Here is a 72089-nt window from a genome sequence, read left to right as displayed (position 1 = left end):
GGAACACCCATTTTAGGGATTGTGAAGGCAGTTACTAATGAGTCTGTCCTCCCTCTTGTTTGTCTGTGAATAAAGTAGAGTTGGACTTCTCAACCTTGGCACTATTTGCATTTGGGACCAGACCATTCTTGGCTGTGGAGGGCTGTCCTGTGCATTAGACAATTTTCAGCAGCATCCCTGGCCTCTATGTAGTAGATGTCAGTAATCCCCTCTGGTTGTGACAATAAAAAATGTCTCCAGACATTGCCAAAAGGCCACTTAGGTGAGAGTGTGGAGCAAAATTGCTCCTAGAAGAGAAGCACTGAAATAAATGTTCGATGCATTTATTCATTAAGATACAATTTTTTAAATTATTGGCTTCCAAACATTTCTTTCCCTCTTGCCTTAGAAAGGGAAGTGATAAAGCTTTACACTTATATGCCCTCTAATACATATTACGTTTTTCTAATGCTGATTTTTTTTTTTTTTTTTTAGAACAGTAGTGACTGCCTTAGAAAGACAACTCATTTTTTTAAGGATCTGTTCACAGAGTATCACAGGATACTTGCTCCCATTATTTTTCCCTTGCCTTTCTTCTCCTTACCCCAATTCTTCTAGAACCTCTAGAGAAAGTAAAAGAAATGAAGGTGGTTCTTGCTGCTGTAAGGTTGAAGGTGTGATGTTGCATTTTGGGGATATTGCTAGATTATAAGAGAAAAGAGAGAAAGTAATATGAGGGGTTATTAAGCCAGAGTGAATTCTAACTCAAAGAGGCGGGGGGCAGGGAGTTGGTGATATGTACTATTAAACATTTTGGAAAAAGGTGACTATGTCCTCTTTATATATATATCTGTCCTGGTGAAGAATGCACTAAGAACTTAGGTACTCACCCTAGACTTTGTAAAACAGATCTCTACAATTTTAGAGATAGTTATAGAGAGGGGCCCATAAGAAATGTGGCTTTGGTGGGAAAGAATGGTCTCGAGTATCATGAGATAAATTTCAGCGAGGAAACAAGAGGTACCATCCAAAGAACCAGCACAACAGAGCTAAGGAACCAGAACCCAGGAACCTTGATTTTAAATTCCTTTTCATCCTGCACCATACCCCTTACCTTTTTTTGTGTTGTTTATACATTTTTTTTGAAAACACTACACTTATGCTGTTAATATCACACAGATTGTGCCTCGATCTTTGAGATAAGATAGACGTTACTGAATCAGTTTTGGGAAATCTTCAAAAGGAGTAATTCAGTCTAATTCATTTCAGTTTACATTGTGGTTTGGGCCCAGAGGTTAACAGTCATGAGAGTATCCCTTGGCATTGTCTTCCATGGATATATTTCCCTTGAAATAAAGAGAAAAAGAAGTAACTGGATTTGGGTATTGTTAGTATCGTCTGCATTGATATCTTTTTAATTTCACTGATTATTTTCCTTTTTAACATGGTTACCTTTGTCTTATTCATTAGTTGAATCTTTGTTGCTCCCAAAGCAACAGAGACTTTTATGGGAAGTCTTTATGTATCTTCTTGCTTCCTCAAGCTTTTAGACAAGCCAATCACACCTCTGAAACCTTTGGAAATATTCAATTTTGAAACAAGCTCGAAAGCGACAATACTTAATCTTTGACTTTGGCAAGATCTTTATATATTTGAGTAGATTTTACAAACTCCACATGTTGTGAGCCTATTCATTTCATCCCATCAACATTCTCTCCCAGATCAGCCAGAAACTCTGAATTTAGGTGTGTATTTTATAGAATCATGTTCACAATTTATTGCTGAATCAAATTTGGCTCTAGATGACAAATTTCAAAGGAGGAGCTTTAATTCCCTTGGTTTTAGCAAAGAAAATTGTCCAAGTGCTTAGACCATATTGGTCTCAAATAAAACAAAAGATGTAGATATTGGCTGAAGATAAAAAATATAACCAGAATAGATTCTGACAGTAACTCCATTTTTAATCATATTCTTTAGGAAAAAACTTCATGATATGCCATATATAACATGGATATATGAAAAGCTGTCTTGGAGTTTCAGGGAGATTTCTCCCTCAAATTGAACAAAGTACGGTACTTTTCCCTAAGGCTCTTTATTTTAAAAGATAGAGATTTTGAAATATTTCATCACTTTCTAAACTTCAAAATCCAGAATGTAAGTGCTCTCCAGTGTGAACTTGAGCCACTACGGACTCTGAAAACAGAACACTGTGTGACTGAAATGCTCGGATTCAAGTCCTCACAGAGTTCATAACCCTTTTTGAGAAACTGAATGTCTCCCATACCAGGGGCCAGAAGGCGAAATGTAAGAAGAATCAAATAGTCTTTAATTCTTTTTAACCAAATAAATTTCCCATCAGAATGGGCTACAGCATTTTTCTAGGCCAGCATAAAATGAACACACAGGAGACCCTTGTTCAAAACTTATGAAAAATTTCAGGATGGTGATAATTAAAACAAGTGAGAAGCTCTTCTAAGCATGACATTGAAAAAAAAAATAAACATGACATTGTTTTTAAAGATTTTTTTCATTTGAGAGAAAGAGAGAGAGAGCCAGCGAGAGCACGAGTGGAGGGGGTGAGGGAGGCGAGGGTGAGAGGGAGAGGGTGAAGCAGACTCTCAGGACCCTGGGATCATGACCTGAGCTGAAGGCAGACACTTAACCGACTGAGCCACCCAGCTGCCCTTAAGCATGACTTTTTTTTTTTTTTTAAGATTTTATTTATTTATTTGACAGAGAGAGACACAGCGAGAGAGGGAACTCAAGCAGGGAGAGTGGGAGAGGGAGAAGCAGGCCTCCCGCTGAGCAGGGAGCCTGATGAGGGGCTCGATCCCAGGACCCTGGGATCATGACCTGAGCCGAAGGCAGACGCTTAATGACTGAGCCACTCAGGCACCCCTAAGCATGACATTTTTTAAGAGAGACATATTTTCCTTCTACTTACGGAGTCCTTCCTTTTGGTTCAGCTGGGTACTTTGTAACTCGGTGCATGTCTTTAATTGTTCAGAACAGGTCAGGGAGATACTTCCATGATCCATCTTGTTTGAACAAGAAAATGTGATTTTTGAATAATATTGTAAACCTTTTAACCCAAAACACTTTTAAACCAAACTGTATTTTATTAAATGTAGACATCTTCAATTGTAAGAAACACCGTTGTTTTATGTACCGTTAGGGGGGAAAAAGAGATGCTACTATTAAGTATGATGCATCATCCATTGTAAAATGAACTGTACGTTCTGAGACATTGCAATGGTATAGATCTTAGCATTGATGAAATTGTGGATCTCCGTGGAGAGGTTTGCAACGCTGTGAGCTACCTATCATCATCTCCTTACCATGTAATGTGAAAAGGCTCTCTTGTTGATAAGAATGAGGCATAGAATTCTTAATCTCAGGAAACAAACTCAGGGTTGCTGGAGTGGGGGGTGGGGTGGGAGGGATGGGGTGACTGGGTGATGGACACTGGGGAGGGTATGTGCTCTGGTAAGCGCTGTGAATTGTGCAAGACTGTTGAATCTCAGATCTGTACCTCTGAAACAAATAATGCAATATATGTTAAGAAAGAAAAAAAGAAGAAGAAGAATGTAGCAGGAGGGGAAGAATGAAGGGGGGGAAATCGGAGGGGGAGAAGAACCATGAGAGACGATGGACTCTGAAAAACAAACTGAGGGTTCTAGAGGGGAGGGGGTTGGGAGGATGGGTTAGCCTGGTGATGGGTATTGAGGAGGGCACGTTCTGCATGGAGCACTGGGTGTTATGCACAGACAATGAATCATGGAACACTATATCTAAAACTAATGATGTAATGTATGGGGATTAACATAACAATAAAAAATTTAAAAAAAAGAATGAGGCATAGAAGGTTAAAGAGATGTGCTAAGGTCACATGCCTCATCAGGGGTAGGGTGGTGGCGCAGCCCACAGGGCTGAATCGAATGCTTTCTCCCCTTAGCTTAGCTGCCTTGTCTCTTTGGCAGCATCTTTCTCTGGATAAGAGAAGGTCAGTTATAAAAAGAAAGAAGAAAATGACAGAGAACTGGAGAGAAAAGGAGAAATGTGCACACAAACGTTAACGTTTTCTTTTACTACATATATATGTATGAATTTACTACATATGTGTATATACTATATATGTATGTATGTATTTTAATGTAAGCTCTACACCCAACGTGGGCCTTGAACTCACAACACGGAGATCCTGAGTCGCATGCTCTGCGGACTGAGCCAGCCCGGTGCCCTTCTATATGTATTTTAAACGACTCTTGGGAAGCATTACTTTTTGTGTGAAGTTTAATCAATTTATACTTCATTTTTAATTAGTTTCAAGATGTTGATGATTTTATATCTATGTCTCATTTCAAGCTGTTGATATGTATGCACATACACATGCATTTTCTATTTTGAGGGGTGAGTGGTAGAGTTATTTGTGCAACAAACACCATGAAAGTTTAATGCAGACCTCTACATAAACTTACCCATTAAGATGAAAGACAATTCAGTAAATACGCCACAGGGTCGATTAAGATTATGTAAGGGCTGTCATCTCTGTGTTTAAAGTGTCTTGAATGTGAGTGACCAGGAATTGCCAAAGAACTTTTTTTTGAGATGTTTAGCAGAAACTATTTCTTCCTTATCCGCATCGACCTTCCCGATACACACGCACACGATGTGCCCATGTGCCTTCTCCCGAAGCCTCTCCTGCAATCTTACAATCTCATAACTGAAGTTCATTGCTCAATGGTTGCCACTTCCGTTGCTCTCCCTGAGAGACAGGCTGGGACTTCAGAGAGCGCAATCTTCCTGGCAGCCTTGGTGCCTCACCCCCACTCCATCCTGCTTTGGGAGAAAGGGGCCTGGGCTGGGATGTGGAGCCGTGGGAACCTGGCTGCCACACACCGGATCCCCTGGATGGAGGTCGCGCTCCCCCTGAGAGGGCAGCAGCACCAGGTGGCCCAGACGCCTCTGGAATTCCAGCGGGGCAATGGCAAATGGGCACCGTGGGCCGTGTCTGCTGTGGACGACTAAAGCTCAGACATCCAATACAAAGTACCGGTGCCAAACAAAAGCTAATTATTAAAGTCGATCCTTGGGATAGAGGAGGGGTAAAAGGAAAAGGGATTTGGAGAAAAGCTGTTGGCACTGTGGCTCTTATGACTCACATGGCCTAAGACAAATTCAAGTTACATTCTTCCAAAGACATTCTTCAGCTGGAAAGCCACAACTGGTGGAAATCTGCGAATGCCTTGGATAGCAGTGGACTTAGTCAGATTTAGGTGGGAAAAATTAAACAGGGAATGTTTTAGAAAATCGACTTTAGTTCCTAGCTGCCTCTCCCTTCTCTTTTTTCATTTTGCTTTTCTCTTGCATCTTAGTGGGAGGGGGGAAAGAAAAGATATCCATTCTATTTTTCCTTAATTTTCATCTTGCAGCTCATTATCTCAATCAGAATGTCACAGTTGAGTGCGTTGATTTCTGAGGAAAATTCCAGCAGGTTCTTGCAGCTCTTGATGAGCTGTGGCTAATCGCTGCAGTTAAATTTTCTGTCATGACCCGAAACGGATTCTAAGTGTGTGATTGGCAGGAAGGTTAAATAAAGAAATGGCATGCAGAAGGGATCGTATGCTTTCTTGGCTCTCGGGGATCTGGAAGGGGAGGAAGGAGGTCAGGGATCGTGAAACAGTAACCATCTAAGACCAATTAAAGAACGGTTTTATCTGAACCCAAAGGGGGTCCCAGCATAATTGTGTACATTGACGGAGAGGCTGCAGGTACCCGTAGAAGACAACATCTGCCACTACAGAAGGTGGAAGAACCTGGTCTACACAGGGAAGCTTCCTGTCAAGCATACAATGAGACCTTGTGAGCAGTGCATTGTATCGTTAGTCACTGGAGCTCCAAAGAGGACTTGGCAATGAATGAAGAGAGCTACCTCCCAGTGAGAGCTGCTAGAAGCAAGGACTGGGCGTTTGAATCACTGCTTACCTCTAGCTCAGTGCTCCACACTCAGTCTGTCTCTGCTTTCAGTCTCCACATTTGTGAAATGAAAGCAATAGAAACTAATTTACCTCCCAGGGTGTCTTCCTAGCATAATGTACGGAAGAGGCTTGGAAGAGTGGAGCAATCTGAAGACATTCCGGGCCAGAGTTAAGATCAGTTAGCTGGAGAATTAAAGTACATGAGGCTTGAAATGAAAGAATGCAAGACCCAAACCTGTAGTGTCCCACCCTTCAAAAAAGGAAGCAATATATAAAACAAGAAAACAGAATTGTGTGGAAGAGGAGCCCCGGGTGGGGGACGCCTCGGGGTGTGGCTGGTCAGACTGGGCGTCTGGGAATCTCTGTAGATCTACCTTACGTATGCACTGAAAACCTCGAGGGATGGCCATAGGTTACAAACTACAGAATTTACAAGATCAGGGAAAAGCTATGATTGTGGGTGGCAGTGGAAATGGATGAGAGGAGCAAAAGAGAAACGTATGTCTGTCTGCAAACAAAAGGCGAAGTAGTCAGAAAGGGTGAGGAGAAGCAAAAGGTCTAAGGGAAGCGGGAATATATGGGATGCAAATTCAGTCGCAGAAAACAAACCTCATTAGAGTAAAAAACCGAAACCTAAAACTAAAACAAGCAAAAAAGCCTCCTGTCTCCCCTCCCCAGCCAAATAGATTGTTTGAATTACACAGACAGTTAAGCCCGAATGGTTATCTGGTTGCTTCTCACAGACGCAGTCTTAATTAGCAGTTCTTTTTTTTTTTTAAAGATTTTATTTATTTATTTGACAGAGAGAGAGAGAGAGAGAGAGCACAACTAGGCAGAGCAGCAGGCAGAGGGAGAGGGAGAAACAGGCTTCCCGCTGAGCAGGGAGCCGGATGCGGGGCTCGATCCCAAGACCCCAGGATCATGACCTGAGCCAAAGGCAGCCGCTTAACGGACTGAGCCACCCAAGTGCCCCAATCTTTTTTTTTTTTTTTTTTAAATTTATTTATTTATTTGACAGAGAGATAGCACAAGCAGGGGGAGCGGGAGAGAGAGAAGCAGGCTTCCCTCGGAGCAGGGAGCCCAATGTGGGGCTCGATCCCAGGACCCTGGGATCATGACCTGAGCGGAAGGCAGACGCTTAAGCAACTGAGCCACCCAGGCGCCCCCTTAATTAGCAATTCTTAACGTGGTCTCAGAATATACAGAATGAGATCCTGGCGGGGTTGGGGAGGGCGCAGGAAGTGAGTCGTGAGTCGTGGCTCAGAACCGTCCAGTGTGTCTGCAGTGGATCTCAGAACAAAGCAGATCTTTCCTTGCTGCTGCTGGAGCCATGGGCAGAGGCATGATGGATGCATTTGGGGAAAGTAGGCAGGGTGGGTGAGGGACGCATGTCTCCCTTGTTCTTGTCCTGTCTCTGGTGGTGTCAGCAGCGGACCAGGCAGAAGATAGGGTCAGGAGAGTGTTCTTTGTACTCTAAAGCAAAGGATCCCATGCTGCCTTCCTCTGCCTATGACAGTACCTGCATTTCCAATGATGGAGGTGGGACACCAGGGAGCAAGACGTAATAAATCACTGGTTTGGGAACCAACCCAGATCAAACCTTATTTTCAAGGCAATGTGAATGGAAACTAAGCATTCAGAATTGAGGCTGTCTTATTCCTTCTTTCCATTTCAGCAGCTGTTCAGCCCCCGTAAAGTCACCGGCGTCCTGGTCACATATCCGGAAGCGCCTTCCCTAGCACGATCACCTTCCATGGAATCTCAAAAAGGTTGTTTTCTCAATTGCACTTGGATAATTTGTGGCCTCCGGGAAGGCATCGGGCTTGTTCGAAGTATGCATGTATTGGATATTGAATATTTTTCTTTGAAACTCAAGAGGAGACATAGAGCAGAGAACAAAACAGATTTCCCCTCCCCTTCCTGCCTCTGTGCCTTTCTGGCACCGAAAACTCAGTAGGCACAGCAGGTAGACCCAACCCGGGAAGATGGGCACATTCTCCCACAGCTTTTGTCCTCAACACCTTTTCCTTCTTTGAGTCCCTTTCCGAAAAGAAGAGCTTTCCTAGCAATAGGTTTGGATGGGAAGAATTAAAAATAGAGAATGTCCTGGCTCCATTGCAATCTTATCTCAGACGAAACTGAAGAGCGGTGCGGAGGGGTCCTGTCTAAACACCTGGTGGTGCTCATGGCTTCACTGCGCCCCGGGGGTGCATCACCCTTAAATCAAGACTGCAGGCTCTGGGCCCTGGAAAAGTAGTTCTTGGACACATCTCGGGACCTTTCACCAAAGGCTCATACCTTCCATGACATATGGACATTTTAAGATCTGCAAATAAATTATACTAGGTAATAAAAGGGCTGTCTGTAAGCTCAGAGTTGCACATGGAAAATTCTGGGGGACTTTCAAAGTTCTCACAATAAAGGAGACCGGGACACACATCATTTCTGTGCGTTTATGTGTTTAGTTTGAGAAAGAAAACACCGATCCCGTTTCCTAGGAAAATGGCACTACCTCCTAGTTGGCTGCCCCCCTTTATCCCCTAACCACCCCCACCCACCGTTCTCTTTTTCTATGAAATATAAATGAAGACAGCTTTCCCTGGAAGTGAGCCCTAACCCTGATTTTATGCCGCTTATTTGAAATGATTTAAAACAAATATTTTTGTGAACTTTGGATCTTCAAATTGGGAAAAACTTTATAAACAGATACTGACATGGTTGATGACATACTTGGCTCAAAAAAATGTAAGCCTTCCTTCAAGCTGGCTCCCTGAAATAGTATTTGTAAATGATGAATTTGTGTGTAAAGGGACAATTTCCTGTAAATCAATGTACCTTACTTTAGATTTCAGTTTAATACCAAAAAACCCCTGTCCTTGGAAAACAAATGGCATACAAATTGCCTATGATCTTCATAGGAAAAAGCCATATGCTATTTGGGGTGATTTATCTAGACTTTCAATCCCTTCTCATCGGACACCTGCATTTCTCAATAATGTTCCAATTAAACTAACACAGCAGAATCAATCTGGGATACCTGTGTTGATAATAAATGGACACAGGCTGATTCTTTGGGTATTTTCATTGTAGGATGCACCCTAATAAAGAAATAACAAGAGATGCTTTTAATAATGCCATTACCATGAAATGGCTTTTGGTTTTTCCAGTTTCAGACCTTCTCAGAGCTATTTCAGTTATTAAAGAGAAGAGCAATAAACAAGGGCCACTCACCATGACTGAGGACAAACATGATGGAGTAAATCTACAGGAAAATCCGCTTTTGGTTTCAGCCATACTATCCGAGACAGGGAGTTGAAGCTAGTCTCACTTTTAAAGTGTGTTAGAATAGCAGATTTTTGGTCTCTGGGGGGGTATTTGTAAAAGTTTTGTGTGATTCTGCTCGTCTTTTAAGAGAATATAGGCAAAAACATTCTTATCTAATGGGTTCTTCTCTCTCAGAAATCAAATTCCTCACTCCATAAAATTTAGGCGATAGGGAGGTACATTGTTGTTTCCTGCCTCTCGGGAATCTTGGCGCCAATTGAGAGGAGCGTGAAAGCGCCCATGGGAGCATTTTTGACTCAGAGCTTGCAATTAAATCCTAGGAGCTAGAGTCTTTTGCACGGTCTCCGGAGGGCTGGAGAGCTGTAGGGATCCTGCAGTCTAGAGAGGGCCCAAACTACTACATCTAACAGTGCTTTGCATTTGTTAGGCGAAAACAGGACGAGGGCAGCAATGAAATTCGGGAAGCTACTGTCCAACTCAGCGCTTCCAGCTTCCAGAAGAAAGGGCTCAAAGGTCATTATCCAGGAATGTTTGATGCTAACAAACACCTTTCCTCTGTAATGTAAATAGGATGGCAACCTGGACTAGGATTTTGACACTGGTTTCTTTAACATCATATCCTAGCCCAACGGTCTTGTTCCATGACTTTTTATGTGACATTTGGCAAGTAGTTTTATTTGGTCCTCATTTTTGCCTCCAACAAAGTGAGGACAATATTTTCAGTCCCAAATAACCTGAAAGGGGTCTTGTAAAAATCAGTATGGGCATATACATAAATTATTTTTTCTCCTTATATTAAAATAAATAAACACAAGTTACTTTATAGGATTGTTATGTTTATTTTCAGAAACATGAATCTCAAGACAAGCATGATTTGCAGTATCTCATATTTCTAGAGCACTGTATGGCTTACAAAACATTTTTTTTACATACAATAACTCATTTGATATATACAAAAATACTAGAAGACAATTCAGGGAACCAGATAGATGCCATTTTTTCATTTCATAAGTAAAGAAATGAAGAACCAGTAAGGTTAAATGATTTATTTTAGGTCACAGAGTCTTGAAAGGAGTACTGAAAGCCCCTGATTTGTGATAATTGCCAATTAGTCTTTCACTTTTCTTAGGTGCCAGAGTTTTATCAGATCACTAAATTTGTCTGTACTTCCTGAGCCAAGTTGCTTAAAAATCCTAATATTCTGATTTTTCAAGTATTGTGATTCTAGGGCAGAAACGAAACTGTGACCAGTCTGTTGGGTTGTGAGTCAAGATGTGAAAGATTTGACAGCATGCTAAAACCCAGCCTTGATGCCTCCTAAACAAACTGACTTAATCGATAGGGGATTTCTATTTCCAGTTCTTTTTTTCAAATGGAAAAAAGTATTAGTATCCAACTATTTATTTTGTGCAGTACTTTTTGAATTTCTTCCCACCTTACCCTTTAATAGTTCCTCAGAGTCTTCTTGTACACTAAGTTCCTACTCCCCTGGCCCCAGTGTGTGGTCTCAGGGTGGGCCCCCTAAGAGAGGAGTGTGGTCATAATCCTTTCCCTGAGAGTCATGGGCAGAAGGAAATTCAGTCTTTTCCAGTGGGTAGGCCTGTGGTGGATACATTTCTGGGGCCATGGTTATCATCACATAAATTCCAGAGCAGGAGAAGCACACACACACACACACACACACACACACACACAGATGGGGTGGGGTGGGAATCTGAAATAAAGCCTTAAGGGAAGAGGCGAGAATTAAAGGCAGTCCTGACAGATTTCCAAATCCTTGTCGGGTTCTTGTGGTCTCCTGGCCCTTGAGTTCTGGACTACAGCCCTGGAGCCTTACTCAGAGATGAACCTGAATTGAGGGTGTTTAAGATCACCTTTCAATCCAAATGAAACAATTGTTCAAAGTAATTTGCCTTCTCAGGCGGAGCATTTCACATTCAGCTCTCTAATCTGTGCCATGTGTCATAAACACAGTGAAGCATTGATGTAATTATGTGAAGGACAGAGTGGAAATTAAAAGGAGGAAATGCGGTCCGGTGGTTAGATTGGCAGACTAAATGTCAGCAGTTCTGTTTCTGTTTTTGACATGACTCTGAGGACTCAGCCCTGGGCTCCCTGGTATCACCTTGAGAGCCCCAGAGCTTAGGTCTGTCTTCTACTTAAATGAACATAGTTTTTGATACACTGGGACCCCTTTGATGGCAGAAGATGCCCTTAAAAATGGAGCCCATGCAGAATGAAAATCTAATTCCATAGCTGGCCCATACTTCCTTGTCTACAAAACAAGGACAGCATAAATCATGCCTGATGGGGCTGGTTTCAATTATGGGAATCAAAGCCAACCTACTTTTTATCTTGTGACATAGTTACCAGCTCAACACAGAGGAAATTCGGTGCTATGGGACTGACAGTTTTTTCCATATATTTGAATAGAGACAAGTGCTCTTCTTTTTAAATTCTGCCCTTTTGCTTCTATAGTCAAATCACTTCTCTTTCAAAACCATGATGTGGTAGCACCTTTTAGTCCAAAATGCTGTATGTTTGCTTTAGAATTTTCTCATTGACTAAAAAAATCATGGCATGTTCCTACTTACACATAACATGATTGTTTATGTAAAAAGTGCCCCCTGAAAAAAGTACTTATGTATAAATTAAACAAAACATGTACAGGATCTGTATAGTGAAAGTTATATAATGCTGATAAAAGACAAAGAATACCTAAATAAATGGAGAAATATCCTGTACTCATTGATGGGAAAATCTAATATAGTAAAGATACCAACTCTCCCTAAATTGATCTAGAGGTTTAATGTCATTCTTATTAAAATACCAGCCAAAGGTTTTTGCAGACATGGACAACCTTATCCTAAAATTTATTATAGAGATGAAAACCCTACAATAGCTAAAATCATCTTGACAAGGAAGACTAAAGAGAGAGGAATCACTCTACCCTCTCTAAAGGCTGACTATAGAGCTATAGAAATGAAGACAGTGGTCTTGGCAGAGGGACAGACATAAACATCAATGAAACAGAATAGAAGACCTACGTATAGAACCACACAAATGTGCTCCTTTGATTTTTTTCAAGAAAAGTGCAAAATCTTTTCAGTGGAGGAGGATAGCTTTTTCAGAAAATGTTGCTAGAGCAATTGGACATCTATAGGTTAACAAAAACAAAAAACTTCAACCCTGCACCTCACACCTTATACAAACTTAATTCAAAACAGATCACTGACGTAAAAATAAAGTGTAACATTATAAAACTTTCAGAAAAACACTTTGGAGAAAATCTTCAGGATCTGAAACTAGGCAAAAAGTTTTTAGATCTGATGCCAAAAGCATGATCCATAAAAGGAAAAGCTGATAAGATGGACTTCATCAAAATGTAGACATTTTACTCTGCAAAAGACCCTCTTAACAAGATGAAAAACAAGCCACAGATTAAGAGTATTTGCAAACCACATATCAACAAAGGACTAGTATGAACACTATATAAAGTACTCTTAAGACTCAAAGAGCACTAGGTGTTATATGCAACTAATGAATTGTTGAACATTACATTAAAAACTAATGATGTACTATATGTTGGCTAGTTGAATGTAATAAAAATTTAAAAAAAAAGAAATCACAAAAAAGACTCAATGGTAAAAAGACATGAGCAGACATTCCATCAAAGAGGATTTACAGCAAATACACATATGAAAAGGTCCTCAGCATCAATAGCTATTAAGGAAATGAAAATTAAAAGTCTAATAAGGTTATCACTATACACCTATCAGAATGGCTACAATTAAAAACAAATAAATAAAAACATCAAATGAGGAAGATGGACTTGGATCACTCATACATTACTGGTGGGAATTTAAAATGAGAGAGTCAGTCTGAAAATAGTTCAGCCATTTCTTAGAAAATGAACTATTCAGTTACCATATGACTCAGCAATTGCAGTCTTTGGCATTTATCCCAGAGAAACGTACATTTACATTCATACCAAAATCCATATATGAATGGTTATAGCAGCTTTATTGTAAGCCTCAAAGTGGAAACAACCCAAATAGTCTTCAGCAGGTGAATGGTCAAACATCCGGTCGTTCATCCACACCATGGAATACTATTCAGCAACACAACGAAGCAGACAGCTGACTCACACAACAACTTGGGTAAATCTCAAGGGAATTATGCCGAGGGGGGAAAAAGGTCAATATCCTAACAGGTCAATTACTGCATTAGTTTTCTGTTGCTGCTGCAACAAATGACCATAATCTTAGCAGCTTAAACAACACAATTTTGTTATCTTACACGGAAACTAGGAATCCAAAATCAGTCTCTAAAGCCTTGAAAAGTCAAGGTGTTGACAGGGCTGGTTCTTTCTGGCGACTCTATGGGAAGATTAATTTCCTTGACATTTTCAGCTCCTAGAGGACGCCTACATCACTTGGCTTATGGCCCCTCCCTGGTATCCCTCCAACCTCCATCGCCACATCTCCTACTACTATGTCTCTGATCTTATGCCTCCTTTTATCAGGACTTTTGTGATTATATTAGACCCATCAAGACAATCCAGGATAATCTCTCTTTCTTTTTTTAAAATTCTTTTTATTTTTTTTAATTAATTTATTTATTTGAGAGAGTGAGAAAGAGAGCACGAGAAGGAGGAGGGGCAGAAGGAGAGGAAGAAGCAGACTCCCCACTGAGCAGGGAGCCCAATGTGGGGCTCAATCTCAGGACCCCGGGACCAGGACCTGAGCTGAAGGCAGATGCTTAAGCGACTGAGCCACCCAGATACCGCCATCTCCCTCTCATAAGATCCTGAACATAATCATATCTGCAAAGTATCTTTTACCATGTAGGGTAATGTATTCATAGGTTCGAGGAATTAGGATGTAGACATCTTTGCAAAACCATTATTCAGCCTATCACATATACTTCTTGATTTGACTTATAAAATATTGTTTGAATGAAAAAATTATACAGCTGCAAAACAGATCGATGGTTGCCAGGGAGAGGGTAGCTAAGAAGGGCAACACTGGTCATGTTAGAACTGCTCTGTATCTTGATTATGGTGGTGCATACACAAACCTACACATAGGGAAAGTAGACCTAAATACACACACACACACACATACACATACACATGAGTATAAATAAAACTGGGCAAATTTGAATACGATAGGTGGGTTGTATCAATGTTAATATCCTGGTTGTGATATTGTTCTATGATTTGCAAGACATTATTGTTGAGGGAAGCTAGATGAAGGATACATGTAATCTCTTTGTATTTCCCACAACTGCAAGTCAATCTATAATTATCTCAAAATAGAACGTTTTAAAAAATGAAACAAAACCCCCAGAAAGTCAGTTTTTATTGTAGAAATTGTAGTAATACCTTAGGTTGGATCCCAAACCCAGCTAATAGTAAGAATTATTGGGGGGGGATTGTTGTAAGAATACAGACTCTTTGACCATATCTCAGACCTACTTGATCAGAATTTTGTGGGATAAAAGCCAGGAATCTCCATCTTTACAAACTTCCCAAGTGATATCGACTAGGTTTAGAAACCACTGTATAATATTATGCACTGCTTTTCTTCAGTTTTACATGTAGTACTTTTTGTTTACATAAAATTTCAAGAAGCACATAGGTCCCTCTTACCAAGATGATAGCAGAAGAATAGACAATCCTCTACATATACTCTTCAGGGAGAGTTCTGAATAAGATTAGGGAAAAATTGAATAAGAATGAGAGGAACTTGGGATACTGAATTTAAAAAAAAATTAAAAAAAATTATCAGGCTGACAAGTTATGCCTGAATTAACCTACTAGAAAGATGGTTGTTTTGAGGTTCTCCCTAACAAGGGAAGAGGCTGTTGTATGGAGGAGAACTCTAGAAGGAGAATGGGGACAGGTATGAGCATAAAAAGGGGACACGCTAATTAGAGATACTTGGGTGCTGTTTTGGATGTGCGATTTACTTTAAAAATGGAAGATCTTCTGTTACTATGCATAGTTGTTTGAAGGCCTTAAATGTAGCACTGAGAGTTGGGGCATGATGAGAACCTTCATTTTAAGTTGCCAAAGTGGTGGAAAAACCAAAATGGCCAGATACAGAGATTGGAGAGGAGAATAGATAAAATGACATTTCAAAAAGCAGAAGTAACTTAAAGGTTTATGGGAGGATTTTTTTTTTTTGAGGGTGCTTGGGTGGAGACCAATAGAAATGTCTCTTAAAAGACAATGTATGGGGCGCCTGGGTAGCTCAGTCGTTAAGCGCCTGCCTTCAGCTCAGGTCATGATCCCAGGGTCCTGGGATCGAGCCCCGCATCGGGCTCCCTGCTCTGCGGGAAGCCTGCTTCTCCCTCTCCCACTCCCCCTGCTTGTGTTTCCTCTCTCGCTGTGTCTCTCTCTGTCAAATAAATAAAATCTTTAAAAAAAAAAAAAGACAATGTATATCTCTTGTGCCTCTCTGACATAAATAGGTATTGCACGAATAAAGGCAGGAATCCTACAGTCTATGAGCTGACACTAGCACAACTGAATTAATGGAGATATTGTTAATTTGGAAACTTTACCTAAAAAGCAGAGCCTGTGTCCCACACACAAAGTAATTTAAAAACCTGACTGGGGTAAATGAATACATATAGGCAATTAAAAATAGGTGTCGTGGAAAGAAACAGTGTGCCAGGTTCTACACAAGCTTGAGTATTGACTGATGATCAGTCAGTCACATGCCAATTGTTACTGTCTTGGTTGTTGCCCTTTCCCCCATTTCTCTTAGCACTGGAGAGGACAAAAGTCTGAGATCAAGGCAGCCTGTATTTGGAACTTCACTAGAAAAACCTATGTGGTGGGATTATCTATCCTATTATGCACATTGGACAGCATTTGCCCCATGCTTTCAAGGGTGGAGGAAACAGATGTTAGTATAATGACCCCCTGCTGCCTAAGTCCCTCCATGTGAGGAGGCAGCCAGCTGTATGCAGAGGGCATACTCCCCTCTGCCCATCAGATGCTCACCATGTAGGGAAGGGACTCCCTGCTCTTGCAGCATTTCTCTAGAGCTGTGGACTCTCCAAGTAGAGCTGTAATCACTGGCCTTCTATGGAGAGAAACTGAGACTTCTGCCACCAATATTTGCTAAGAGATTAAGTGACATTAGACAGTGTTCATTGTGAGAACTTAATGAGTTCTGGGACCTTAATCTACTGTGATGCATCAGCCTCAGGGTATGTCATATTTGTTAATGTTCTTTTTATCCATAAATTTTTGTAATATGTTGTAGCCAGAGTTCTTGAGAAGGGAACTGTTGCTAATTTATTGGGCTATGGAAGAAAATTGTGAAGGTGCCTGGTGGGAAGTGCAGAAGTGCATGCCTCTTGTAAGGTCATCTAAGTCTTTTGTGCATGTCCAGTGGAATGAGAGTTGCATGGGTGGAGGTAAGCTACTTACAGCCCATGGGAAGACCCTATCCCAGTTAGTGGTTTATACACGATGAGGGATACCTTTATCTCAGTTCTGCTTCCTGGCCCTCAGAGGTTGAGGAAGAATCAGTCTTCTGCCTTGTGGATACTGGGCTTGGAAACTGGGCATTTTAGAGGGTAATTACCTCTGAGGTCAAGTGTGGTGCTCCTATTTCCAATTTGTGATACTGAATCTGAACTTTGGGAACAGAGATGTGGCTTACTTGGCCAGAATCATCTCTCTAGAGAACGCATCTCCCATGCTATTCCAAGCCCTTCCCTATACCTTCTTAGCACTCGTATTTAAACCAAATCACTGGTCTGGCTCTAAAAGACTACAAGAATGCATCATCGTAAACTTTAAAGCCTAATCCTTAATTACTGACAGTCTTTTTAGTATTTCTTCACAGGACTCTCTAGATCAGACCCTTCAGATCTTTGGGGCGTGTACTTTATTGTGCTGTACATTGGCACACCCCTATCCTAACATACTAGAGTAGAATGGTAAACCATTAGTCAGCTGGCTCAAGGGGGTAAAGAATGTAGGCATTGCTGGATAGGTCTACAATTTCCTACAGGTGAACAATTCACACAATACTGTCCTTAAAATTCCAATACCATTCTACTTGGGAGCTTAATAAACATTTTGGGAACTAAGCCAACATTACTCTCCCATACCTGCCCTTTCTTATCAAAGGAATAAAGACCAAGATTGCTCCTCTGCAATTTTATTGTTAGCTTTTCTTTTCCTGGGTTAAGGACTTTCCCTTAGCCTAAGAAGCTCAACCCAACACCAGCACCCCAGTCTCATTTTCCTAACCAACATCCGCACCAAGTCTCTTGGGTGTGAGATAACATTTAATCAAATCAGTAAACACTGGGCCGTGATCTGAAACACTTGTGAATACAAGGATTGTGTCCCATCCACCTGGCTTTCTTACTATAGGATTAATGTGTTGAAATAGGGCTGGAGATCCTGTGACAAAGATCAGGTTTACCATAAACACTGTGATTTATTCCTCCCTGGAGACTTTTAATAGACAGGCTGTCCTGTTGCCCTGGTGTTGTAATTCCAGGTCAGTAACAGAAGTAGAGAATTAAATGGGAGCTCAGTGACAGCTCGAGTTCCTAGTTGGTTCCCACCTCCAGCTCCACACTTCTAGTAAGTGGCTGAGTTATATATCACCACCACTGCCAGGAGCTACTCTTCTCATGTCACTTTCTGATTGTAGGTCCTTGCATTCTGAAGAGCTTTCCAAATGTTCTTTTCAGCTCTTCTTTATAAAGCCCCATGAGGGGTGTAAGGAACACCTCTTTTGAATGTATAGGATATCCTGCAGGTGTGAAATGTCTCAAAATATGTAACAGCATGCACTCGGGGGCACATGCTTCTGAAAATTGGCCACGGCATTCTCTCTGGGACTTGTCCCTCGAGCTTCTATGAGGTCCAAGTTGATGTCCCCTGTGTAAGAAATACCGTGCCAGTCCAGAGGGTGGACGGTGAGGCGACGGCAGTGCCCCCCACACCTGGCCTACTTTCTTCAAACCACCTCATGCTGCTCCTTGCCCAAGTCAGCTGTGTATTGGTCTGCTCACAGTGCCCTCACACACTTTCCCACTTCTCTTTTTCTTATATTATTTCATCTTTACCTTTGCCTGTTTACCAACATAAATTACGATGCCTTAACCTCTGAATGCCAGCTCCTTTCTACCATCAACATCCAGTTCAGGTTCCTCTTTATCATTCATCCAACACACATTCACTGAGTACCTGGTACATACCGACTGGCATGCTAGGTTTGGGGTACCCACTGGTGAGTAAACAAGCATGCTCTCTGCCCTGTGAAGCTTACAGCCTAGAGGGAGGCAGACAATTCACTGGAAAGCAAACAAATAAGTAATAAGGAATGAGCAATGAGACAGAATCATAAGGCGAACCTATTCAGAGAGGGTGGTGACATTTAAGCTAAGACCTGAAGAATGAGGAGAAACCAGGTGTCCTTTGAGAGTGAGTAGGGACAGAGCACCTGGCAGAATGAGCAGCATGTCAGGTGCTGATGTATGTTTTAGAAAGCTAGGTGCGGACAACAGATGGGAGGAGGACAGGAATGGAAGTGGGGGAGACCAGCGGGTGGCTGTGGAAGGAATCCAGAGGAAAATGATGGAGGAGAATGGTGGCAGTGACAGTGGAGAGAAGTGATAACGGAGAGAATTGGTGTAAGAGATTAAGAGGAGCCAAGAGTGGATCATTCCAAGCAATTTAAGCCCCTACTGACTCTTTCAGCCTAGTGCCAGGTACCCAAAAAAGATCAAAACATGTTTGTTCCTTTTCTTTTTCTTTTCTTTTCTTTCTTTCTTTCTTTTTTTTTAAGATTTAGCAATTCTATACACCATTTGGTTGACAGTAACTCAGATAATATCCTGTGACATCTCTTCCACTTTTTTAAATCAAACATACTGGAACATATCATCAGATAAACACTAAAAAGTACACCATTTGCCATCCTAGGAAAAAGTCAACTTAGCTCTTTGAGGAGATAATTTTTTTCTCTGATAGCAAAGCCATAGTAACAAAAAGGAAGCATCAACTGTAGTTTCTCTTTAAAATTTTAACTTTATCTGATATTATATTCTTGATTACTCAGATACTGATGTTCTGGGGTAATATTAATTTTAGGCGATTTTCCAAAAGTTCCAAGTCTATTTCTGGCATGACCCTTACTCATGATTGGAGATCAGAGGGTGAACGGCAGAATTGCACTGGATGGGGCATGCCAAGGTTAAGCCAGAGCTGTGTGGCTGTATTGCAAGGAGCCAATCAAATATGGTCACAGTCAAGCTTGTTTGCACAGCAGAAGCAGAGGACTCTGCTTGATTGTTGGAGGTAAGGAGACAGGGGGAAGGAGAAAAAAGTTGCTGGAGGAGAAAGCTGAGTGAAGATTGTTCTCCATCATTTGTGGATCAGTTTGTCCAACTGGAGATTTCAGGTCAGACTCTACCCGAGTTTCCTGTACAACCAATGGAGGTCTGAGAGCTGGAAGATGCCAGGTGGACTTGTAGGTGGCTCACCTAAAGAGTGTTCTGGGTGAGATCCCCCAGGGACAAGTCTTGGGCCTGAATGGAGACTTTTGAGCAGGAAGGTTTGGAAGAACCATGCATAACATGCTGGTGGGTTTGGGATGAGATAGCTCAAGAAATGTGGGAAAGTCCCAGCAATCAGTTATCAATACTGGGGGGGGGGGAGGGGGAATCTTTCATTTAAAAAAATAGTCTTCATATAAATGCTTCTATTCTATCAACATGTGCAAAAAGTTGTGAAATCAACTGAGTATTAAATATTCCGCTGTACCGAAAATAGCAAAACAACAAACACAGGTTATTCAGTCTTTCCACTTTGGAAAAAGAAACACTGCCTCAATTCAACCCATAATTTAAGCCTGCGATGTGATCACGGGCTCTTGCTAGACTAGGGGCGTGGTCTGAATGAGCGGCTTTGCTACTGGTCATTCCATGCCCGTAGAAAGAGCTCCAGTATGGCCCCCGCTGTGGGGGAAAGACCGTGTCTAAACAGCTGCAGCTGAATCAACTGACTGAAGGTTCGGGTGAACCTAATTAGCTGTGGTATGGCTGCTTGAGGAGGCCCCACGGTTGGGCCATGAGCCTTGGCTCTGCCCCTTGCCTGGCCCTCGCAAGTCCTTCAGCCGTTCTAATGACTGTATTCTGCGGCCCTTATTCCGTTCACCCGCAGGACAGACATGCTCCTTTATTTTTCAAGTCCTAAAGTGAACATAAATACTGCCAGTCAAAAAGTACCAACTGAGAAAGTGGAAGAGAGAATGAGCGAAGAATCGCTCCCCAGTGACGTCAGCGTGGGAACGCAAAATTTCTAGAACTAGGTACTTTCATTTTTCAGTGTTACGGGTTTATTGTGCTTCCCCTTTCATACAAATATGCTGCTTTTTTCGGTTCTGGGCTTAGCCTGTGGGTCCCACCCTAGTCCCCAGAGAACGCATGATGGCTATCATTTTCCTCCACGTACTGGAAAGAAAACAAATTAGCAGGAGACCTTCCTGACTTAGGAGTTTTATAATGATAATACTCAGTTACAATAGTAAAATGATTTTTTTTTACCAATTTATTTCTATGATTCATTTTCTTACTATGTTGATGCATTAAAAAAAAAAAAGACTGCCGAGCAAATTCACTACTATAATTTAGTAATCTATCCTAACGCATTATTTAAAGGCTTTTTACAATTTATATGTTTTTCCTGGCAAACTAACCAGATGTTGATTACCAAGATACTTTAAGTTTCAAAAGGAAATACTTTTGCTTCTCTCATGGCCTCTGGAAAAGTGATAAAAGGATGGTTACTCAAACTGGATTTCTGTTGAGTAACTGTTGCTTTTCTGTCCAGATGAGTTTGCTGAATTGGCATTCCTTTTAAGTTTCTTACAGGAGCCATATAGTCAAGGTATTCTTTGGGCTGAAGTTGTACAAAACTTAAACATAGAGCAGACCATTAACCCGGGCAGGTGTGGCTGCTTTGGGAATTGCGTGCTATTGTAAACAAAAAAAACAGTGCTTCAGATCCCTGTGTTAGGGGTCTCCCACATTTGACTCCTCACCAGGGCCAGGTGAGGGTCAGAAGCTTCTGGTCAGAATGTTACTCTCCACCATGTGTTCTCAGCATCGTGTGCACACCTCATGATGGCATTAATCCCTTCGAAGGTAAACATATTCTTATATGTTGGTTTCTTCACTCAATCGTGAGGGTTGAGGCAATATAGGGGAAGGACGGGGTTGGGTTCAAATCCATTTAGGCCACATTTTAGTTGTGAGACACAGGTTGAACTAGATAACCTCCCTAAGTCTCCTTTTTAAATCATTTGGTTAAAAGAGAGAGAGAGGATAATAATGCCTTTATCTCAGGCTTGAATAAGGAACAGATATGTACTTACCTACATATGGTACTCAAGAAGGTACATACATATGGTGCTCAAGAAGTGTCTACCCCTCATTTTCACTGTTCTTTATCTTTTAGTAAATCAGTGCTTAGCCCTTAGTAGGGGATGCAATAGATTCACGTGCGATACGTAAATTAATGAAGACGAGGAGAAGAAGGAGTCCTCAAGAGTTTTGAGAAGGAAGTTTGTCTGGAATACACTTCACTGTCTTTAACCCAGTCAGCTTCTTCACCCAAATTCCTGACACTGTACGCACGTCCAAGGTTTACATAGTGTTAGCCTGAGAAGAGCAGTGGAAGGGGAAGGTAGTGGCTCTGGCCTTTCCCTCTTATTTTTGAGTTAGTTAGTAGGTTGAGTTAGTTAGGGACCACTGTTCTATATGTAAGTCTAAATTCATCAGAATGGGAAAAAAATAGATATTTCTCAAAATTATTGGTGGCAAGTAAGAAGGAAAGTTCACAGTGTTACAAAATGTGTCCCCAGACAGCTGAGGATGAGCCCTTGATTATACTGGGGCAAGCTTCAAGGGGACTGGATCTCAACTCCCCACCCGCCATTTTGTAGTACCAAGTACTTTCCATAAGCTTTCTTTTTTTTTTAAGCTAAAAAATAGACTTACACATCCATCACTATTATTTAATTTGTTCAAAATAGTCTATTTCTTTCTCTGTGTCTTCGCCTGTTGCTCTGAGAGCAGAAGGTGATGAAAGGAAAGCCTCTTCAAAGAAGATGAAAAGCCCCCTTGTTATGAAACATCTCATTTTCCATGGTTAAATACTATTCAGAATACAGGTAAAGCCCTGAGTAGTTTCCCTGGTGTTTGCCAAGCCCAAAGCCGCAGACGGTCGAGAGGGGCAGAACATGAGCAATGAGGGAATGTGGGCTCAGGGATTCCATGTTTGGACAGATGGCTTCAGGCAGTGCTGCTAGCCAGAGAAAGCAAAAGTCCACGCCTGGAGCACCAGGCCCCAGGAGACCAAGTGCAGACGTTTGCGCCAACTGCGTGAGGTCATGGGGAGAGCCAAGTATGAAGACAGGATTCTCAGTCATCATCACCCGCAAAGTGTCAAGAGGAAAGGAGAGTGGTTTTAGTCATAAACTGGATAAATGGATTATTTTTCTTGAAGAAGAGTATTTATGAGAATGAAGTCATATGAAAAGGGTTATCAAAATAAGAAGCAGTAGTGACAAATTTGGGTGGGTGGGAGTGGTAAGGGGTATTAATCTTGCTTCCTTGGTATCCCCTGGCCGTTATGTGTTCTGGGTGTAGACCTGGTTTATTAAATAGGTTTTATTTGATGTGTCCACCTGGATCACAGTGGGTAATGGCTGCCTGGGGTGCAGGGAAAGAATCTGGTGATTGATTACTGATGTCTGCCACAGGACAGGAAATAGGGATAGTTACATTAATGCCCTTTACTGGCCATCCCTGGTCTAGAACTCAGCTTCCTCATCTTGAAAACAATGCCCACCAAAGTTATGTGAATTATTCTAAGCCTAGGGTGTAACCAATGAGTGTATTGTTTGAGGGTTATTGTAGGGATATTAAATTCACTTGCTTATTACGCTGTATTTAGCATTCAAGTAAATGGAAGTATTCAACCTTCTGCATTATTCATCATAACCCACTCATTGTGCATAGATATCTTGGGATTATAGTAGTCCTGGCATTAAGTCATCAGTCACATAATGCAGTGGTACCTGATACGGCCTTACAGGATTATACGCTTTCATTGGTTGGGGTTTTACAATGTGATGTCAAACTGAAACACTGCATAGTTAATTATATATATAAAAAAATGGGACACTTGCAATTGTCTTGGAGATCTGTATTTGTCTATTTATCTATTTTCAAAATGTGCAAGATGAAGCATTAGCTACAAGTGAGATAAGCCTGTTTTAAACAACTGCTTCATAACAAATAAGCTTTTTGATTAGAAGACCTTCAAAAAATAGTCCTAGTCTCAAGGATCTGGAAGAGTCCTTGAGAAGCTGACTAATTTTCTAACCACCCTTCATATTCAGGCAGGACTTCACATGAAGGGCTTCTGGAATTATTTTGCACAATTTTCATCTTTAAACTTCCTAAAGCAGATTTGACAGTCTCCTTGAATAACCTATTACACAACAGATCCAAGTTTTGTGGGGCCTGGAGCTCATACAAGTTTGGGGGTTCCTTTTAAAGAAAAATGGATACAAAAATCCATTTTACAAATTGTACATAAACGTAAGACATATAAACACATCACCAAGTCCCCTACCAGGGCTTTGGAAGGGGCTTGTAGCCCTGAAGCATTAACTTTATCAGCTTTGTATTCTTTTTTTTTCTTCAAGTTTTTTTAAATTAAAAGATTTTTTTTTTTTAATTTTAAGTAGGCTCCGTGCCCAACATGGGGCTTTGAACTCATGACCCTGCAATCAAGAGTCACATGCTCAATGGACTGAGCCAGCCAGGCACCCCTAACTTTTTAAATTCCAGTTAGTTAACATGCAGTGTGATATTAGTTTCAGGTGTACAATATAGTGATTCAACACTTCCATACCCGCTGCTCATCACAAGTGCCCTCCTTAATCCCCATCACCTAGTTCCCCCACCCCTGCCACCTCCCCTCTGGTAACCAGTAGTTTGTTCTCTATGGTTAAGAGTCGGCTTCTTGGTTTGTCTCTCTCTCTCTTTTTTTTCCCCTTTGTGTGTTTGTTTGTTTCCTAAATTCCACATACAGGTGAAATCATATGATATTTGTCTTTCTCTGACTTATTTCACTTAGCATAATACTCTCTAGCTCCAACCATGTCATTGCAAATGGTAAGATTTCATTCTTTTTATAGCTAATATTCCATTGTATGATATACCACATCTTCTTTATCCATTCATCAGTCGATGGACACTTGGGCTGTTTTCATAATTTGGTTATTGTTGATAATGCTGTTACGGAACCTGGACTGGATTGCCTGACAGAAGAACCAAGTGGCACCCGGAGATCTTGGGGACTGGAAGTTTATTTAACGCCGGCAGGCTCAGAGGAGAGCGATCTCCAAAAGCACAAACAAAGGGGGCAATTATACACTTCTACTTCCGCATACTTGGCACTTATGGCACGTGCGAGGAGTGGGGCAGGGAGAAGAACCCGGAAGAGCCCTGGGGCAAGGACTGGGACTCTCTCATTGGCTCGGTTGGCCATCTTAGGACACAGATTTTCCTTATCATTCCCCCTTTTGATGCCCCTTTAAACACCTAGTTTAGAGGGCATCATCTTCATCTTCTAAGGGGCGATATAGTGAGTAAGGAGTAACTGGAGTCTGATTTTAGCAATTTGAGCAGTGATAAACCTAGTAAGGGCATTAAGAATATAAGGACCAAATGCCACTATGAGGAGAAGTGATAGGAGGGGGCTGACGAGGGAGGCGAACCAAGGGAACCACTGTGAGAGGGTATCCCACCAAGTTGTCTGCTGGAGTGTTTCCCACCGGCGATGTACCTGTTCCTGTAATTGGGTCGGAGTTTCTTGGACCACCTCCGACTCATTAGCATAGAAACAATATTTCTCCTGTAAGAAGAGGCAGAGGCCCCCCTTGCACGGCCATGAACAAGTCGAGCCCACGCCTGTTTTGGAGGACCACTGAGGCCAGTGAATTGAGTTGGTGCTGCAGGACCAGGGCTGACTGAGTGAGGGCCAAAAAATCTGCTGTGAGTTGTTGAGTTAACCCCTGGTACTGAGCCTGAGACATCTGACACCAGTGGTCCTGAGGGCAACACCTGACGTGGCCAGCAGCCTCACGATAGGAGGGATGGCCGCGGGGGAGTGCCGAGGGTGGCTAGGAGGTCTCCATATGAGTGGGGCATCGCTCCCAGAGGACTGAAAGATCAGGTAAGAGACTGACAAGTGTGCATGATTGATCGCACGGGGTGATGGAGATGTATACACCTTGATCACAAGCCAGAAAAGTGTTGTTCGGCGCACAGACCTGACTATGGCCCATGATGGGAGAGGAAGAGTTGCCATACAGTGGTACCGGAGCCAGAAAGGGATAATCTGAGGTCCCTGGTGCCGAGGTGGGAGGTGACATGGTAGATTGGTTGAGGATGACACCTAGGTATTGGACGGGACTGGGCTTTATGCAGATCCAGCAGTCAGATGCTAAGGGTGGATTCGAGGGGTTAAGCACTTGGTAGGAGGCATTAATCATACCTAACAGTTGTGCTATAGATGCTTGCTGCATGTGGATGGGGGACCCAGGGATGCGCCAGGGTGAGTTATTTCCTGTCTGACTCTGGGGGTTGACTGTAAGGCTTGGAGTGGACATGGACTTAATCATAAATTTGGCCATGGGGTCGGTTCCCATAGGGTGATATTGGCCCAACAGGAGAATGATTCCTGTAGCCCATGATGTGGCACTGGGTTCTAAGATTGAGAGGGTGAGTGGTATATAGTGATTGTTAGGGCAAGAGGTGGCATTGCATGACAAGGAAATCCAGATGTCACTGCGCTGTTTGAGGTGCCACCACCTGGTGGACCATCGTTCCATTCCCGTCCAAGTCGCCACCCATGACTCGCATCCCCCAGCTTGTGAGCAGAACTGAGGGCAGGTGTTTGGCTGTTGAGGCGTAGGGCCCCCACAGATGTAGATATCTACCAGCTGGTAACCTGAATGAGGGCCATGGTAGGAACACCATCTATGAGGTTCCCAGGAGGTATTAAGAAGCTGGCATCCATAAAAATGGAGGTTAACCTTTGGTGTGTGCCCATCCCAGGTGGAAGAAGTCAGTGGGGGAACTGGTGCAGGATTGGGGGGTTAAGTTGGAAAGTCCATTTGCCAATAACAGTGATACGAGAGTTTGCCCCCCTTGCCTGGTTGGGCAAGCTAGAGGCAGTGAGGAGGAACAGCACACCAGGTAGCAGAAGACCGGGACTGACTAGGGCCAGGAAAACCATGATGAAATGTGCTCAGGAGTAGACAGCAGAGGGTCAATAAAAGTGGGATCTACGACCTTAGGTAGAGGGAGCCATCGTGGCTAACCCGTCAGCAGATGAAACCCGTGGACAAGTGAGTGCAGTAATACACCCTAGGGACACCCAGTAAGCAATGACAATAGTAAGTCTCTGAAGGAAAGTCCAGTCAGGAGGGGCAACAGTGTGGAGTCCAACTCCCAAGATGAGCGAAATCACGCTGATGAGAGCCAGGGACCGCGGTGAGCAGGTGTCCATCAGTTGGTGGGGTCTCGTCGAATGTGAAGCTGGAGAGGGTTTGTGAAGCCTGGCTGGATTCTCCACTGGCACCATTCCTCGTCCGAATGATGAGCTTTGTTCACTCTCTAGTGGTGGACCCTGAGACCTTGAGGGCAGTAGGGGCGGTTAGAACAACAGTGTGGGGCCCTGTCCACTGTGGTTTGAGGGGGTATTTCTTTCAATCTTTGACCCAAATGGAATCCCCTGTCTGGAAGGAGTGTACCTGAGACCCTAAGGAGACTGGGGCCCTCTCAATGGTGTACTTTTGTAATTTATTTAGGGTGGCCCCCAGGGCCTGAAGCTGCTCCTTTATCCCTTTATCTCCAACCTGATGCAAATTTCCTGGAAGGCTTCCCAAGCACAGGGGAGGCCATCCACATATTAATTTGAATGGGGGGAAACCTGATGTCCTGGGCGTGCAGTGAGCACGCAGGAGAGCTAGGGGTAGCAGATCCGGCCATGGGAGGTTAGTCTCCTGACAAAACTTTGCTAAAGTTCCCTTGAGAGTGCGATTCATTCGCTCTACTTTCCCTGAACTTTGGGGCTGGTAAGAGGTATAGAGCCTCCAGGTGATGTTGAGAGATTTGGTCAAGACCTGTACAATGTCTGCCACAAATGCGGGTCCATTGTCACTATGGATTGTTAATGGCAGGCCGAACCGGGGCACGATCTCCTGAAAGAGGACTTTAGCTACTTCCCGGCTTTGCTCTGTCCTGGTCAGGAAGGCTTCGACCCACCCAGAGTATGTGCATACTATTACTAGGAAACATCTGAACCCCCTGCTCGGTTGCACATCTGTGAAGTCTACCTCTAGATCTTTGAAGAGGGTTGCTCCCATCCTCTGGACACCTGGCGGGGGCCGTGGTGCAGACCGAGCATTATTTGTAGCACATGTTATGCATCGTTCACTCGTTGCTCGGCACAGTGCTGGCAGCTGACTGATGTAGTAGTGCTTCTTGAGAAGGGCCTCTAATGCAGTTTGTCCCAGATGAGTGAGTTGGTGGTATTCCTTGACTAGAGGCCCTCCAGTTGCTGTTGGAACAAAGATGCGCCCATCTGGCGTCATCTACCATCCCTTTTCAGTCAGGGTGGCTCCCTCGGCCATAGCCCATTCCTTTTCCTTTTTAGTGTAGCTGGGTGGAGGGACTTCTTCCGGGGGTGTTAGGGCCATGGTGAGGGAACGGGCTCTGTCCATGTCCTGACTGGCTGCAGTCTTGGCTGCCTCATCTGCCAGATGATTTCCCCACACTATGGGGTCGGCTCCTTTCTGGTGTCCCTTACAGTGCAGGATTGCTACTTCCTTTGGAAGCCAGACGGCTTTGAGGAGTCTCAGCATCTCCTCTTTGTTCTTGATAGCTTTTCCTGCTGCTGTTAGGAGGCCCCTTTCCTTGTGGATATCTCCATGTATATGTACAGTAGCAAAGGTGTACTGAGAGTCAGTATAGATGTTGACTCACTTGCCTTCACCGAGGGTGAGGGCTCGGACTAAGGCATATAATTCAGCCCATTGAGCTGACCATCCAGCTGGTAATGCCTTAGCTTCTAGCACTTCAGTGGTTGTGGTTACTGCATAACCCACTTTCTGGGCACCCTCTTGTAGGTAACTGCTGCCATCGCTGAACAGTGTGAGCTCTGGATTCTTTATGGCTTGATCCTGCAGATCTGGACGGTTCACATAGACTTCATCAGTCACCTCAGAGCAGTCATGGGCTGGTTCCCCCTCTTCCGTGGGGAGAAATGTTGCTGGATTTAATGTCCTTACTGTTTCCAGGGTGACCCATGGGTTTTTGCAGAGGAGCCCTTGGTATTGTGCTAGCCAAGAGTTGGAAAGGAAGCGGTGTCCCTGTGCGTTCATGAGGGACACAACTGCATGAGGGACCTTGACGTTAAGTTGTTGCCCCAGGGTAAGTTTGTCCACCTCCTTGATGAGTAGGACTGTGGCTGCCAGCACCCTGAGGCATGGTGGCCATCCTGCTGCCACGGGATCCAGCTTCTTTGACAGGTAAGCGACTGGCCATTGCCAGGGTCCAACAGTCTGGGTGAGTACCCCAAGTGCTACTTTTTCCTTTTCATGCACAAAAAGATTGCAGGGTTTTTCTACATCTGGTAGTCCCAGGGCTGGAGCCCGCCCCAGAGCAGTCTTTATCTCTGTGAAAGCAGCTTCTGCTTCCTCAGTCCAGGTAGGGGGTTCTCGGTCTGGTCCCCCTAAGAGATCATAAAGGGGTCTTGCTATTGCCGAGAATCCAGGGATCCAGATGCGGCAGAATCCTGCAGTCCCCAGGAATTCTCGTAGGCCCCTTTTTGTCTGGGGCTGTGGCAGGGAGATGATGACCCTTTTCCTCTCTGCCCCTATTTCTCTTTTCCCTTGGGTGAGGAGGAACCCAGGATATCGGACCTGTTGTTGGCAGATTTGTGCCTTCTTCTATGAGGCTGGGTATCCCGAGTCTGACAGGAGCTGTAGGAGGTTCTTTGTGCCTTTTGTGCAGTCTTCTTGTGTGTCAGTGGTGAGGAGGAGGTCATCCACATACCGGAGGAGGGCACATCGTGTGGCCTCTCTTGGGAAGCTGGCGAGGTCTGTGGCCAGCACTTCCCCAAAGAGAGTTGGTGAGTTTTTAAACCCCTGCAGGAGGTGCGTCCAAGTCAGTTGCATCTGGTGCCCTGTATCAGGTTCAGACCATTCAAAGGCAAATAGTGGCTCACTCTGGGGAGCTAAGTGGAGGCAGAAGAAGGCATCCTTCAAATCTAGGCAAGTGAACCATCTGGCCGACCCTGGGATTTGGCCAAGGAGGGTGTATGGATTCGGGACCACTGGGTGCAGAGAGATGGTCACCTTGTTGATGGCCTGCAGGTCTTGAACTGGTTGGTATCCCCCTCCTGGCTTCTTCACTGGCATGAGTGGAGTATTCCAGGCCAACTGGCACTCAACTAGAATACCTGCTTCTTTGAGTTTGGTCAGATGTCCTTGGATGCCGATCTTAGCTTCTTGTGGAAGGGGGTATTGCCTTTGCCTCTGAGGTTGGTCTCCTGGGATCAGTTCAACAATGATAGGGGCCCGATTCTGGGCTAGTCTAGGTGGGTTGTTTTCAGCCCATACTGAAGGGAAGGCAAGTCTGAACTCCGGCAGGCTGCTCGGTTGGGCCCGGGCACAGAATAGCCTCCATTCTTCTTCCCTTGGCATGGTAATTGCTAGTATTAGAGACCCCATCTCCTCTTGCCTTGGGTTCAATCGGAGGCTAGTGTGTCCAGTGGGCTCAAAGGTTATCTGAGCCCTAAGCTTGGAGAGTATGTCTCGGCCCAGAAGAGGGATGGGGCAATCTGGCAGATAAAGGAATTCATGTCAGACCTGGTGGTCCCGAGTTCACACTGGCGAGCCTTGCAAAAGGGCTGCTGTATCCGCCCGCGTCCCAGTGGCCCCGAAGACGGTCGCAGTCCTTTTGCTGAAAGGTGCCACTGAGGAGGTAACAACAGAGTGCTTGGCGTCAGTATCAACCATAAAAGTCACTTGTTGGCCCCCCACCTTCATTTTGACTGTGGGCTCATGGGGGCCAAGGAGGAAAGAGCCCGGTCCCCCTCAGTCTCAGTCCATTCCCGCAAGGCCTATGAGGTCCTCCTCTTGGGATTCTTCCTTGTAGCAGCTGGGCTTTTGAGCCTTTCCCCAGTGGGGACATTCGTTTTTCCAATGCCCTTTCTCTTTACAGTAGGCATATTGATCCCTTGCCAAGGGGGTTCTAGGCTTCTCCCCTTTTGGTGGTTGGGGTCTCCCATCTTTGTGTTGTCCTTTTCTCTCAGGGCAGTGGCAAGGAGGCTGACTTTCTTTTTCATCTTTTTGTTGGCTTCCCGTTCGGCTGCGACCTCCCTGTTCATGTAGACCTTATTGGCAATCTCTACTAGTTGGGTGATGTTCATCCCGGCAAAACCCTCTAGTTTCTGAAGTTTTTTTCTGATGTCTGGGGCAGCCTGAGCCACAAAGGAGGTATTTACCATCTGTTGGCTTTCCTTTGCCTCGGGGTCAAATGGAGTGTATATCCTGTAGGCTTCACATAGTCTTTCGTAGTAGTCCCGGGGGACTCCCCTGGTTATTGAGTGACTGAGGATACCTTAGTCATGTGTATGGGTTTCTTAGCTCCTGCCCGGATTCCCCAGAGGAGGGCTTCCTGGTACCAGCGGATGTGGGCCTGTCCCTCAGTTGTGGTGAAGTCCCATGCTGGGCGCTCTTTGGGTGTGGCTGTATTAGCCCAGGCAGCAGGGTTGATGACTCCCGCTGGTGCGTGCTCTTCCAGGTACTGCCATGCACCTTTCATTATTCTCCTCCTTTCCTCTGTGTTAAACAGGGTGCGGAGTAACTGTTGGCAGTCTTCCCATGTTGGCCGATGAGTCTGGAAGAGGGATTCTATGAGGTCTACCATAGCCTGTGGTTTCTCAGAGTAGGATGGGGTGTTATGTTTCCAGTTGAGGAGGTTGGTGGTGGAGAAGGGCTGATAATACATCATGGAATGGCCACATTGGACCGTCCTGTCTTCATTGTGCCTCTCGGGTTCCCGCGTCTCTCGTACCGGCATTTGGAGGGTGCTTGCGCCCAGCCTGGGGCTCAGCCTGGCTGCTGGTACTGGAGAAAGTGGATCTTTTGGGCCTGGGGGTGCTGGTGGATCCTCTGGGCCTGGGGGCGCCAGTGAAACCGATGGCGGCAGAGTGTCTGGAGCTGAAGGGCCAGGTGTAGGCAGTCTTGGGGGTATGTACGGTGGGGGCAGAGTCAGTTCATCCTCAGGATCTCCAGCTAGGATTTGTGGAGACTGGGGCTTTTGCTGATTTTCTTTGGGTCGCTTGGATGAAGCTTGATTAAGACCCTGGCCTGTCCCTGCCTATTGCAAGCAAATCGCACCCAGGGGGGAAGGGTCTGAACAATTCCTAACCAGGAGTCAGTGTACGGAAACTGGTCAGGGTGTCCTGGTTCTCCCATTATGACTTGCCATACTCGATGACGATGAATCATTGGGACATCCAGTGTCCCTTCTGAAGACCACCCGACATCAAAGGTGGGCCATTCCAATTCACATAGGGTTCTCAACTTGCCGGGGTTCATCCTGACTCCATAGTCTCCTGAAAACCCCTTCTTGAAACTTTTGATCATGGTCTCTAGAACCATAGGTTTACTCTGCCCTGACCCCATGGTGATGTCCCTGTGTGCTGTGGTGCAGAGACAGACAAAGCGGGGAGGGGTGCCTCCTGAGATGAGGAGACCAATCAGATGCCCATTTGGCTGTGTCCCAAAGGAGCTTAGGTGAGGCTTAGCCGTAGGGGTCTCAGTGTTGTGACTTACGATTGGAAACTATTCCGATGCCTCCATAGACCGTATGCCGTTCACCACGGAATCACAGACGGGCCCACTCAGACTCCGTGGGCTTCTGGGGACCTTAAGGGTGCCGGCCCGTGGAGTCACAGAATCAGTCCGCTTGAGCAAGCCAGGTCGAACTGCACATTCACGCACACATTCACAGTCCAGAAGTTATTACATTCCCTCCCTGGGAATCCCTACCTGTGAGATCTCTAAGATGTCTCTGGGAGGTGATCAGGCTTCCCTTCCACCCCAGTGTGGGTGGGCCTGTCTAGGTCCTGGGGCCCCAGGCGTTACCAGAATCCAACGTCGGGACCAGGTCCTCACCTGCCAAGTCTCCTCGAGTCCAGCGGGAACAGTGGAGCAGGGCCAGCCCGAGGTAACCGGAGTGGGAGATTGCCGAAAATTAGGCAGGGCACACCTTCTCCATTAGGATCCCTCATTCTGTCACTGCTCCAAACCAGTGGCAACAATGGGCCAGCAGGAAACCAAATGTTAACGGAACCTGGACTGGATCACCCGACGGAAGAACCAAGCAGCACCAGGAGATCTTGGAGGATAAGAGGTTTATTTAACGCCAGTGGGCTCAGAGGAGAGCGGTCTCCAAAGGTCTGAGCCCCGAGCACAAACAAAGAGGTCAATTTATACACTTCTACTTCCGCACACTTGGCACTCTTGGCACGTGCGCAAAGTGGGGCAGGGAGAAGAACCCGGATGGTGCACACGGGAAGCAGAGCAGGGAGAAGGACCCGGAAGAACCCAGAGGCAAGGACTGGGACTCTCTCCCTGGCTCAGTCGGCCGTCTTAGGACACAGATTTTCCTTATCAATGCTGCTATAAACATCTGGGTGTGTGTATCCCTTTGAATTAGTATTTTTGTATTCTTTGGGTAAATACCTAGTAGTGCAATTGCTGGATAGTGGGGTGGCTCTATTTTTACTTTTTTGAGGAACCTCCATGCTGTTTTCCACAGTGACTGCACCAGTGTGCATTCCCACCAACAGTGTAAGAAGGTTCCCCTTTGTCCACATCCTCGCCAACATTTGTTTCTTGTGATGTTGATTTTAGCCATTCTGACAGGTGTGAGGTGATATCTCCTTGTAGTTTTGACTGCATTTCCCTGATGTTCAGCGATGTTGAGCATCTTTTCATGTGTCTGTTGGTCATCTGGATGTCTTCTTTGGAAAAATGTCTATTCATGTCTTCTGCCCATTTTTTAATTGGATTATTCATTTTTTGAGTGTTGAGTTTTATAAGTTCTTTATATATTTTGGATATTAACTCTTTATCAGATATGTCATTTGCAAACATCTTCTCCCATTCCATACGTTGCCTTTTAGTTTTGTTGACTGTTTTCTTTGCTGAGACCTGAAATCATCAAAATCCTAGAGGCGAACACAGGCAGTAACGTCTTTGACCTCAGCCGTAGCAACTTGTTTCTAGATATGTCTCCTGAGGCAAAGAAAGCAAAAGCAAATATAAACTATTGGGACTTTGCTTTGTATTCTTTTTTTAAAAGATTTTGTTTATTTATTTGAGAGAAAGAGACAGAGATAGCAAGAGAGAGCATGAGCCGGAGGAAAGAGGGAAGCAGGCTCTTCACTGGGCAGGGAGCCTGAGCAGGACTTGATCCCAGGACCCTGGGATCATGACCTGAGGCCAAGGCAGACACTTAACCGACTGAGCCACCCAGGTGTACCCAGGTTTGTGTTCTTAATAGTCAGTAATGTGGACTAACTTCTTAATCCTGCTGGAATTGAGGAAATAGCTACCTATACACTTATCTAAGGTAAGAAAGAATATAGCAAATTCTGATTTCATCTCACACATTCTTCTAGGAATGGGAGTCCAAGTAGTAAAATGTGTGAGTGGGTAAATTTTTTAATTTGTTTTCAAGACTATATGCGATTCCTGATAGAATATTCTTTGACACACGTGAGCATATACAAAGAGCAGTAGAAAGTTTATCTATGATAAAAAATTCGGGCTTCTGAAAATAATGAAATTTTTAATTTTCCTTTCCTCTTCCCCTTCCACTCCTTTCCACTATGATTTCTTTTCTTTCATTTTCTTTTTTATTCCTCTCCTCCTCCAGCTCTTTATGCTTCTATCCTTGTTTCTCTTTTTTTTTTACCCTTTTCTCTCTCTTCTCCTTAAAACTACATATTGAAAATTCTAAAATATCACAACTAAAATGTCAACTATAAGAAGAAGTTAGGTTCATTGTTCCCACATACCCTTTTCTTATTTTTACTTATAATTTTTTTTTGAGAGAGAGGAAGGGGTGCAGAGGGAGAGAGAGAGGGGGAGAATCTCAAGCAGACTCCGTGCTGAGCATGGAGCCCGACTTGGGGCTCGATCCCACATCCCCAAGATCATGACCTCAGCCGAAACCAAGAGTTGGATGCTTAACCAACTGAGCCGCACAGGTGCCCCCTATACTTATAATTTTTTTAGGGTTATTAAGGAAACTCACATTAATTGTACACCCACGATAAGACCTGAAAGCCTAACACTCAGCAAGACAAGAGTAGGTGAAAATAAGGTAGCAGCCAAGCCCCGAAAGTACAGGTATTAGATGTAGATACATTTCTTGTATCTGCAACTCCAAATCCGGGGATGAATCACCAAAACATACAGAAGAAAAACAAATGCTGTTTTTAATTTTTTTTTTCCAGAAAGCATTCTATTTTGGTTTCTTTCAAACTAGGTCTGCAGACATTTTTTGGAGCTTTGCGATTTTTTTTTCCCTTAACAGGTATCTTTATTACTGAAATTTAGAAACATTGTTTTACTAAAAATTTAAAACATGAAATATTTCAAATCTCAGAAAGTAATATGACACCAAAAGAGCCCATCGATCAAATCTGGCAGATTTGTTATATGGTTTCTGATCTCTAGTTTTTTTTTTTAAAGGTATCAAACATTTCACATATATAGTTAAAGTCCCTCTTCTAGGCTCCCTTTCTCTTTCCGCTCACCTTAGAGTTAACCACCAATTAGATGGTGGTGGAAACACTTTGTGACTTCACGGATGTTTTCTACAGTTGCATTTTATCAAGTTGTACGAAGAATTCATTTTTTTTTTTTTGCTCCAAAAATAGATTAAACATCTATTGTTCATCCATCTATTTTAGATACAAAGGTGAAAGTGCAGAACAAAAAGTACTGAAAAGAGATTAGGATTACTTAATTAAATTAATTAATTAGTTAGAAATTAATTAAATCACACACTCAACAAAACCAAGTACACACAAAGTTTTGGTTCACATTCTTTCAATGATAAATGTCAAAGGACATGTGATGGGTTAAAGAGGGGCAATTCTGATTCACCTAATCCTGACACATTCTTGGTATTACTGTCAAAATCATAGATAAATTGGGACCTGGGACCACAAGTTCTGACTGCCTAGACTTGTCCAGGGAACCTTGGCATGACCTTGGGGATGTCAACAGCCCTGGCTCTTACACTATCATTGGTGACATATTGATGAAAGGAAACATTTTCTTCTCACAGAGGCATTATTAGTATGGGACCTTTGAATAAAAGCTAACTCTATTCCAGGCTAAAGATGAGACTAATGTTAAATGGAGAAGAACAATGAACATATTCTTAATTGGGGATCTTGCTTGTTGAAAATTAGGAAGAACAATCACTTATTAGTTAAAATGATGCTTTGCATCTTAATTGCGGCCAAGATATATTATGTAAAATATTGAGAGAGAGTGATGAGGCCACAAATATAACAATATTGATGTAGGTTGGGATTTCCAAGCACTAGTCATTTCTCAGTTTAGTGAAACTAAAAACCAGAAGATTTAGAAGATGGAATAAAAACAAGAAATAATTGCAGTTATCAATATGAGAGTAACAGTATTCCATGAATACATTTGCTAATTATTTTATCTTCACTGACCTCACCTTCTAAAGTAGATCATCTTTAAGATCTTCATTAATACCTGGACTTTCTTCTCTTTAGGCACACGGTCCTTTGGATGTATAGTCATAATGGATGCATTTGTATAAGAAGTGTCTTGAGGGGCGCCTGGGTGGCTCAGTTGGTTAAGCGACTGCCTTCGGCTCAGGTCATGATCCTGGAGTCCCTGGATCGAGTCCCGCATCGGGCTCCCTGCTCGGCAGGGAGTCTGCTTCTCCCTCTGACCCTCCCCCCTCTCATGTGCTCTCTCTCATTCTCTCTCTCTCAAATAAATAAATAAAATCTTAAAAAAAAAAAAAAGAAGTGTCTTGAAAGTTACACTGTGACCAAAATTTTGAGATGAAAGCAAAATACATTGTTATTATTTAATACTTAGATGACATAGCAAAGATTTAGGAACTAATATGTTTACTAGTTGAGACTTAACTAGTAACTGAGAACACAGAGTTAATTCCTTTTACTTTTTTGTACTAGCGAGGACTCTTTTGGTAGGAAGATTTGTTTCAGTGACAATCACTACTGGAAATCGAGGATCTGATTGTGTGGTTTTAATCTCAGCACCGGGCAGCTGAACTACCTGTAATGCTCTAGCTTTCAAGTTACAATCGCTGGCTCACAGTTTGCCTGAAACAGATAGAAAAGGCAGGTTAATTATGTTTCCAGTTACAGAGAAGTATCAGTGCTCCTCAGACCACTGACTGCAACTTCACAAACTAGGTTAAAATACAAAAGTATATTAAAGGGATATGTATTTACAGTTTTACTTTTTAAAGATTCATAGCCTCAATATATTCTTTTTTAGTACTTTTATAAAATAACATCCTGGATGATAAAAAGATTTACAAACTGCCACTGTAAAACAAATCTATACGCTGCCCAAGTTAGTTTTAGGCAAGATGATTTTTTTCACATCAGCTAAGATAAAATTAGTTTAACTTTGAAATGATGTCTAAGAGTATGTTTTACTTTTCACCCTGTGCCGGCCACAGATCCAACATGAATACATGTGGCACATGGATAGAAATGCTCACAGATGTAAGCATCTTTTGCTGAAGTTTTCAAAGTAACAAACTTCCAAATTAAGAAAGTTGCATAACTCAATGATTATTTCAGCCAGGTCTATGGACATTTGGAATTCGGTTAGCACTATGGAAGTGGGAATTAAAATGGTTTTTAATTTCCAAAAAAGTACTAGTACATGTGATTTTTCTGGACAGGAATCATTGTTCAGTATATTCTTAAGTCCACTGAAGGCAACAACATACAGCACTATGTTGAGCAAGCTATTTAATCCTGCACATTTTATTTCTTCATTTGTAGAGTAAGAATAAGAGCAGTCCTGGGGCGCCTGGGTGGCTCAGTTTGTTAAGTGTCTGACTTCGGCTCAGGTCATGATCTCAGGGTCCTGGGATCGAGCCCTGCGTTGGGCTCTTTCCTAAGCGAAGAGTCTGCTTCCCCCTCTCCCTCTGCCCCTCCCCCCCCCCCGCTCATGCCTGCTTTCTTTCTCTCTCTTTCAAATAAATAAATAAAATCATAAAAAAAGAATAATAGCAGTCCTTACTTCACAGATTTGTTAGGGTGTTTAATGACCTAAGACACCTGAAACAGTCCCTGGCATGTACTAAACATTCAACGACTATTATCTATTATTATTACCATTGTTAATATTGTTAATATTGTTATTAGAAATAATAATGCAAAAAATTACTAAAAGAAAGACAATCCAGGCTCTTTCCCCCATCTGTTTTAAAGGTTTCAAGTCTTAATTTGGAGTGCTTCCATACCTCTCTACTCAGGTCTAAAACGCTCAATCTAAGACTTTTTTTCTGTTAAGAAGATATGATTTCATACGTCAAAGAAGAGGATTATTCAAAGCTTAATTACACTTTGGACAAAGAAGGTAATTGCACGTCTTTAGGCAGTTGGCATTTCTCTCTAAATTCCTACACTTTAAAAAACGAGGCATTAACTCTTCATTAGAGGACTCCATGCCAAGATATTGTCAGGTTGTGGTAAATCCAGTGTACAAGACTAGCAATGTCCTGAGCTGTCCAGGGAAGGCGGCCTGCAGGTGGTCACCCCACAGGCAAGGAGCTGGGGGAATAGCAAGAACCCCATGCTTCCCCCTTCTGATCTCTCTAGTGCGGGGAGTGTGGGGCCTGTTGAAGTTGTTCATTGCATTCAATGTCCTGACTCAGAGAGCAGATGCAAAGGGGTGGAGAGTGGATCTGTTGGGCAAATGGGGAAAATCCAGTACAGATGAATGGGCAATAAACATGAGACCAAGAATGAAGTTGTTCTCTTCTCTCCCTTTCCTCCATCCCATAAAGATGGACACAGAGAAATAAGATTGCTCTTCTAAAATTTAAATTACATATGCAACAGGCCCACTTCATATGTCACCTTCACACATATATACCTCTGAGGTTAAAATCTGAAGCTAACTTTAAGATATTCACATATCCAAAGAAAGAATATGTGCATCAGAAAGAGGCTGATCAAAGCTGCTGCATTCTAATTAGACAGTGATTTTCTTTCCAAAATTCCCCCTGAATTTCAAAGTTTACTTTACTTTGAAACACACACACGAATACCAGACAAATGCTTTACTCTAGATATCGACAGACATTGCTTACTTTCACTTCAGAATTTCAAGAGACTGAGTCATTTTATGATAAAATACTTATGGCTCACATACTTTTAAAAAATATAGTTTATTCAAGCATATAAACCAGTAATGGATATATTTAGTTATTTGATAGCAGTTATTTTAAGTATGTCATATAGATGAAGAGGGGCATCATTCAGTATTTTTCAGATGGGATGGTATAGATTTTACTTTTATTTTTGTCTCTACGGTGGAATTATTGACAAAGTAATGAAACGAAAATCTACTGTTCTACAGTTGTATGTCCTTGTACAGTAATTCTCAGCCTCTTTTATCTTATGTTCCACCAGCAATTCTATCTAGTAGGCTCAACATGAACTTATTAGATGTATCTGATTAATTAATTAAGTGGAAATTTAAAAGCCCTTACTTCCAGGAAAGGTCATATTTCATTAATATTCTGCTATTATTTTATCATTATAAGGATTAAGCCTGTGAAAAATTATAGTAGAAATTGTTAAGGCTTTAAACCAAGCAAAAGCTATTCATTTAGTTGCTGAAAATTGTTATTATATGATTGAGTGAAATTTTACTACTTTAATAACTGTAAAAAACAAAGATGTTCAATTAAAAATATTGCCATCAATAGGATTATGTAAAATTCTGCAATAGCAAAGCAGAGCAGAGGTGTGGGCATACAGAGGGCCAATGACACAGGAATGAAGCTCGGGAGGTGTATAAGGTGTATCAAGGACATGATTGGTCAAAAGAAACGGAAACGGACAGAAGTCAAGTGAATATTCCACAGTAAGCGTCTCACTGGGAAGCTGGACAACAAAAAGACTTTCTGGTCACATGGGAAGTAAGGATTAGAAGAAATATTGCCCAAGGTGACAATGAGTATATCGAAAATCATAGATGTCTAGAAGTCAGGGGACCTGGTGTGGCACAGACATGAGGGAGAGCCAGTCATTAAACTGTAATGTTACTTCTGTGTCTCATCTAGATTCCCATGGTACTTGGACCCAATGGTACTTGGACCCCATGGTACTTGGATCCCATGGTACTTGGACCCCATGGTACTTGGATTCCATGGTACTTGGACCCCATGGTACTTGGATGCCATGGTACTTGGACCCCATGGTACTTGGATCCCATGGTACTTGGACCCCATGGTACTTGGATCCCATGGAACTTGGACCCCATGGCACTTGGATGCCCTAACATATGTTCAGGCTCAGTGCTTTTTAGAAAAATGTTTTAGTTTGTTAGATATTCCCAATGATTTTAATTATATGTCTGAACTAAAATGTATTTCCCTTCTTAATGTAAGAATTTCTTACTTAAACGGTATATAAAAATCAAAAATTTTTAAATGAAAAAAGAAGAAGAGGCTAGTCAGCTATGAGCTCAGAGAAAAGAATGTCACTTGAACACCGGCTAATGTGTCCTGTACAGACTTGGGGACCCACTGGAGGGAAGGCTGGATGCACCAGGAAGGCAGGAACTGAATCTGAGAATGGCCAGAGCAATAACCACAGTCTAGAGAAGAGCCAACTTTGCATCAGGGATGAAGGAAGATGAGGAACCCAAGGACCCAGAGGAATGCCAAACCGGGAATGGGAAAGCCAAATACAACACCTGAACAGGGTCAGGAACTGGGAAGAGAATGAGCAGAGACACATGGGGAAGAGACAGCTCAGTAGTCTAGAGCGGAGCAGAATCCAAAGAAGGCGATGGGAAGCTTGCACGGGCACCCACTGTGTAACACGCACCGCCAGGAGCTCTGCATGTCCATCTTCCGCAATCCTCACGGCCTTCTGGAACGTAGGGACTAATCAGCCCCACCCCGCACTTCATTACAGAAGCCAGCAACACTGTCCCATGCACAGCACTAGCTTAAAAGACAGGGGGAAGGAATTCAGTTGCATTGAAAATCCACTTACTGATAAAATTCTAAACACCTATTAATAAAAAAAAAAATGTATTTGTGGACACAGTGAAGTAGACAGTACTGTATCCTTAACCCGAGAGTTACCATTGTATTTCGTAGAAGAGTTGAAAGCAGCAAGACCAAGGGGCCCAGGCCACCCCACTGCTTAGCTTGGTGTGACCTGTGCTGTTACTAACTACTAGTGTAGGAAAGAAACATAAATAAGCCAATAGAGAAATGCAAGAATTCTTTCTACAAAAGATGTAACTATATACTTAGACAATTGAGGGATGGTTGGGGAGCCTGGGTGGCTCAGTCGGTTGAGCGTCTGCCTTCGGCTCAGGTCATGATCCCGGGGTCCCAGGATCAAGTCCCACATCGGGCTCCTTGCTCAGCGGGGAGCCTGCTTCTCCCTCTCCCTCTGCCTGACATTCTGCCTACTTGTGCACACTCGAGCACGTGCTCAGTGTCAAATAAATAAATAAAATCTAAAAAAAAAAAAAAAAGAAAATTGAGGGATGGTAACCAAAAATGATTCATGGTAATTAAAAGACGGAAAAAGAAATTTGTAGGAAACCTGTCAGCTTTTCAATTCGTGCAGAGCATAACCTGTCCGGGCTGTGATGTAACAGAAACAAAATTACAGTAGAAATGTTGGGCCAGACACCATCCAAGGGCTCATAGTTTTTCAAATTAGTTAACATAAACAGTCCATTGATTTACTTATTCATCTATTAACTAACTAATTCTTTTATTAGTTATTTTTGTCAATAAAGCCACAGGCCCCATATCAGGGGAATGAGACAGTTTCCAGGGGCCCACCCTTGTGAAGTTTCCAGTCTGTCGGAGGGACCTGAGTGTTAGACAAGCGGTTGTGACAAGGACTGGTGGCTTCTCTCATGGATGAGACGCTGCCATCCCCCGAACATTGGCACAGAGTAGTCCCAGAGAGAATGTTTGTGTCCTACAAGGAAACCAGTTTTGTTAGTGTAGAGGTCTAGCTCATTTTATCAAAGAAAAACAAGGCACGGACAAGACAAATGCAAACCCTCCTTTGACGCTCTGTAATTACTGCGTAGCTTTACAAAGAGACCATATTGTAAACCTTGAGTTTTTTTCACCTGACTGGGTTTCAGGTGACATTTGGATCTTTTAAGAGGACAAAGGTGTGTCGTGGAGAACACGTGAAGTGCTTCAATTTCGGGAAAGTACTCCCTGAAGAGGGGCAACAGGGCTCTGAGCATCATTACAATAAATGTCAAATGCCCCAGAGGGACTGCTACGAAGGGACAATGCTCCCTGAGCTGAATCAGTGAGGGATTGAAGCGCGCAGACGCCCTATTTGAATAGCATCCCTTTTATGGTAGAGTCTGCCCTGGTTTTCATAGCTCTTAGTGAACCAGAGCTGAGTCCTTGCCTGCCCTGCTGCCCACCTTTAAATGCTGAGCAGGGGTGATCTGCTCAAACATCCCTGTCAGGCCTGGGAACCGGGACCGGATGAGCTGGATTCGGGCCTCAGTCCAGCCGCAGACTAACCTGCAGGCAGATTTCATCTTTGTAAGCCTGTTTCCCCACCCTACCCCCAAAACACTTTATTAGGAAAAATTTCCAGCAAAAGGCAAAACTAAATGACTTTTACAGGGAACATGCATAATCCCATCACCTGGATTTTACCATTAACGTTTTACTTCCTCCGTCACATATCTACTCATCTATTCATCCCTCCATCCACCCATTAATCTCTTATTTTTTTGATGGATTTCCAAGTAATTTTGAAGAAATTGGTATACTTCCCCTTACATACCTAAGCATGTATATAATGAATTAGAGTTGAAGATTTGCTGATGATTTCTTCTTTTGATGTGAAAAAATGCAGATACATGAAAATACATACATTTTAAGTGTCCTTTGCGGAGTTGTGAAAAATGCATGCACCTCTGTAATCCCAGCTCCTGTCAAGAGAGTTCTCTGGTGGAACTCCCCCTCCCCCACTTTTTTTTTTTTAGCTATAAAATGGAGGCGAGAGTACTTGTCTGAGAGCTGTTGTGAGGATAATGTGAGCTAATGTGAAAAGAAGCTGTGTAGCTTGTAAAGTGGGGCACGAGAGTGAGGCACTATTTTTATAATTGTAATTAATATCATCATTGTCTCTTTGATGAGTCTTGCAATCAGATGTGAGGCCAACTCTGAGAGGGTGACAATTTCAGGGAGACGTGTAACCTTAATGACTGTAAAAGCCGTCGCGGTCCCAGTGTTAATCACCGGGCACTTTGCACACAAGTAACGCTAACAACACGGCTGCATGCGCAGCATCCCTCCCAGTGGTCCGGGAAACTGTCCTCGGGCAGTGCCTGGCATACGTCTGGCAAAATGGGGATGGCAGCATTCCCTCCTCTTGATTTCATGACCATCCCTGTACCACGTGATCTGGGTGGCCCCAGAGGTCAGCCCTGGCTGCTCATTCCCCTCCCTACGCCTGGTGGCAGAAACTAGGGAACTAAGAGGGGCGCTATCATTTGAGGTGCCTGACTTCATGAAGTGGAGTTTTATGGTGTTGTGTGTTTCTTCCTAAATAATTAAGAACATTGAGCACAACACATCTGTGTTTCTTTTATGCTAAGGTGGTTTTGATGATGCACCTTTGGTAAGGTTGGTGCACCTGCACACATAACAAGCTCCTAATCTGCATTGCCGTTTACCCTTGGACATGAACATACTTCAGTTGGTGGAATTTAGGGGTAACAGATTAAGTGGGAATTGTTGGGTTCTCCTGCCTGGACCTGGAAAGAGAGGAGAGGGGTCTTTCACTCAGAAGAAGCAAAATGCACTACAAAATGAAGGAAATACAAGAGAGAGGAAAGGCAATTAGTGGCAGACTAGAACAATAAGTCTTGCAAAAAGCCTTGAAGGTGAGAATTTCATCTGAAGTGGAAAGGAAGTCAGGTGCCCCTACTGCCGGAGACAGTGCCGTAAGAAGCCAACCAACTCAGCCAGCAACTCGGGGAAATCAAAGGCTCGAAAAGCCAACCCAGGCTGAGACTTTGCCTCTGGTCCAGCATGGCTAGAAGATTATGTGAATTCCTACCCAGTGCGATGCTCTCACATGGAGGTAAAAGAATACCAACATTTATAATATGGCTATCTAAAGCCATTATGTATATTCATGTATGATTAACTCAGTGTCAATATCATTGCTGTCGTTGGGCACCTGGGTGGCTCAGATGGTTAAGCGTCTGCCTTCAGCTCAGGTCATGGTCCCAGGGTCCTGTGATCGAGCCCCGCATCGGGCTCCCTGCTCAGCGGGAAGCCTGCTTCTCCCTCTCCTTCTACTGCTCCCCCTGCTTGTGTTCTCTTGCTCTCTCTCTTAAATAAATAAATAAAATCTTTAAAAAAAATATATCATTGCTGTCGTTAAATTAATAGCTCTGTGTGGAAAGCCCCAAGCAAAATAGTTTCCTCTAGACTTCAGGGAGAAGCACCAGAACCTACGTGACTCCTACTGAGTCACGATCTTCATATTTAGGCAGGGCCAGTCCTTGACCTATTCTTCCAAGTTACCAGTTTCAGGAACCCCTCAGTTCTTGAACAATGACCAACAGTCATAAAAATAGTTTATGTTTATGAGTACTTACTCTGTGCTGGCACTGTTCTGCATGTTTTAATTCATTATTTTATTCAACAATACTCAGAGCAACTCTATTTGGATACTTATTTACATTGAGGGAAACAAGCACAGTGAAGTTCAGCAACTGGCTCAACTACCAACCCAGTTGAAAGAAGTGGAGTCATGGGATGCTTGGGTGGCTCAGTCGGTTAAGCGTCTGCCTTCAGCTCAGGTCATGATCCCAGGGTCCTGGGATCGAGTCCCACATCGGGCTCCTTGTTCAGTGGGGAGCCTGCTTCTCCCTCTCCCACTGTCTGCCACTCCCCCTGCTGGTACTCACTTGCTCTCTCGCTCTCTCTCTCTCTCTGACAAATAAATAAACAAAATCTTTAAAAAAAAAAAGAAAAAGAAAAGAAAGAAAGAAGTGGAGTCAGGATTCCACCTGAGCCCATAGTTTTAGGTACTTTGATGTGTATTTCTGGGTAACCAATCCCTACAGAGTTGTGGTTGGAACTGCCTACTCTATCAAGGAGATGTGACAGGTGCCTGATGAAATTAAAGGCCAGAACACCCCGGGAAGTGAGTTTGAAATATATCATGCTAACATGACCTATCTTGTTAGCATAAATACCATCAATTGTCTAGGACTAAAACAAATGTCTTTGGGAAGCTACTTTGGATCAAGGTGGCAGTAGTTTCTCTCTCTCGTAGAGAGGGTTTCCCAACTACTGAGATACTATGGAAATATGTTTTTCTGGAAACTTATAATTCAATTGAATTATGGCTGCAAGTACGAGCCCAGGTGACCTCGTTTTAGACTTTCTCTTTAAGTTGGAATTCTATTTCTAGTAACATCTAAGTAAACAAGTTTTCCATTTTATAATCCCTTAGTCTATTCTATTTCCCACTTTTCTCGACAATTATTTCATATTTTGTTACTTTCCTCAAACTTCTCATCACTTCACCCCCCTCCATACTCTCAGCTAATGACTTGCTTACGATTTAATTGAGAAAATCAAAGCAATCCCAAGAGACCTTCCACAAGTGTCCATAGCATATCTAAGTGACTCTGCATCTGAGACCTTATGGTCCAACTTCCTCTTTGTTATTACGAATGTACTATCCTGGCTCCTTGCCAAGGGCAACCCTTGCACTTGTACGTGAAATTGCAATTCCATTCCCTGAAATACTCAAGGATATTACCCAGCAATTCTGTCCTCTCCTTCTTGAATAGTCAGTTTCCCTGCCAACACCTACTGAATAATTTCCATCCGCTATTATGTGTCCCATCTCTGGGCCATTTTTCTGCCATCCTTCACCGTCAAACTCCTTAATTGAGTTGCCTCTACTTGATGTCCCCTAATCCACCCCTCCCATTCCCTCTCAACTCTCCCCAGTTATGCTTTTGTTCTCAATTCTCCACCTACACTACTCTTGTCAAGGGCACTAATGACCTCTATATTACTAAATCCAATCATCAAAACTTAATCATATTATTTAAACTATAAGTGACATTGTCGATCCCTCCTTCCTCCATGAAACTATTTCTTCGTTTGACTTCCACATTATCACTCTCCTAGTTTTCTGTTTATCTCTCTGATTACTCCTTTTCAGTCCCATTTGCTGTTTCACTGTGCACCTCTGACCTCTAAAGGTTGGAGTGTTTCTCTTTCTTTTTCCATACTCATAGGTCATCTCATTGAGTCTCATTGCTTTAAATGGCATCTTCATGCACATGGGCTCTCAGATTTATAGCTCCAACTCCTACTGCTCTCCTGAGCTAGACTAAAATTTATCAAATGCCCACTCAAGGAATGGGACTATCAACTCAACTTTTGTTAGGTGAAAATGAAGGAAGGCAAGAATTGAAAAACAACAGGAAGTATATGTGGCAGACCCTATTAGTTGTCTACTGAAAATCCATTCTCTTACCTGTTCCTTGCTAACAGTTTTCTGATTTTGCCCAGGTATCCATATTTCAGGAGAGTTTTCCCACCCCAGCTCAAGGATAAGTCCTATATTTTCTTAAGCAATGAAGCAGTACCCTTGCTAATCTTTTGTTTAGGAGAAGTTGTTTCTGGACAATAAGATGTGAGGAGAAATATGATGGATGGATTCTGAGAAGGTCTTCTTTGACAAAAAGACATGCACAGGAAGGGGTGGTCACTCTTCTTCCAGTGGATCTTGGGGTGGGGGTGCTGGATGGGATGCCTGGAGCTCCTGCAGCCCACTGGTGGCACAGAGCCAGGGTGTGCCTAAAACAAGCCCTATATACTGAGGGGGGTTAAGTAGGATGATGTGAAGAGAGTGAGTCCCTGATAATATCAGCCTTTGAAATAACAAACCCAGGAGCTGCTCTACAGTTAAACTTCCTGTTATGAGGACACAAGTTTGCCTAATTTAATCTCATTGAGTTGGCATTTTCTGTTACTTGTAACTTCAACATGAAAACTGGCATAGTGTTGGATTTTTCGGGGAGTACATTTGAATGTCCTTATCTATGTTTAACTGGGATAGTCAACATCAGATTCTCTACTCTTTTCTGATCATCTGTTCTTGCAATCTCACTGCCACCAAGAAGCTGACCACTAGGTCACCTGCTGCTTTCCCTACTTGATCATCCATTCTGTTGAACATCCTCTTCCCACCATTCGGCTTAGAGGCAAGACTGGAATTTTTCAAAAGAAACGTTATAGAAAACTAATAATATAGGAAAAGAATATGTCTTTCCCCCTCTCTTTCCTCTTTTTCTTCCTCCTCCTCCTTCTTCCTATCCTTCCCTTCCTACTTCTCCTTATTCTTTCCTTCCTTCCTTCCTTCCTTCCTTCCTTCCTTCCTTCCTTCCTCTCAATTTAAGAGCACAGATGAGACTCATACTGCCTCTGGGCATTTATCTCATCCATGTAGAGAAAAGCACATTGCAAGGGCTTTGTAGTCAGAATGAGCTGGGCTTGTTGGGGGAATAGGAAGCAAGAAGCAAGCCAGTGGGGCTAGGATGTAGTGAAGGAGGGGCCGAAGAGCTCAACAGGAAGATCACATGGGCCTTGTGACCATGGGAAAGCTTATGACTTAACAAAGAGGGCCATGGGAAACAAGTGGTGGCTTAATCAGGGAGTGATTCAATCTGATTTATATTCGTAAACGTTCCTTCTAAGTACTCTGTGGGGAACAGATTGCAGGAGCAAGAGAGGAACTGTAAGATCAGTTCAGAGGCTGCCTTGGTGCTCCAGGCGAGAGGTAATGGTGGCTAAAGGCTAAGAGGATGGTAATGGTGACAAGGAAGTGACCTCATCCCGGACATATTTTGGAAATAGAACCAAAAGATATTGATAATTGCTAGGAACTGGGAGTGAGGTAGTAATAAAGGAAACAGAGAAACTCAAGATGGTCCCAGTTTTCTACCTGAGGAAGTAGTTGATTGTGCCATTTCCAAAAATGAGAAAGACTGGGATAGAGACTGGTTTAGAAATGAAAATCAAGTCATTAGATATTTATATCAGAGATGTCTAGTGGATGAATGGATACATTAGATAAACACACACATTTGTGGCAATTTGTTACAGCAGACACAAGAACTAATACAAACTTGTAACACATTACCACAAACTTGATGGCTTAAAATATCTATTCTCACATAGTTCTGGAAACCAGAAGTCCCAAATCAGTTTCACTAAGTTGAAATCAAGCTGCCATGCTGCCTCTAGAAGCTTCCAGCATCTGATGACTAGCATTATCTATCTTGTGGCCAATCCCCACCTCTATGGTCTAATCTTCTTCTGCCTCACTCCTACAAGGAGGTCTGTGATTGCATTTAGGGCCCACCTGGATAAGCCAGGTTAATCTCCCCATCTCAAAACCTGTAACTTAGGTTACATCTGCCAAAGTCCATTTTTGCCATTCATTGTTGTAAGGATTAGAATTTAGGTATCTTTGGCGGCGGGGGGGGGGGGGGGGATGAGAAGGGGGGGCATGCACATTATATATATATATATATATATATATATATATATATATATATAGTCATTTCACATATATAAATACACTCGGGGAAATAGACAAACAGTTCCTGGCCTCCTAGAGTAAGAATATACTTCCCACCTAGCTCAGAGAATTTTTTTCATGGATGGCCAACCCAGATACGTCGTCCACCTGTTATGGTGCTCTCTGGCTCTCAAAGCTTTTGTCCCTGGTCTTTTGTTCCATCTTGTTTAATTTCCTTAAAGTAAGTATTTTCTGTTTGAATATACCTCATCATCTAATCGACTTTTGCTCTCTGTTCACTGCCGTACTCCAGCGCCTAGAAAGTTCCTGGCATGCAGTAGGTGCTCGATGAACATTAGCTCATTGAATGAATGAATGAGGAGATGGCAGTGAACCAAGAGATATATACTTGATACTTCAGTTCACATAATTTTAATGTCATGGAAATTAAATCTATCTGGTGATGCTGGGTCCCTTTACTTATAATTCTACGTCAGTGTCTAGCCACACATGGCTTTGAAGACAGGTGCTCCTGTTCTCTGGAACTTGGCCATATTGCATCAATTCATTCATTGCCCATCAACTGATTCATTGTAGACTCATATTTCCAAGTGAGCAAGTCCATTTTTGGATGCACTAAATTACTATCTCCTGTCAGAAGTGTCCCTCCAATCCTTACATCTTTGTAGCATAAGACTAATGGGGAATTCTTGATCGCAATGAAGAATCAAATGCTATCTAACCCACATTATTCACTCCCTTTCATGGGTTCTTTGATGACCTTTGGTCCTTTAGATCACATTTCATTCTGGAAGGAAGTATTCTTCTCAAATGCTTCAGTTACAGATGCATTCACAGTGCTAGTCGAGCTGGTTTTCTTTTTTTTCCCTTCAGTCACACTTCTACAGTAACAATAACAATAACAATAACAAAAATTCATCAAAGGAACAGAGAGGTACTTATTTATCATGCTTTGTTATTTTTTTGGCCACTCTGAAAAACATTCATTTTATAATTAACCCATCAAACTGTGAGACCAGGGAAGGGGTACAACAGTTCCTCCACACTTCTGTTTCAGACATGAAGTGAAAATAAAAATCCAGGGAAACACCTAACAAAATTAGGGAATTGATGCATTCTGTGCAAAATTAAGAGTTTTCAAATTATGCCTCTTTGGCCACCCAAACAGGCGAATTGTTTCTGAATTGCTTTCAAACTTGGGGACACATTTAGGCATCATAGCAAACATACAAATAAGTGTATCTGCACCAAGGATATTCATAAACTGTTGGTTCAAATAAAATGCCAGTGTGTGTTAAGAAGAGAGAATTACTTAGAAAAATGATTAGGCCACTATGGAAATTGATAATACATATTCAGTGTTAGCACCAGGATCTTTTTAAACACAGTATCCAAAAATAGATAACCAGAAAAAGAAACTGACCAAGTAGGGCCAAGTGAATGTCTTGATAATAAAGGAGGAAGAGAACTGTGGGAAAGAAAGAATTCCTCAAATGAATGGTAAATAGACTTGTTGCATCATTACCTTAAGAGTATCTTCAAAAGCAGAAATATGGTAGGCAGCAGCAGCAGCATCGGAAACCATTAAGAACTCTGTATCTTAATAAAAAACATGGCACCATTAAAAGAGAATTTCATCATTTTTTGGAGCTCGTGTTTTAAAAGTCACCCTGAAATGTCTGCACAAGTGAAGAGCATACTGATATCTACTTAAGTAAAAGACGTACTGACTTAAAAGGATTATAGACATTCTCACTTCAAAAACAAATCTTGAATGGGAATTCTCTGCACGATCTTCTCAACTTTGTGGCTAATCTAAAACACATCTAAAAATAAAGCGTATTTTTAGAAGGCCTTTAGATTCCATGCACATTGGAGGTGATTGAAATTTGGTGGAAGTTGCAAGGGTAAATATTACAGAAGGGCACGAAGAATGACAAGAATGTCTTCGGGTCCTCACCTAAGTGGTCCATTAGAGCCTTATGGAGAAAAACAGGATTTTCACAGTTTGAAGGAACTACGGGAACCAAGATGGTTAGTGAGGGACGAAGTTGTAGCCATGTGGCTTACTTTGAAAGAAGACTCACGGGGAGAGTGAGGTGCCTGGACGACGGAGCTTCTGCAGGCATTAGGAAAAAAATAACATAAAGATCGGAGAAGAGAACACTAAGTAAAGGAACTGTGCTTCTTAATAACCAACAGTGACATTTTGGACTTCGTAAATCATGATCTAGTTTGGGCACTCTGAACTATCGTATTATAATTGGTGAAATAAGTAAAAATCTATTTACTTTTTAATTACAAGAGAGTGAGGGGACTTAACATTTCTGATTGCCCTGAGCTTCTGAACAGTTTGACTAGTTTAAAGCTTAAAAAAAAACTTTGGCAGGCAGTCGAAACATGGTACACTGCTTTGGTACCATTCTTGTAGAAAGTAACCCCAAAGGGGAGAAAAGCATTTTGCCATATGGGTCAGCTTGCTGCTTGCGAAACTGAATCCTTGAATCCTGCCACCCAACCTCACCTCTCAGATGGTCCCTGTCCTGGGGCTTACAACCCATCAGCTCTTTAGTGGACAGCAGATGTAACTAACCAGTTTTGACCAGCTTTTAGTAGGGAATGCCAAGGAGAGGGAAATTGGAGTCTGAGATATTACTGAACCCCAAATTATATTAATATTCAACAGGAATCTCTTTGTGGCCCACTGGTTTTTAAACTTTCCTTCTTAATAGTAAGATACTTTTTGTGAATTAAATAATATGTATAATCCCAAATCTAAAATTGGTAAGGCAGAGCTGATTGACATGGGAATGCGGGAGGGGCCTAGAAGCCCAATAGCTTCACATGGTCACCCTCTCTCTAACCTAAGGGTACTTCGTGGAACCACTAGAGCTGAAAACTGCCACTACATCTGATTCCCAGAGATGTGCAATGACTTGGCCAAGGTAGGTCGTAGCAGAGTCAGGGCTGGGTCCAGACTTGCTTTTCCTGGGGTGTTTTCCCCACCACATCACTCCTCCTATTACTTCTCTAGCAACTCTTTCTTAGAAGCCCTCCACACACCTGAGGTAAAGGATGCATTAACTGACCTTATTGTGGTAAACATTTCACAATATGTATGTATATCAAATCATCACATTGCATGCCTGATGCTTACATAATGTTATATGCCAATTATATCTCAGTAAAGCTGGAAAAAAAAAAAAGCAAAAGAAACCCTTCACAGTGACCCTTTTAGAGAAACAGACTTGGAGAAAGAGGAACAGAGTAGGTGTCACAAGGTGGGATGGCCCTGGGTGAGACAGGACAAACGACAAACACCCCAAATGGAAAAGCCCCACTGTGTCTCCACACACCTGCCCCTGAGCTCCTTGACAATGAAGCCAAAACCCCCTTCGGGCTGTGTTTTCTAGAAGACATGAAGGGGCCCTGCAGGTTCTCCGCAGGCATTCCCTCCTGCTGGGGCCCTTCAGGGCGGCTTGAATCTGCTGGGTTTCCAAGGTCACAGTGAACCCTCTGAGAGACCCTTTGATTTAACACGTAAGGGAATTCCCACTGGCTGATTAAATATTTTTATATTTTATCATTTTCCTGCAGCTAGCAGCTTTTGGCATGCACGGTATTTTTATGAACGTTGTAAGTAAATATTATGGGGTCAGTCACAGAGATGAACACGGACCCGCAAGCCTGGGGCTGGAAGACATTAGGCTTCACTGAAAAAAAAGTGGGAATAAAAAAGGAAAATATTGAGGATTTGAAAGACTCGCAAAAAGCATTGCAACTGTGCCTCCAAAATCCAAAGTTAATATAATTAGACCAATAGAAGCAAATTGATCTTAACTGATATATCTAGATACCAAGGGATCACTTTATTTAATTCATGTTATTTCGAGATTGCAGCATTTATTAGAAGGGAGTAAGCGGGGTTACACTTTCACAGTAACAACCATGAGTTTTGTTTTCCAGACAAAACTAGACCTTTCCAGACTCTTCCACAAAGCACAACAGACGGATTCCTAAGATGCCAAGCCACTACTCAGAGTTTCCAGGGGCACAGGCCACTTTTGGTCCAAATGTCCCCTTGGAAAATACAAGAAAGAAAACATCAAGTGTGGGCTCTGGTGGTGTTAAGCTCCAGTGCCCTCTTGGAGTGGCGGAGTCTCGGTGATCTGCTTGGAAGCTGATGTCATAAAAGTCCTCCTTGACACAGGGTGATTCATTGCAGGAAGTGTACCCCTTCCTGGGAAACCACTAACCCTCTGTGCCTGTTTCCCAGCTGCCCCGCCTGGAAATCGCCGGGGAACCCATGCGGAGTGTCTGGGTCAGCGGCTCCAGCGTGGTAGCTGCCTCCGCGTGCCTCCCCAGAGCATCTTTTCCACTTTTCTCTCGGCTCCCCTTGTGGCTGGCACAGGGCAGGAGGAACGGGAGGAGGCGCTCCACCATCACATTGGATGTGCGTTGCTGCTTGAGCTTTGCCCTCCCGCACTTCGCGCACCGACTCTCCCCGTGCTTCACCCTTCGCCCCTCTGCTACGCCGGTTGGCTTCGTTAAGTCCAAACCATTTCAGTCTTTCCAATCGGCCGAGCGTCTTTCTTCAACACACCCCGTAAATGCTCTCCTCCCTCAAGGTGCTTTCAACACTGGTCGCTGGCATCTTCAAATCTAAGAGCTCAGCTTAACCCCAGATCAGGAACAGTCTCAGTGCCAGGCATCCGGCAATAAATATATTGGCCGGAAGGAAGAAAGGAGGGGAGAAAGGAGGAAAAGGGGAAGAGAGAGGGGAGAAGGGAGAGAGGATGGGAGGAATCCGCCTGGAACACAGCGGACAGTCCTGCTGGGGATTTGGAAACACCTGCTGAGCATCCGGATTGAAGGCTGGACCCCGAGACAGCCGAGGTGAGACCCTTCCGTCCACGAGGCAGCGCGGTGGAGGCAGGATGTCAGAAAGGGCCTGGAAGGAAGGAAAGAGCTGACGGGTCAGAGGAACTGTGAACAGGGCTGACTTGTCAGGAGAAGGGTGTGAAGTGCCAGCCCAGATCCAGGGAGGAAGGTGTGCCAGAGCTCCTGCCACCATCCACGGCTTTGGTCTCTGCAGCCCTTCCCAGGATGGTCTACTAACCCCGTTTGAGTGGGGCGGCCTCTAAAATTGATCCAAATGGAATGAAAGCCTTCTGGAGTCTAGGTATGATGGTGTCTTCTACTTCCTTTTTGCCTACCTGGCCTGCATCTGGAACGTCAGGAAGAGATTGCACTGTCTGTCGTGGAGCCGGTCTCTGCCCACACTGGTGAAGAACGTTCTCACCACCCCGCCCTCCTCCACGGCTGCTGGCCGTCTTCACTAACACCCACACTTACCCCGAGAGCTGAGTTCTAAGAGCTGCAAAAGAGAATCACATAAAGAAATTGTCTACCCTCTAGAAACTACTGTAGAACATTGTCCAGTTGTTTTCTCTGCTTGGAAACTGGGGTACCAACTGACCATCTGCGTTTAGGTCCTCCTTGGAGAAGGTCTGGTGGGATTTCGGGGAGGGGGGCGTACTTACTTCAATTCCAGGAAATGAGACTTTCTTGACTTTCCAGGTAAATCATTCAAGGCTAGGAAATAGCTAGGGAGGGAATGAAGACAAAGACAGACAGATGATGAGTTTTTGGCAAATCCTGTGTAGTTAAGGGCAAGTTTTATTGTCTAAATATACAAAGTAGATCTTTGATGATAATTATAATATTTAATAAGATGAAATACTAAGTGCCAGGCAATGTGAAACTCTTCTCTTGGTCCTTACAAGAAGCCTATAAACTAGATTCTTTTACTATCTCTGTTTTACAGAAGGGGAAACTGAGGCTGACGGATGTGAAGCAAAATGCTCAAGGCCACGCAGCTGGTAAATGGTAGAACTTGAATTTTTGAATTTGTTTCTAGTTGCTATTCTATTCTCTTCGCACTTTGGGTCACACGTATACATACACGAACTGGGTAAATCCTGTTAAATAAATCTTGTTTCAAGATTAAAACCAACAATTGCCTTTTTCCCTCTAGATTGAAGAGTTTCGCTGCTTGCATCTGCAGTGACTACCTCTGGAGCAGCTTTGCCACTTAACAAACTGATGAGACCCCTGTCCCCACCGTCCAGGTCCACCCTCCAGGCCCCACAGCACGGGCACTATGTACTCACAGAGCTTTGCCCTTTCTGGTGGGTCTGGAACCCTGGACTAAAATCTCCGGTTGCTGCTGACTGACTTAATATGGGCAAGTCAAGGTCCTCCATTTTCTGTTTGTCCCCAAAGATTCTGCAGTGCCTTCCGGCCCGAGGCTTCCAACTCAATAGCCGTTTCCCGGATAGAGGAAATTTTGATCATGAAATTCTCGAGCCATCTTCCAGCTGAACTCCACTCTGCTTTTTTGCATTTGTGCAGGGCATTTTTGCAGGGAGCGGCTGGAAGGAAGGTCAGGTTTTGTTCACCAGTTTCTCTTGACTCTACTTCTCATTTCTGGCCTCTGTGCAAACAAGGTTGCGTGTAAAGGCTCAAGACGGGTGTCACTCCACAGCTAACCCCGGTCCCTCAATATGAAGGCTGCTCTCAGGATCTCAACAATACCTATTCTGTGGCATTTAGAGAAGGTTCACTGAAAGAGAGGCATATTTCTTAACGCAAGCTATTGGATTGCAGAGAAACCAAAGCCCCTCACAGCAACAGTATTATCCTGTCCTAGCCCTCTGTTTCCACTTTCAAAATGTGCTAAAACAATAATAATAATAAAGCTATTCCAAATATGCCAAATCTAAAAAATCTGCACTCCCAGACTCCACTATTGTGACTGTTTCTAGTTGATATTTTATAATCTTATCACTTTGAGCCACACATCCACATACCACCCTGGGTTATTTATGAAGATAAATCTGCTGAGATCAAAATTGACAATTATTTTTTGCTTTGTCTAAATTTATTTTTGCTGCCTTGAAAGAAAAAAAGGTTCTGAAAATATTTTCCAGTGGGTTTATTTGTTTAAAAAAGATTTTGGTAAAGAAATTAACTCTGAACAAAAAATATCTTTCGGGTCGTCGACTACCAACTACCACATATTTGGAATATCTTGAATTATCCAGGAACTGACAATTCGGTTTTAGGATTATTTGTAACCTTGGCTGTGTTGCTACATTTCGATGTTTTCAAAGTTTGTCTAAAAATATAGCTGCAATAATTAATGTCTGGCTCCTTGTGCGCATGGGCTTACTAGCGAATTGAACTTTGCATTACCCATACTTTATGAGCTTTGTTTTTCTCATCTCTGAAGCAGAAAGAATAACACCTACTGTATAGAAACTGCCATGAGAATTAAAAGACATAATATAGGTGAAATAATGATTGCCTACCACACAGTAAGTGCTCACTAAAGGGTAGCTTGAAAATATTATCTGAAGAGTGAAGTTTAAAATTAAATTGGGTGACAATAATTTGTGGGCATGTCGTCTGTCCCCACAAGCCTGTGTGCTCTGGGAGGGTGGGCAGTGGCCTCCTCAGACCTTCCCCCTTCCCCAGTGTTCAGACTGGTCCCGACATAGAGCAGTCTCTCAGTGAATACTGGTAGAATGAAAATCATCTGAATCTCAACCTGCCATGAACTCCAATGCATTGACAAGCAGTTGTGTATAGTCTATATTTAGAATCGAATTCTTTTCTCTAAACACATTTTTAAAATTTAACTCTAATTGTAAAGATCCTGTTTTTGTTTTCCTCTTCTACTTAAGAAACTGAAGCTGAAATTCTAATGTGAATTCAGTAGATTAGTGTTAAATAAGCTCACACTTAAAATAAGTCAGCAGATAAGTGATGTCATCGGCTTTTCCGGGGAGAGGTAAAATCGAGACAACTTGGGAGAACAGCAGGAATTTGTTATTTGTGGACAGCTGAAGTACAATGAAGAAAAGTTTCAACCTCACACGGGAATGCATTGACCACTCTCCCTGGAGGAGGCCAAGGTCATGAGGTCACCTGCTTGAAAGAGTCAGTTAAAAACACACTGGGCTTGAACATGTTGCTTTTGCTCCATAAGGAATATATTTCCCAAGTTTTCATCTAATAAGCCTTTTGTACCCTTTAAATATATAAAAATAAGTGTATGGGTAAATGCTCCAAACTAATACACAAATATTATCCAGGGCTACTGCAATATTCTAAACATATTTGGCTCAGATGCAAATTTTGTGTGTATGTGCTTGTGTTTAAAGCAAACTTCAGTTCATAGGACCGTATCAATATTAGTCTAACAGATAGTTCAAATGCCCAATATATGCTGTGAACAGTGCGAATAAAGCTAACAGTTTGGCACAAAAGAGTAAGAGGAAAAATGCTCAGGTGCTGGAATGGAAGATTGGGGCCACATTGTGCAATGCTGTGCTTCTGAATTCAGAATATATTTTACCTTAAAGGACAAGGTTGGGAAATAACGTTGACCTGAAATGAAAAGCAACATAAGTGTTGGCTACCTGGAGAGCCACGATGGAAAGTTTCCCCCGCTGAAAGCAGCTTTATTGGACAAGTGGGCCCTGGGAATCGGGAGTGGGAGTGGCCACCCACATGCTGAGTATTTGTCATTCTTTGTCCTGGTCAAAGAGCCCCTGGAGGTTTCTGGCACAGAAAATGGCCTCCTCATCGGTTCTGTGCTTAAGAAAGGCCTTTCGACAGTGAGGAGAATGCATTAGAGAAGGAGCAGTTCATGTATTTGATCTCACCTCATGGGTAGCTCTTTTCTAGACACAGGAGACAATAGATATCTCCCTTTGCAGTTTCCCCTGGGCACTTGTCTTCTCAGTTTTCGGGAAGGCAGGATGATGCCACTCCTGGGACAGGCTTCCCGTGATGGCAGGGTGCTGCTCTGCTTTGCCCACCCACAAAGGGAGGGCAGTCTTCTTGTCATTCACTTGCCTTGCAGGAATTGAACCATAACTTTGTCTGCATTTCGGATTATAGGACCGAGGCTGTGTGTTTAATAAGACACATTTTCTGAACCCCAAGCAGAATATCATTCTCATAAATATTACAAAGTTGTTCAGGAAAGTGAATTCTTATCTTTTGACCCAAAGTACCCTCCAGAATCTGCTGGTATCTGAGCGCATTACTCCACCATCAGAAGCATTTCTCTGAAAGAGAAATAGCCGCCAAGAGCGCAGTGTGTCACTCAGACTTCCAGCAGGAAACAGATGGCACTCTCAAGCTGAGTAAGTGAGGGATGCTAATAAAAAGGTGAGTTACAAAGGTGTGGAAAGATCTGGGGATGTGTACAAAGGGTGCTGAAGGATCTGGGGGCTAAGACAGCAGAAGGTGATAGTGATTGGAAAGCTCTTCCTTACCCCCGGGTCTGAAGGGACATGTGCCAGGTCCAGATCTCAGGGTGGGTAGCCATAGGGAGAGGGTCACTGGAGGAAAGCTGTGACATTTGATGGAAAGATGTGGCCAAATTGTGTCCACGGCAGGAAGGGAATTAAATTCACAGCCTCCCTCTCCTCCCACTGGGGCTGAGAACCCATTGATGTGGTTTGTGCAGATCAGCCTGCCGGACACAGACTAGGACAGAGAAGGGTGGAGAGTATATCTGGAGGGCAAAGAGAAAATAACCAGCTCACTGCAGTTTTGGTATGCAGTATATCCACATAAAATAATAGTGGTGGGACATCTGAAAGATGTTGGACTAGGAAGCTCTAAGCTCATGTTCCTCCATATAATCATGGGGGGAAAACCTCAAAAAACCCTTGTCCAAATGGCAACCATCTTAGACACAAGTGGTGGCAACTCAGTTCCTAGTTCCACTCTTTAAAATACAGGGAGAGAGCAGATCTTATTTGCAGATTATTGTGTACATCTGTTCTAACCTGGCTGGGGATGCCTGAAGAACTCACTTGCTCTCTCTTTCTCACATAATTCAGGACACAGGTAGGAAAAGCTACAGGCTTTGCTCATAAAAGCAACCAGAGAATACACACGCATAGACACCCCAGGCAATAGATTCTCACTGGAGGCATACAATATACCGTCTAAGGGATGGAGGAGAAAGTGGGGTAAGACTCTGGGAAATCAGGAGATTCAAAAGCAGTGTTTGTGTAGGGGAATCTAGAAAGCCACATGCATACCCAGGGAAGACATATGCTCACAAAAATCTGAGACCATTTTAACCTTTCACCTAAGGCTGATGTCTAGGTTGAGAGCAGGTCTAACTAAGGGAAGAGTAACCCAGCCAAGGCTGTGAGTGGGGATTGCTCTCTCTCTCTCCTCTCTCTCTCTCTCTCATATATATATATATATCTCGGTGTTTTCGTTTGTGTGTTTCAGCTCCTGGCATAAGAAAATCTCTATCAAATTGTGTTAGCTCAACACAGGCTAAAGTAACAGAGGCTTCAGTGAGCACATACGGCAAGGAATAGACTTTGCAAAAATAGTCTGGAAAAGTCTCAAAACAAATGGACTATCACAGACTCCAAAAATAAAAAAAAAAAAACAAGCCCTGGGGAAAGGGAGAAATCTGATATCCAGAATTACTATATTATAATAATGTAAGGCCCAATTTTCAATGATGGTGACAACAACAACAACAGCAAACCCAGGAAAATATGGCTTATTGAAGGGACAAAATAAATGGGCAGAAACCATCCCCAAGAAGGCTGACAATGGACTTACTAGACAAAGACTAAAGCAATTCTTTTTCTTTTTTTAATTAGTCTCCACTCCCAGTATGGAGCCCCAACATGGAGCTTGAACTTACGACCCTGAGATGGAGACCTGAGCTGAGATCAAGAGTCAGGTGCTTAGCTGACTGAACTGCCCAGGTGCCCCAACAACTCTTTTAAATATGCTTAAAGTGCTAAGGGAAAACATGGACAAAGAACTAAAGGAAATCAGGCACAGAATATATTTAAAAAATGAGAACATCAACATAGAGATAAGAATTATAAAAGGGGAATAAAGAGAAATTCTGGAGTGAAGAAATGTAATAACTGAGATGGAAATTTCACTAGTGGGCTGCAATAGCAGAGATGAGCAGGCAAAAGAAAAAAATCAGAGAATTGGAAGATAGGGCATCTGAAATTCTCAAGTCTGGGGAGCAGAAGAAAAAGGATAAAGAAAGTGAACTGAATCTAAGGAACTTACAGGATACCATCAAGAGAACCGATACTGGCAGCCCTCAGAGACAGTGTGGGTTCAGCTTCAGACCACCACGATAAAGTGAATACCCCAATAAAGCAAGTCAAATGAATGTTTTGTTTTCCCATTGTATATAAAAGTTATGTGTACACTACACTGTAGCCTATTAAATGTGCAATAGCATTATGTCTAGAGAAACAATATATATACCTGAGTTAAAAAATACTTTATTACTAAATGGTAACCATCATCTGAGCTTGTAGCAAGTAGTAATCGTTTTTGCTGGTGGAGGGTCTTACCTTGATGTTAATGGCTGCTGACTGATCAGGATGGTGGTTGCTGAAGGTCAGGATAACTGTGGAAACTTCTTAAAATAAGACAACAGTGAAGTATTCTGCATCAATTGACTCTTCCTTTCATGAATGATTTCTCTGTAGCATGCAATGTTGTTTGATAGCATTTTACTCACATTAGAACTTCTTTCAGGGATGCCTGGGTGGTTCAGTCGGTTAAGCTTCTGCCTTCGGCTCAGGTCATGATCCCAGAATCCTGGGATCAAGTCCCGCATCAGTCTCCCTGCTCAGCGAGGAGCCTGCTTCTCCCTCTGCCTGCTGCTCCCCCTGCTTGTGCTCTCTCTTTCTGACAAATAAATAAATAAAATCTTTAAAAAAAAAAAAAAGAACTTCTTTCACACTTGGAGTCAATCCCCTCAAACCCTGCCACTGCTTTGTCAATTAAGTTCATGTAATAGTCTAAATCCTTTGTTGTCATTTCAACAATCTTCATAGCATCTTCACCAGGAGACATTTCCATCTTTTTTTTTTGCCCATCCATAAGAATCAACTCCTCATTTGTTAAAGTTTCATCATGAGATTCCAGCAATTCAGTCAGATCTTGAAGGTCCACTCCTAATTCTAGTTTTCTTGCTATTTCTACCACATCTGTAGTCAGAACACATACAATATTCATCAGTTAAGTTTGCTATCTTATATAAGTATGGTTTGTGTGGCACCTTAAAACTCACAAATAGTAACATCAGATTACTGATCACAGATCACCATAACAAATATAATAATGATCAAAAAGTTTGAATTACCAAAAGTGTGAGAATTACCAAAACGTGACAGAGACATGAAGTGAACAAATGCTCTTGGAAAAATGGTGCCACAAACCTTCAATTTACAAAAAACACAGTGTCTGTGAAGCAAAATAAAATGAAGTGCAATAAACAAGGGGGAAAAAAAGCCTGTATATAAGTTATGGGAATCCCAAAAGAAGAGAAAGAAAGTGGCAGAGAGTTTATTGGAAGAAATAATAGCTGAAAACTCCTGATTTCATGAAATACATGAATATACAAATCCAAGAAGCTCAATGAACTTTAATTAGGATAACCAAAAGAGATACATATCAAGACACATAATCAAACCTTCAAAAGCCAAAGTCAAAGGGAACCTTGAAATCAACAAGAATGAAGCAACTCATGTACAGATCCTTAATAACATTATTCCCTAATTTCTCAGCAGCCCTCTTGGAAACCAGAAGGCAGTGGGATGATATATTTAATAAGTATTGAAATAAAAAAAAAAAAAAAACGGAATTCTCTATCTGGAAACTATCCTTCAAAAGGGATGGAGAAATTAAGACAATTCCAGAAAAACAGAAGCTGAGAGAGTTCATTACTACTAAACTTGCTCTACAATGAATGTTAAAGGAAGTCCTTCTCAGATGAGCGTTTTTCCAATACCACCAAGCAATTAACTCAGTTCTGACACTATCTACCTGGAGATCGTGTCAGGTCCAAAAGTTAAATTCTCAGCCCTATAAGACTGCCCTCCACTTCTCCACTTCAGATGTCAATCCCAAGTCCAGGTTGTCACCTATGCTTCTGATGATCAGATGTTCCCATGATCCCTACTTGGGTTTCATTAAGTTACTAGTGTGGCTCACAGAACTTAAGAGACACATTTTACCTTCTAGATTACTGGTTTGTTATAAAAGGATAAAACTCAAGAATAGCCAGATGGAAGAGATGCACAGGACATGGGACGGGTCACAAAGCTTCCCATTCTTTCTGAACACCTTCACATGGTCACCAACCCAGAAGTTCTCTGAATCCATCCTTTGGGTTTTTATGGAAGCTTCATTGCATAGGCATGATTGATGAAATCATTGGCCATTTATTCAACCTCCAGGCCCTTTCCTTCTCCTAAGGTCAAGGGATGAGACTGAAAATTCTAATCCTCTAATCACATGATTGGTTCTCCTGGCTACCAGCCCTCATCCTTGGGTTATATAAGGACTTTCCAAAAGCCATCACATTAACATAACAAAAGACACCTTTATTACTTAAGAAATTCCAATGGTTTGGGGAGCTCTGTGCCAGGAATGGGTGAAAACCAAATATGTATTTCTTGTTATAAATCATAACATCACACCTTCAAACAGAAATGAAAATATCTTAGTAACTCAAAGCCAGATGAAGATACAATGACCTCTGGTAAAAGTATATATATGAGAAAAAAAAAAGCCAGTATTATTATAATTTTGGATTTAACTCCACTTTTAATTTAACTCCACTTCAGGATTTATGAGACGAATGCATACAACGTAATTATAAATCTATGTAAATGGGTATATAATGTATACAGATGTAATTTGTGACATTAATAGCACAAGAAGGGTAGAATTATTATAGGAGTAGGGTTTTTTGTAATTGAATTTAAGTTGGAATCAATTTAAATTAGATTGTTACAACTTTAAAAGGTTATATGTAATCACCATGGTAACAACAAAGAAAAGTATCTATAGAATATACACAAAAGGAAATGAAAAGGGAATCAAAATGTATCTCTACAAAAATGAAACACAAAAAGAGGCAGTAATGGAGGAAATAAGGGACAGAAAATGATATAAGACATATAGAAAACAACAAAATGGCAAAAGTAAGTCCTTCCTTATCAGTAATTACTTCACATGTAAATGGGCTAAACTCTCCAATCAAAAGGCATTGGTTGGCAGAATAGATTTTAAAAATTTGAACTATAGGCTGTCAACATGAGACTTACTTTAGCTCTAAAGGCAGAATTACGTTGGGAGTTAAATGATGAAAAAGATACTTTATGCAATTAGTAATCATAAGAGGGCTGGAGTAGCTAATATTAAACCAAATAGACCTGGGGTAAAAAAATTAGCACAAGAGACAGGAATATATATATATATATGTATATATATATACATATATATATATATTTTAAATATTTTATTTATTTATTTGACAGAGAGAGACACAGCGAGAGAGGGAATACAAGCAGGGGGAATGGGAGAGGGAGAAGCAGGCTTCCCGCAGAGCAGGGAGCCCGATGCGGGGCTTGATCCCAGGACCCTGGGATCATGACCTGAGCCGAAGGCAGACGCTTAACGACTGAGCCACCCAGGCGCCCCGACAGGAATATATATTGATAAAAGGGTCAATTCACCAAAAAGACATAAAAATTATGAACATATGTGATATACAAAATATCAGAGCTCCAAAATGTATCAAGCAACATTAATAGAATTTAAGGGAGGAAATAGCTCTAATAGTAGGAGACTTTCAAAAATGACTACAACAACCAGACAGAAGATCAATAAGGAAACAGTGGACTTGAACAGCACTACAAACCAACTGGAATTATAAGACATACACAGAACACTTTACCCAACAACGGCCGAATATACAGTTTTCTCAATTGGACATGAGACATTCTCCAGAATAGACTATGTGTTAGACCACAAGATAAATCTTAATACATTTTAAAAGATTGATATTGGGGTGCCTGGGTGGCTCAGTCGTTAAGCATCTGCCCTCCTGGGATCGAGCCCCGCATCGGGCTCCCTGCTCAGTGGGGAGCCTGCTTCTCCCTCTCCCACTCCCCCTGCTTGTGTTCCCTCTCTCACTGTGTCTCTCTCTGTCAAATAAATAAATAAAATCTTTAAAAAAATAAAAAAAAATAAAATAAAAGATTGATATCATACAAAGTTTCTTTTCTGGTCACAGTGGAATGAAGCCAGAAATCAATAGCAGAAGGAAAACTAGAAAACCCACAAATATGTGGAAATTAAGCAACATGCTCTTAAGTAACCAATGAATCAAAGAAGATATCACAGGGAGATTTAGGAAATACCTTGAGACAAATGAAAAGGAAAACAGAACACAACATACAAAAACTGATGGGATACAGAAAAGCAGTGTTAAGAGGGAAATTTGTAGCTTATATGCTTACGTTAAAAAAAGAGAAAGATCTCAGATCAATAACCTAAACTTACTCTTTGAAGAACTAGAGAAAGAAAAGCAAACTAAACCCCAAGCTAGCAAAAGGAAGGAAATAAGAAAAATCAGAGCAGAGCAAAATAGAGAATAGAAAAACAATATAGAAAAAACAACAAAACCAAAACTGGTTCTTTTTTTCCCAAAGATTTTATTTGTTTGTTTATTTTGGAGAGAAAGAGAGAGAGTGCATGTGCAAATCGGGCAAGGGTGAGGAATAAGCAGATTTCATACAGGAGCATGGAGCATGTCGTGGAGCTCGATCCCATGACCCAGAGATCATGACCTGAGCCAAAAATGAGAGTCAGATACCCAACCAACTGAGCCACTAAAGTTGGTTCTTTGTAACAACCAACAAAATTGACAAACCTGTAGCTAGATTGACTAAGAAAAAAGAGAGAAGACTCCAATAACTACAATCAGAAATCAAAGAGAATGTTAAGAACATCTGTATGCCAACAAATTGGATAATCTAAACAAAATGGACAAATTCCTGGAAATGCACAAAACTAAATCAGGAATAAATAGAATATATGAATAGACTTACAACTAGTAAGGAGACTAATCAATATTCAAAGCTACAACAAAGAAAAGTCATGGGCTAAATGCTTTCACTGAAGAATTCTGCCGACATTTAAAGTTAACACCAGTTTTCAACTCTTCCAAAAGATAAAGGAGAGAACACTTCCTAACTCATGCTATAGAGCCAGCATTACCCTGATAGCAAACCCAGCTAAAACACTACAAGAAAATAAAACTACAGACCGGTATCCCTTATGATTATTGATGGAAAAATACTCAACAAAATACTAGCAAACTGAATTCACAGTAGTATATTGAAAAGATTAGATGCCATGGCCAAGTGGGATTTACTCCTGGAATGCAAGGATGATTCAATGTACAAAAATTAACCAATGTAATGCATCACATTAGCAGAATGAAGGAAAAACTCCCACATGATCATCTCACTTGATACAGAAAATGCATTTGACAAAATAACAACTAGACTTCTTTTTATTTGGGATATGTTATGTGCCAAGCTCTACATGAGGCATTCAATAATGTTTTGAATCCTCAAGGCAACACCCTAAAATATGTAATATGATATTATTGCATCCCTCTTACATATGAAGCAACTGAGGTTTGGTCTTCAAAAACTGAAGTGATTTGTCAAAATCATATCTACACAGTAAGGAGTAGAGTCAGTAGATATGTTCTAGATTTTCAGATTACAAAGTCTAAAACACTGCTACTGTTTTTGTGGTTTTTGCTCCTCTGTCTAAAAAGAATCAGATGAAGGTTCCAGGAGCCGATTTGCAAAAGTCACTCCTCAGCTGATGGGCTTAATAAAATGGCCTTTGGTGTCTTCATCTCTGTCCCCATCCCCACTGGTAACAAAGTGCTACTATTTTGATTGCATGTTAACTTTTGTTGCTGAAATGGGGGTCTGGCCGAAGTCACTCCCATTCTGACTTCGGACTGCTGGATGCTGTGGCTTCCCTTTCCCAGCATCTGTCCAGGGCGAGAAGGGTTCGCATGGACCCCGCAGCCCAATAATGGAGCGGCCCCACGGCAGGAAGCTGTAGAAGCAACAGAAAACGCAAAGGAAGTTCACAAATTGAGAAAGCTGAAATCAATTTGGTTTTGACTCAGAGTCATGCTCTGTCTCTCTAAAAGATTGGTGCCAGCTCCCTGAACTTGGGTTATAAATAAAAGCCTGAATTAAGAGTTTCCAATTTTTTAACGAGTTTTAATAGGTATATTGTTTAATTTCCCAACAAACTGATGAAATGCAGATCTGCTAAATTGTAAAACTGCCTACAACATTTGTTTACTTGGACTATTACAAGAAAAGAGATCTTTTGAGATTATATCTTTTATGTCATAAAACTCAAAAATAGGCTCCGCGGACTTCTGACGTTGTACATCTTAAACTTTTACAACCCTTCCGGACGTATTACCTTGCGTTAGCCCCACAGCAGCTGGGGAGGTGGTGTACCCGTTAGGCCAGGAGTCCCTGCTTTATACCTGGGAAGGAGAAGAGCAGATGGGGACCCAATCTTTGTGACAGTCTGAGGTGAAGGGGCATTCGCTTAGCCTGACAGCCTGGGTTTTTCTCTGACTTAAAGATTTGGGATTTCTGGAGAGGAGATAGTGGAATGCGAACTCCTTGTTATGGGAGTTATCCACAGAAGTAACTCCAGATTTTGCTTAGGTTCCATTTATTGCCCTCTGCTTTCTGATAGTCTTACAACATCCTTTCTCTACCACTGGCCACATGCAGAGAGATCATCGGACTGATGGTAACAGGAGAAGCCTTTAGTGTTAATCAAGAGATTAAAACTGACCCAAATGCTATGTATGAGGTTAATGCTGGCGACTCTATCAAGCAGGTTTAATATTACGCCAGTTCATAATTCCAACCCAAGTTATCTTACAGGAACCTGGCCTATTAAAGATAAAGCCCACCTCCCCACCTGCCCTAAGAAAATGGAAGTTTTAAAAAAGGGGGGAAAAATTAAGAAAAAAAGTAAAAGACAAATTTCGTTTATATTTCACATCAGGTCAGGTGACTTCTGCTATCTTCTCTAGGTTGCACGTTTTAACCACGGGAAATTGAGCTGCATGCATTAAGCAAGAATTTTCCTATCACTGAGAAAATCTGCTTATTAGGTTTGCCAGAAGCTGTCCTGCCTCCCAGCCAGAATGACAGACTGGTGAATCCTCAGCCACTGGGTGTGGGCGGCTTATCAGGTTCTCATCTCTGAAGGTAGAGGGTACAAGTAGGTCACAGGCAAAGTCACTGGTGGCCTCTTTTCAGTCCAGCCTCCAGATTGAGGTAGTTTGGCTTCTTAAGATAACCTCCCAGGTAGAAGCACGGGGGGCGGGGGGGTTGGTGGTGAGTTAGCAGGTGTCCCTGGAGGCCAGGTATCCCTGAGCACTAGTAAGGGGGTGGGGCGGGGAAAGCCCACTTGTGCTGATTAGGACCCCATCTCTTCCCTACCGAAATATTTCCTAAGCCTTTAAACAAGACTAGCAAATCCCCAAAGATCAGTTCGGCCCTCTGGGATTTTTCAAAATCCATCCCACCCTTGTGGGTTGGAGGAGACGTTGTCCTTGCCTGCAAGAGAGGACGGGCCACTAGCCTTCAGTCATGCCGTGCCGGTCTGTAGTTCTGAGTTCTGACCAGTAGTTAACTCTGCTGTCAGCGTTAACTTTTGTTCAAGTTCAACTCTGGAAATGTCCTTCCTTTATTCTCCGTTTTCCCTTCCTCAACCCACGGCACACTCCCCTGTCAAAGAAAGCCTTTGTAGAGCCAAAAGTAAAATGCCGCCTCAGAGCAGTTACTGTGCCCGGGGGGTAGCTGGCATTCCTCAGAATGGAAGAAGAATGTGCCCTTTGGTTGTATAATCATCGTGTCTAAAAATAGCGGAGACACCCCTTACTGTACTGGTTGGTGATACACAGACGCATGGGTGATGAATAATCATACTGACAGTCATTTGGGGATAAGCAAGAGAGAACAATGAATAAAAACTGATCCCAAAATAAAATATGAGTTTCACAAACCTCGAAAGATGTTTTCATCGTAAACTGAGGTTTTTGTTCCTTGATCAATTCCTCCGCCCTTTTATTCTTTATCTCTTAAAGCCTGAAGAACTGCCTTCATCTGCACCTTCTATTCAACAGGCTGCCCCGTGGGAAGGCTCGGGGCGTGGCTCCCTGAGGCATCCACAGTGGGGCTGCTGGAGGAGCAGACTCCCACGGCAGGTGCAGCTGGGTCTTCCAAAGGTGGGAGAGTTGGGAGCCCACATCCTTCTGGTAAAGACGCTTCCCCTACACTTCACGACAATAAACCCACTTCCACAATATGTAATTTAGATTTTCAGGTGACTCTATAAGCAGTCATTTCTCCACTGCGAGTTTAGGATACTCTTACCAGCAGTTTGCTCATTTTCAATAAATGCTAACACAAAAGCAAGAAATACACAATTGCAGTGAAAAAGTACGTAACTTGACTTCGTTCCCTACTTACTACCAACATGCTTTTCCCCTTCTCCTTTAGATTATGTGCATAAACACTGATATAAGGGCAAGCGTCTTGCCTTTGGGGACCTGAGTGTTTTTGATGGTGACAGCACAAGGACCCCTAGGGTGGAATGTCTTGGTAGCAGTTAAAGGTTAACAAGATGAGTCGATGGGCCCATCAATGTCTTTGAAGAAGGGCGGTGTTGTGCAACGTGGGGCCAGGGGTGAAGTTACAGGAACCTCCCAGCCTCTCTCTCCAAATTTTCAGACACAGCAGGTATTGCAGCAAGTTGCCTGGGGCCAGCCACATCTGCACCCTGGGGACAGATGCTATGTCACAGAGTAAAGGATGCTCCAAGCTGGAAGGCTCTTTATAGAGCATAGAGACCGACTTCCTTAATTTACTGGCTAAGGCCTACATAACCTAACTTGGATTATGTACAAGAATATTTTCAAGCCCTCTATACATTGTTAATCATTTTCAGATACATGATGTCATTTGATTCTCTCCCCAAATTTTGAAGTGGCAATACTCGTCCCATTTTGCAGTTGGGGAAGTTGAGGATCAGAAAAGTTCATGGCTAATTCTAGATCATAGAACTGCAAGTGGGGGGCCAGAGACTTGAGCCTCAGTGTTTTAAATTCTGGTCCCTTGTCCCTGGGTTGGGCCACCCTGTCTGCACCTAGGGCAACATGTCCTCCAGCAACATTTATTTTATGCTTTCTAGGTGTCTGGACCGTGCATAGCTCTGTAATCTGTGTTCCTGCTACATCTAAGCCATTAATAAAATAGTGTTGATAAATTGTAATAAATTTTATTTTTTGGTCATTTTTTATTTCATTAAGGAAATAAATAAAAGACTTGGATTTTTTTTTTTCCCCTTCATTTTCTTGTACAGGTAAGGAGTCCCATTTTTGCTCATCCCATGAAGTTGTTACAAGCGCGCCTTTACACGGATAATGATAAAATCTCCTGGGAGGTACCTGGGAGAGTACCTAATCCAACTTTGTCATCTTTAGAGAGGAGAAAATTCACACCAGGACCTTCAAGTCAATTCTCTGAGGCCATAGAGCTAGCTAGATGCTGAGCCAGGACTGAAAATCAAAATGTCTGATTGCCGGTTCAGTTTATGAATAGTTTTTAGCCAAGAGTAGCATGGTTGTTTCATATTGGTACTTCTTTTTCCAAGACTGCTTTTTTAAAGGAATAGGATAAAAAGGGACACTTTTAGGTTGAGATATACTTGTGTGTGTGTGTGTGTGTGTGTGTGTAGATCCAAACCTACAAGAAGATTAACAATTAAGCTCGTTCATCTGAAAGAAGATGAGAAAAAGAAAAAACTAGGAGCATTTCTGTTCTCAGTTATATTTGTCCTTCCTAATCAAAACCATGTGAGAAGCTAGAAAAGAATCAAGAGCCCGGTGTGATTGCCAAAGACAAAGAAGGGACAGCAGAGAAAGAAAAATGAGGGAACAGTGAAGCAGAGACCCACTATTATTTCCAACATTTTAGCACACAGTCACACTTCCAGTTCTTCATCAGATAAGAATGTTTTGCGCAAATTGGGCCAATTTACGCTGCACAGGAAAGCCTGTTGCTGTGCTCTCAGCCCACCACTTCCTGTGGGAGTCAGCGAAACAGGCTCAGCCCTTCCATTCCTCTGACCAAAATGCTTCCAAGCCCGAGGAAGAACCTCATGGCTCATCCTGCCATTTGGTGGAAGGAGTCCACGGTCAGCCCTTGACAGTCATTAGGGCAATATCGTCCACTTCTCAGGTGTTTTCTTCCCCACTGTGTGTGTGTGTGTGTGTGTGTGTGTGTGTGTGTGTGTGCGTGTTTGCGCTCGAGTGAGAGTGTGTCGGTAAGAAAGCTTAACCTTCTTTTGGCTCCCTGCACTCCAATTACTCACTCTTCATGCAAGTCAATTCTTTGCAGTTGTAATTGTAAGTTTCCTTTTTCCATGACAATGCAAACAATTTTAGGTACAGGAAAAGGCCTTCTACCTGCTTTCCGCTGACCTCCATCCACAGTCCCTTTTCAGCAGGGCTCCAAAACCTTGCATTCAGGATGCAGAGACAGGAAAAGTTCCATGGGAGGCTGCCTGCTGAGTTTCATTCCTTGGATTTTCATTCTTAGATCAACTTCTCAGGAGGCCAAATGATGAAGACAGATAAATGATGTGGCGTCATTTAGCTTGTTTTACAACAATATTCACAAATTTTCATTCACGATCATCTTCAAACTTCTTCCCAGTAGTCTTCTGATCTACTCTTCTTTCTTCCTGCTTCCCTTCCTCCCTGATCACCCCCATGCTGGTAATAATGAGATCCCATAGTGGCTTTCCAGGTGCTGCCACCACCACCAGGCAACTGTTGGGCATTCTGTCATCCCACCGTCCCTCTTGGTGTCCCGGCATGTCTGAGATGGGAATGGGGAAGAGGGTGCAGCTGACTCACCTGGTTCAAGCCCCCGGTGCCAGAGTGCTGCTCTTCTGTCTGTTTCTGCCTTGAGGGTTTTCTCTGTGGGCTCCTGCCCCTCACCCCAGTCTGAATCTACTCCTAGGGAAAACGCTGCTCTGGTTGGAAAGTTCTTTGGGCCAACCGAGAGCCCTCGGAGTCTCTTGGTCTCTCTGCAATAACAAGAGCTCACCCCAGAGCAGATTCTAGGCTGGTACTACGTGTATAAGAAGCAAGATGCTAACTCTTTGTTCAGGGATAGAAGTCCGTGAGATGAAATGGCACATCCACCATCCACACAGTTAGTGCAAACCACAGGACCGAAAAGACTCAGATCTGAGATTTAAGTCAGTTCTCTTTCCAGCATCCAAGTCCTGGTAAAGCCAAGCTGCAAGGAGCATGAGCAGAGGGTCAGTGTGAAAACCTTCTGCTCAGAGGACTTGGTCCTCTGTTTTTTTTTATTACATTTCTTACTGAATAGAAGGAATTATTTATTTTCATTAGGAAATCTGACGGAGTAGAAAGCCCAGAAAACCTGGGTGGGGATTGCATAGTTTATAGAGAATTCCATGGAGGGCAGGGCACAGGAAAAGAGGATGACTGATGTGACCAAAAATTCCAGAAATGAAAGGAACCTAAAGATCTTCTTCATAAATATCAGATTCTTCATAATCTGAAGATATTCTTGCTCAGTGTTTGCAACATTTTAAAGCCCAGGTTCTTACACAATGCTTTTTCAGTGAAACCTCTATGTATCTCTACAACCCAAGATTTTGAGTAATTTCTCTTGTATTTGGGATCATGAAAATATGCACCCTTACAGATTCTTTTGTGTCCCCAGAGGGACTAGGTACTTGCCTCCTCACATCCACCGAGGATACCTGTAGCACGATGTCACAGAAGATGACAAGGCCAAGAGATGGCCTCCCTATAGATGCTTAACTGCCTCCCCAAGATAAGAGCATGTTTCCTGTCTCTAGTCAAGAGCTTTGTCCTCTACAACATTCTGTGTCCCTACAGTTCAAGTGTATCAAGACTATGAGATGTACTTAGAGTTTTCAATTCTTCAAATTCTTTAAAGTGCTCTAAGTATTTCCTTGGGGAGAGTTATTCCAGTCTTCTTCTGGGAAACAAGCACATGGTATATCCATCTTCCACATGGTTCTTTAGTCAGAGAGAGAAGCATTGATGTTAGAAGCAGAGAATAGAGCTCCAGCCAAAGTCTTGATCTGCCTCTGAACAAAGAGGAGGGAAGTGAATGAGGGTGAGACCTACATAAAAGAAGGCCCCCGTGACCACTTGAATTCGGCATAGTAAAAAATAGCAAAGACCTAGCCCAAAGCAGCATAAAGTCTCATTTCCAGATTTAAAATTTTAAGAATAAAACTAATCAGCCAAGTGAAACGAGAATAATTAAATGCTCATAAGTGCCCCAGGAATCTTTAGAAATTTAAGCAACACTCTATAATTAATACATATGGGATTTTTTTTTTTAAGAAAGGAAAAGTACAGCTGTACTGTGGACTCACAAAGAAAGACAGAGGGTTTCATCTTGAAAGGTATAAAATGATCTCTCTCTGAGAATATGAAAGAAGGTAGATTCAGACTAGAGCAAGCCTGAGAACTGCAAGGGACAGGAAAGGACAGTAGTTCCTGGAAGGAATGTGTGAGCGGAAGGGTTATAGGAACTTTTAAGTCTTTTATGAAAGGATTGGAGAGAAGAGAAACATGGGAGGCCTATTAGCAAGTCAGAGAAAGATGGATTTAATGATGAACATGACATACTTGAGATAATGAACCGCATCATTATATTCATCTTTTAAAAAGAGGAAAGAAAATATATCCCAGG

General features: G+C 42.6%; 1 long non-coding RNA gene across 1 annotated transcript; it reads left to right on the top strand.

The window, feature by feature from the left end:
• Positions 1-19450: 19450 nt before the first annotated feature.
• LOC118549995 (uncharacterized) lies at positions 19451-36453 on the top strand. The gene is made up of 3 exons (XR_004924353.2): positions 19451-19584; positions 20449-20596; positions 36208-36453. It is a non-coding gene; the product is annotated as an uncharacterized LOC118549995 (long non-coding RNA).
• The last annotated feature ends 35636 nt before the right edge of the window (positions 36454-72089 follow it).

Source organism: Halichoerus grypus, chromosome 4 (assembly GCF_964656455.1).
Source record: "Halichoerus grypus chromosome 4, mHalGry1.hap1.1, whole genome shotgun sequence".
NCBI lineage: Eukaryota > Metazoa > Chordata > Mammalia > Carnivora > Phocidae > Halichoerus > Halichoerus grypus.
Note: the sequence above shows the minus strand (reverse complement) of the source record. Positions and strands in the feature narration are given on the sequence as shown.